Source organism: Panicum virgatum, chromosome 9N (genome assembly GCF_016808335.1).
Source record: "Panicum virgatum strain AP13 chromosome 9N, P.virgatum_v5, whole genome shotgun sequence".
In the NCBI taxonomy this organism is placed as follows: Eukaryota; Viridiplantae; Streptophyta; class Magnoliopsida; order Poales; family Poaceae; genus Panicum; species Panicum virgatum.
In genome coordinates, this window is record NC_053153.1 from 76,948,804 (window position 1) to 77,018,290 (window position 69,487).

General features: G+C 46.5%; 6 protein-coding genes and 1 pseudogene across 12 annotated transcripts; 4 read left to right on the forward strand and 3 right to left on the reverse strand.

Annotated features, from left to right (window-relative positions):
- Window positions 1-515: 515 nt before the first annotated feature.
- LOC120692245 (protein TIFY 11b-like) lies at window positions 516-1,444 on the reverse strand. The gene has a single exon (XM_039975508.1). It carries the CDS (start codon window positions 1,305-1,307, stop codon window positions 765-767), a length of 543 nt encoding a protein of 180 aa, XP_039831442.1. The 5' UTR covers window positions 1,308-1,444; the 3' UTR covers window positions 516-764.
- A 10,395-nt stretch (window positions 1,445-11,839) lies between these two features.
- LOC120689862 (protein TIFY 11c-like) lies at window positions 11,840-13,572 on the reverse strand. Its single transcript, XM_039972303.1, has 3 exons — window positions 12,778-13,572; window positions 12,529-12,692; window positions 11,840-12,394 (listed from the first exon to the last, which is right to left on the reverse strand). Exons 1-3 carry the CDS (start codon window positions 13,023-13,025, stop codon window positions 12,219-12,221), a joined length of 588 nt encoding a protein of 195 aa, XP_039828237.1. The 5' UTR covers window positions 13,026-13,572; the 3' UTR covers window positions 11,840-12,218.
- Window positions 13,573-17,084: 3,512 nt separating this feature from the next.
- Window positions 17,085-18,418, forward strand: LOC120689863 (protein TIFY 11a-like). Its single transcript, XM_039972304.1, has one exon. It carries the CDS (start codon window positions 17,244-17,246, stop codon window positions 17,922-17,924), a length of 681 nt encoding a protein of 226 aa, XP_039828238.1. The 5' UTR covers window positions 17,085-17,243; the 3' UTR covers window positions 17,925-18,418.
- A 3,144-nt stretch (window positions 18,419-21,562) lies between these two features.
- On the forward strand, window positions 21,563-26,143 carry LOC120689864 (UDP-glycosyltransferase TURAN-like). 2 transcript variants are annotated; one of them, XM_039972305.1, is made up of 16 exons: window positions 21,566-21,905; window positions 22,562-22,595; window positions 22,765-22,820; window positions 22,896-23,030; window positions 23,470-23,618; window positions 23,746-23,835; window positions 23,925-23,991; window positions 24,060-24,123; window positions 24,214-24,319; window positions 24,428-24,594; window positions 24,674-24,784; window positions 24,864-24,925; window positions 25,003-25,055; window positions 25,150-25,225; window positions 25,410-25,538; window positions 25,625-26,143. In XM_039972305.1, exons 1-16 carry the CDS (start codon window positions 21,798-21,800, stop codon window positions 25,634-25,636), a joined length of 1,419 nt encoding a protein of 472 aa, XP_039828239.1. In that variant the 5' UTR covers window positions 21,566-21,797; the 3' UTR covers window positions 25,637-26,143. The 2 variants fall into 2 exon arrangements, with proteins under 2 accessions (XP_039828240.1, XP_039828239.1); XM_039972306.1 differs by lacking the exon at window positions 25,625-26,143 and having other exon boundaries at window positions 21,563-21,905; window positions 25,394-25,533.
- Window positions 26,144-28,478: 2,335 nt separating this feature from the next.
- LOC120692448 (proteasome subunit alpha type-6) lies at window positions 28,479-31,343 on the forward strand. Its single transcript, XM_039975754.1, has 8 exons — window positions 28,479-28,728; window positions 28,850-28,944; window positions 29,103-29,184; window positions 29,987-30,083; window positions 30,167-30,225; window positions 30,356-30,438; window positions 30,572-30,667; window positions 30,969-31,343. Exons 1-8 carry the CDS (start codon window positions 28,653-28,655, stop codon window positions 31,119-31,121), a joined length of 741 nt encoding a protein of 246 aa, XP_039831688.1. The 5' UTR covers window positions 28,479-28,652; the 3' UTR covers window positions 31,122-31,343.
- Window positions 31,344-31,836: 493 nt separating this feature from the next.
- Window positions 31,837-37,014, reverse strand: LOC120692446 (polyadenylate-binding protein-interacting protein 7-like). 6 transcript variants are annotated; one of them, XM_039975748.1, is made up of 8 exons: window positions 36,761-36,958; window positions 36,533-36,601; window positions 34,741-35,354; window positions 34,581-34,666; window positions 33,504-33,897; window positions 33,336-33,406; window positions 32,878-33,002; window positions 31,837-32,401 (listed from the first exon to the last, which is right to left on the reverse strand). In XM_039975748.1, exons 3-8 carry the CDS (start codon window positions 35,333-35,335, stop codon window positions 32,125-32,127), a joined length of 1,548 nt encoding a protein of 515 aa, XP_039831682.1. In that variant the 5' UTR covers window positions 35,336-35,354; window positions 36,533-36,601; window positions 36,761-36,958; the 3' UTR covers window positions 31,837-32,124. The 6 variants fall into 6 exon arrangements, with proteins under 6 accessions (XP_039831682.1, XP_039831685.1, XP_039831681.1 ...); XM_039975751.1 differs by lacking the exon at window positions 36,533-36,601 and having other exon boundaries at window positions 32,878-32,999; window positions 36,761-36,956; XM_039975747.1 differs by lacking the exon at window positions 36,533-36,601 and having other exon boundaries at window positions 36,761-36,956.
- A 30,087-nt stretch (window positions 37,015-67,101) lies between these two features.
- Window positions 67,102-67,722, forward strand: LOC120687336 (annotated as a pseudogene).
- Window positions 67,723-69,487: the final 1,765 nt, after the last annotated feature.

The window sequence follows — 69,487 nt, forward strand, 5'->3', positions numbered from 1 at the left end:
GAGATACTTTGCGGGGAAGCCGATGGGCGGGGGAAAGCGACGTGACGGGCTGGGCTCGATTTGAACAGTAGCGGGGGCGTGCAAGTTGCATCCAGCGACAGCGGTTGGGAGGGGAGGGATTGAAGGGAAGGTTCCCGTCGCCTGGCTCGCTCGGCATGTGAATTCCGCGGTGCCCCACTTGGCCGGCCGGCGATAGACTAATGCCAGCGACGGCATAGTATAATCCACGCGAGGGGGGTGTGGTGGTGGACGTGGTGGTGGCGTGGTGCCCGCTCCAAAAGATAATGGCGCGTACGCGGTTTTGGGGGCACGTTTTCGTGGTGCCCGTTTGGACCACTTTTGAAATTTTCTCCAGCAATAAACTACTACTGATTTGAGGCTGTGGTTGGATGGAGTTTCGTGTGGGATTTTCCTCTTCCTGTTTCATGCTTCACTCTTGTTTCTTGAGCTCATAGTTTTTTTTAGGAAAAAAAGAAGTAGGGCCCGATTTCTACAGGGGAAAAAATACAGATTGGAAGGCACAAATTGACGAATTGTTCAATCTCCATCTTTCTATCGAATGTTACAAGAGCAAAGCACTCTTGTTAAAGAAGAGGTAAAAAAAGAATACATCTCTACAATTCTCCGTCTCTGTAAGAGCATGAGCAAATGCTCCGGCTCCGTTCGATCAAATCCAGTCCGATTCCAACCCCAGGAACCCGCCCAATTAAATCACTACTAGTGCTAACCAATCCCCCAGCATGTGCAACCCGGCGAGCTCCGAATCACAGCGCGATGGCGAGGCGGTCGGCGTCCGCGCTCCCGAGCCCGAGCCAGGCAGCCGGCTTCTTCTTCTCGGCCTCCTCCGCCGGGGACGGGCGGGTGTAGGGCGCGCGCTCGACGAGGCGGTCCTTGCGCTTGGCGAGGAACCGCTGCAGCGACGCCTTCCTGGCGATGGGCATGTCGTCGCGCGGGGCCGGGGCCGGGGCCGCCGCCCGCTCGGTGCCGGCGGCCAGGCGCATGACCTCGGCCGCCTTCTCCGCCGGGAAGTCCTCGAACACGACCACCCGCCCGCCGTAGAAGATGGTGAGCGGCGCCGCAGTGGACGCGGACGCGGGCCCGGCCGCCTCCTCCCCCCTAGCGGCGGCGGTTGGCTCCTGCTCGGCGCCGACGTCCGCGCCGGGCATGAGGCTCAGCGTCGTCGCCGGTGCGCGCGGGCCCGGGGCAGGGGCGGCCGCCATCATCTGCTCCGCCTTCACGTACTGGCTGAGCACGCCGCAGGCCAGCGCGAACCTCCGGCTCTTGCCCTCCGCTGCAGCCATGGCCATGTTAATCGAACTTGCTTCTCCTCTTCCTCTCCTTGTCCTGGCTTCTCTTCGCTTCCTCTTCCTCTTCTCTCGGATGCGCCTGCCGCTTGTGCTGCTTGCTCGATGGTGCTGTGTGGAGTTGACGTGGGGCGCGGGGAGCCTTGTTTTATAGGAGTCGGGGGGCAACGGGCTTGATGGATGGAGGGGAGGAGACGTGAGGCGCGGTGGTGGTGCTGGGCACGAAGAACACGTGATTCTTGTGGGCTGGGGCGGAGCCGGAGCAGGTGTGGTGGGACGGTCGCTGGGAGCTGGCGGGATGGAGACGTGCGGAAGGGGAATTGCCTACTGGTGTATGGTTGGCCCGCTGGGGGAAGAGGTGCGGCGGTGCGGCCCCTTTTGGTCTTGTCGACCATCTCTCTCGGCTAGCTGCCTCCAGTTGGTAGCTTCACGCGGAGCAAAATAAGAAAAAACGTGGTTGGAAGTTTGGTACTTATCTCTTGTTTACTTATCATCGGCAATCTCGTACGAGTCCGTTGATTAGACTGTTTTAGATTAGATTGGATCAGTATGATATACTAATAAATAAATTAAATATTTAGTACTATGACAAAATAAATTATTTTAAATAATTGTTCTTTAAACATGTGACACGTGCATCTCCACTAGTACTTGGAAAAACGAAAAGATATCCGACTCGTGTGAATTCCGCATCAATTTCAACTGCAAAATATTCCAATCTTACAACAAGAAGGATAGATCCGATCCGCGAAAGTATGGCTGGGTGCTTTTCACTTACAGATGGATGTACTCGAGCAGAGCAGCCAAGGGATGCTCGCAGCTCGCTCAACAGGTGCTCTCTTCTCTGGTGTGCTTGGGCTGCTGCAGAAATGGAAGGCGTAATCGGGCGTGTTTGGATCCAAGAGTTAGAGTTATTTTTAATTTAAAATAGTTTAAAATAGTCCAAAATTCTCAAATATGAGGACTAATTCTTGGTTATTTGCAAATAGCCTACTTTAAAAAACTATCCCATCCAAATGATAATTATTTGGACTATTTCAGGTGGAGCCCACCATAGCAAAAGAGGTAATAGAGCTCCAATGATTAGAAAAAGATGCTTTAAAGGCTAAATATCTCTTAGATCCAAACATGTCAAGAGCTATTTTATTGAAGGACTATTTGCTTGAACTAATTAGCTATAACTCAAATAGTTCTAGCCCTTGATCCAAACACGACCATATCGTTGGTTACTACTAGCGTGCTGCTAATGGGGTAGTAGTGTTGGGTCACGCTACGGTTCCAGTAAGGAGTTGAGCCCGTGACCCACCGTGCCAACCAATGCCCACGGCATTTTCGACGTGCGCTCTAGTCATTGGATTTGGATCACGAGGTTGGTCATGGTTGGCACTCTGCTCGCTGGCTCACTCCAGCGGTGGCGTGAGTCCCGTTTCTTCCGGTATCTTCTTTTCTCCCCTCCTCTTGCACCACCACCGTTCTGCCTTTTATCATTCTTGTCCTCACGCTCTGAATAATCATCCATCTGCCCGACTGCCCGTTGAGAAGGAGAGGATCTATTATCTAATTATTTGGCCAACAAACGGAGCCTCCACGTTCGCTCTTAACGTCTATAAATTTTCACGTTAATCGGAGAAAAATAAAAATTACACACCATTGCCATTATAATAAAATTAACCTAAAATACCCCTATACCTAATTAAAAATTACCCACCAATGTCATTATGAAATTAAATGTAAAATACCATTTAGCTATGTTTAGTTACAAACATATTCTATTAATGAAAACTAACGCTAACAACCATCAATCAAAATAAAACAAAAATAAGAATATATTTATACATAATATTATTAAAACTCAACAATCAAATTGTTATTATAGATAGACCATATTTGAATTGTTTTAACCAATAATAAGATATAATTTACAATAATGAATATGTTGTATATATATAGTAAAAAAATAGTATAATCTTTAAGTAAGGATATAACGACATATAAATTTTTTAATTTTCAATACTAGCCGCGCAAATGTGCGGGCTATACGCCTAGCTATGGAATAACCGGAGGCAGGCCTGCAACGCACCTGCGTGCTACAGTACAATCACCAAATAAACACATTCGCATGCTACTCCGTCCGTCCGTATATCATCACAGCAGAAATCGCGCTGAAAAGGAACGGAAACCGTACGGCCTCCGCACCTTTTGGGCGGCCGCCCTGCAAATGCGTGCACGCCCCCCGCTCATGGTTCACGAGAAAGATCTCCGGCCGGGGTCGTCACGCCCATACCACCCCAACCATTATTCCCCCTCCCACTCTCTAGAAAACGATTTTTCCGGCACGCGGCGGCGTATGGTGGGATCACGAGGCGAGATCGATTAGATTAGGCCAAATATATATATATATATATATATATATATATATATACGGCTAGCTAGTCCTGTGGTGGTGGACCATATAATAGCAGGGTCATGTGCGGGAACGGAGCACGTTTTGTGGGCGACGGGGAGCGGGGACAGCGACGTGAACGCACCCCGTCCACCTGTCGCGCGCTCGCTCGGAGGGGGAGCCAGGCAGCCACGGTGGAACAACAAGTAACCACCCCCTGGCCCCTGGGAGCGGACGGAAGGGAGGAAGATGCCGCGCGGGGTCCGCACCGTGCGCCAGAAATTCAATTCGGTCACATGCGCGGCAACGTGCTGGGATAAAGATGGATGGCATCGGGGAGGGTCGGATGGATGGATAAACAATCGGGCCACCTGTTAAACGGAGAACAACAATAAATGGAAGAATCAAAAGCACAACAGAGGAATAGGCAGGCTTCGCTTTCTTTCTTGCACAGGATGATATACGACTTGACGAGCGGGCCGGGGTGGATCAGCTGGTTCAGCTGGTTCTTAATTCAGATCGTGCGAGCGAGTCGTTTGTGATTGAAATCTCTCTGTCTTTGCTAAAATTTTCTTTCGTAGAAAAATATAATGATTCAGCCGCAGCCGCCTGCTACTCCTCCAGTGTTGTTGACATTTCCGCGATGATTCTTGGTGCTGCGGTGCGAGAATTTAAATATTCAAAGTAAACGGGAGCTGGAGTCATATATGTTTGCCAGTCGTATATAATGTTAATTTTAGGAACAGAGTAGTACGGAGTACATCTGTAACCAAAAAAAAATCATCTCAGAACTATTTGCGCCGTGGAGGAAGCAGTACTCCCACCATTTATCTCGCTTAGCAAGACGTCCCTCTCCTTATCGCTCCATCGGTACTCCACCGTTGACGCCACCACTTCCCACTTCCAAAGCCCCTCGTTTTGGATGTGTCCATGCTTCAACAACGCAACATTCTTGAGCGCCTTGCATGCATTCGTGAGGAACCTCACAAAGTGAACTTGCGCCCCTGTCCCCTGAAAGCCAAGGATCACCACCTCCCTTAGCACATGGTGCTTGAAGCACGAAGGCGGCTCAGGGATTGCTGGACCGAACATCGTTTCCCAGGAGTTGTGATCGGCAACATGAACATTTAGGGTGTCGAGGTGAGGTGCGGCCTCCAAGAGACGGCATGTCCACGCCATGTCCCAAGAACGAGGCATGTCAACAAGGACCAGCCGCCTCAGACTACCCAACGGCATGCGAAGGTCTGGCACGATCCACATCTCTGGGCCCGTGAACCGCACCACAAATGTCTCCAAATTTGAGAAACGGCTCGAGAAGTTGAGACGGGAGCACTCATTTCGTGGGCCGAAAAAGGCAGCGTACCCCGGACCTGGTCCTACGTTGGGATCGTCGTAGAAGCTGAGGTTCAAGTGGCTGAGGCGTGGCAGAGAGCCGATCATAAACTCCACTGGAGCACCCGACCAAGCTAACCTCTGAAGCTTGGGTAGAGAACCAAGCGTGACCACGTTGAATCTACAAGCGTCGATGACAAGCTCTGTGATCCGTGAGTTAGGCGCGTCGATGGATACCTTCCCCCGGAATAGGCAAGACTTAAGGTGCAGCACCTCTAGCATGGGGCACGCCCGGATGACGCGCTGATAGAGGCGCGACGACTTGGGCAAGCCTTCCAAGACAAGCACGGCGAGCGAGCTGAATGCCGGCGGTGCGCGCAAACGGCTGCTGCCGTCGCGGGCGGCGAGCGGCACGTAGTTGATCAGGCGTAGTCTCTTGAGGCTGCCGAAGGACTTGGATTCCTCCAAGAATTGGTGGGGAAATCTGTAGGGAACAATGCTATTGCATGGGGTCGGCTTGACGACGAGGATCTCCAGGTCTTGGATTCCCCAGTCACTAATGGCCTTGCCGATTAGGCGACTGAACGGGCCAGAGTTGTGCGTGGGGAACAGCTCCAGAATTACAGTTTGGGCTCTCCGGCTGGTGTCCGCGTCCAAGAAGCTGCTCACGGAGCTGGCCAAGGATCGCATGGCCTGGCGCTCGTACCGGCCGATGAACTCGTCCAGCTTTCTGACCAGGGAAGCGCGCTTCCCGCGGTCCAGGGCGTCGAGGCGGCGCCTGATGTGCGCGTGGTAACGCTCCGGGAGGACATCGCTGACCCTGAACTCGAGCACGGGGAGCTCGCGCGGGATGCGCGCCCAGCGTTTGGAGAGCGCGGCGGTGGCGAGCGCCGCGCGGGTGTCGAGGCGGCGGATGATGAGGTGGAGCACGTCGTCGGGGAGCGCGCTGAGGCGGTCCTCGCCGCCCGCGGCGCAGAGGCGGATGTGCGCCTCGCGGCGCGCGACCCAGTGGTCGTACGCGGACAGCGTTGCGTCGGCCATTGGCCATATCACGATCCGTCGGTCCAACTGATGCCGTTCGACCAGTGGAGGGTGGCAAACGGGTGTAAACATATATATAGTACATGCAACCGGCCAACCGTACGTCGATGAAGAAGAGAACCAGTTAGAGTCAGAGTCGGGGGCGGTCGGGGTTCGAGTCGGAGTTCCTTCGTTCGGAAGCGGCAGATTTGTCACACCTGGTTTACGAAGAAAATCGAATGCATTTTCATATGTGCGACAGGATCAATTTACACATATACGATAGACAATAAAGCGGATATCATAACAATGTCATAACGAAAGAGAGTATTAAAGACTATTACATAATCAAATGTCTTAAACTTAAGCGAATAAATAGCGTCTCAGAGTAACAGCGGAATCCTCTAGCACAGGCAGTCGACTAGGAGACATACGCCTAGAAATCTTCGAAGTCTTCTGGGTACTCCGGGCAGTCGTTATGTTGGTCTGAACAATATTATGCAAAGGTGAGTACACTTATGGTTGGTACTCAACAAGTGGCAAGAAAACAGCTATATATTACATGCAAGGCTGAAACAAGGAATAACTGACATGGTTTAACTGCGATAAGCACTTTTAATTAATCAAGTTTTATTAAGCAAACATTATCTACATGTAAGTTTATACCATTAATCCCCAGAATAAGCATATAAAGTAACCATAAAAAATCATAAGTAATCATCTCCAACATAAATAAAGCATCAATTTAGATCATCTTCAAGTTCAATTATCATGTGAGGGTCCAAGCCGTTCTTTACCGTGAGCACGGCTAACCGGTTAGTTTTAACTCTGCAGAGGTTGTACACTTTCACCACAATTCGCGTAAAAGTCCCGAAGAACTTTGAACCCAACCACGCATGTGTTGATCAGACACAATACCACACTTTCGAGGTATGGTTGCATAGGGACGCTATGAGGCCTTTCCAAAGAATCCCTATATGTAAGTGTTGGTCCCAACAATTGCAGTCCCTCAGAAGACGCCGCTTCCTTCACCTGCTCCACGACACAAGCCCAAACACCACCAAACTAGCCACCCCAACACCACATATAGTTCATCTAGTTACTTAGCCAAGACCAGAGCCATGTAGTATTGTGGTTGTACGGTTTTCTTGGGTGGTTCTCCTTGTTCCAATTAATCGTATGATCTTGCTTAACAACGTTAACCATAGAACATGAAGTAACATGTGTAGCATTTGTTTCAAGTATCACTAACCATGATCTATGTATAAGCAACTAGCAATACTACACATCTTAATTAAAGTACCCGGGTTGATCAAGGTATGGATAAAACAATCTAGGTAAAATCCTTACTTGGGTTCCCATCATATTATAGACACATGCATGCAATGAAGTAAATGTGAATAACTTGTGATTTATTTGGGGACAAAGTATGATCAAGGGGCCACTTGACTTCCTCGAAACGCTACTGCTGATCGGCGTCTTCAAAGTCTTGCTTTTGTTTACCCTCAAACGGCGTGTCGTCTACGCATCACACGAGCACATACAAACAAACACATACAACAAATGAGAAACAGTACACCAAACAATATAAACAGTACAAAAGAGGGTATAAAACTATTCTACACGTTGCAAAGATCACGTGAGCGCAAGAATTGTTGAAAACGGATTTAAAACGGTGAAGTTATGGTCTAAACAAGGCTCTAGGGATTTATTTGCGAAAAACAGAAAGAGACCGAGGGCGTAAACATAATTTTGTATAAAAACTCAGGGGCTAGGGTGTAAAAAAGAACTCCTAGGATGGCGGGTTAGATTTTAGAAGATTCCAGGGGTGAAAACATAAATAACAGGGCTATTTTGGAAATACTTTCCTACAGGCTTGAACCGCGGGTTGATTTATAGAAACTTGACGTGCTCTTTTGCAAAAAGGCCAAGGTTGACCGGTATCAGGAAGTTTGACTCGGGGCTGGATTAGATCTGGGCGGTAAGATCTAGATCTGACGACTGAGAAGGGTTGGGGCGGTGCGGGCGGCGGCGCTAACGCCGACGACGGGTTTTGCGGCGGCGGGGCTCACCGGCGTGGGCCAAATTGGCCATCCGGGCTTGGTTTGACTCGGGTTTTGGGACGGGGCGAGAGAGCGCGAAGCGGCGAACGCGCGAGCGGGATCTGCGCGATGCGCAGAGGCGGCGGAAAGCAATCGCGGCGGCGAGGGGCGGCGAGCTAGCTCCGACGAGCTAATGCGCTGGCGAGAAAGCGAGAAAGAGAGGGGGAGGGAGTCGGCGAGCTTCCTCTCACCACAGCGAAGCTCCAGCGGTGGTCGAGCTCGACGGAACGGCGGTGAATCGACGACGCGGCGGCGGCGGGTCACGAGCTGGGCGTGCGGCGACGCAAGCTAGGGTTTGCGCGGGCTAAGGCGCCAGCTGCGGGTTTGGCGAGGTCAAGGGGGCGCAGGGGTGGTGGTTTTATAGGGGCCAAGGGCACCTGGGCGTGCGGGCCCGGGAAGGAGCGGCGAAGTCGGCGTCGGGTCGGACTCTTCCCTGAGCTCGAGTCCGGCTCGGGTGGGAGATGGAAGGCGGACCTGACAGGCGGGGCCCGCGTGCCAGAGAGAGAGTGAGGGGGCGCGCGGGACGGGCTAGGCCGGGAGAGGAGAAATGGGCCGGCGGAGCGCTTTGGGCTGCGAAAAGAAAGAGCAGGCCGGCTGCAGAAAAGAAAAACTGGGCTGCGGGCTGGGCTGAAAAGAAGGAAGGGAGAAGAAAATGTTTTCCATTTTCTAAACTGATTCAAACACTTTGAAATTAAATTTGAATTCAAAGAATTCAAACTCAATCTGAACAGCAGACAAATAAAAGATGCAAAACGGCATGAATGCTCACAACCTATTTTCCTTATATTTATTTGAAGGCTAAATAAATTATTTAGTTCCCGATAAATGCTCTAAAATGCAAGATAAAGCAAATAAAACTTTATCGGCCTATAACAAAATTAATTAAATTTATTTGGGTTTCTGATTCCAATTTTAGGGTGTTACAAGATTCCACAGAACCATCCTTGGAGTCGATCGCGTCGCTAGTCACCTAAAGCACAGTGACGGGTGTTGCGCTGGGAGCGGCTGAGTGGGAGGTGGTGCCAGTCGAATGGGAACAAAGTGGAGTCGGGGTGACTCGATAGTCGACGAAAGACGGCGAGGCCGCCGACGGATAGTGGAGGGCGGACGGATGCACATCGAGATCGAAGGGTACCAACCATCTGGCCTACTGTAGCAGGTTGGCATACTACGGCGGCTGAATATATCAAGTGCTAGTTCAGCTGGCTCTGGTTCTTAATTAATTCAGTTCGTGCGAGCGGGTTGTTTGTGATTGAAATCGCCATGTTTTTGTTAAAAATTTTCTTTTCTAAAAAAAATATAATGATTCGGCCGCAGCCGCCTGCTACTCCTCCGGTGTTGTTGACATTTCCGCGATGATTCTTGGTGCTGCGGTGCGAGAATTTAAATATTCAAAGTAAACGGGAGCTGGAGTCATGTTTGCCCGCCCGTCACAAAGGCATGCTTTATTTTTAAAATAAAGAAAAACTCCGTCTTTGAGCATTCAGGGAGTAAATGTCTGCAGCCAAATAAAACACAACCAGCGGCACACAAACTGCTCATCAGCTTAAACTCAAGTGAAAGGCATGCTTCATGGTACCAGGCCAGGAGCCCAAGAATGAGTCGGCCACGTGCGCCTTTCTCCCCGCGCTTGCTTCCGTGTCGGTTTTTGGTTGCTGAGCACTGAAGAAGAATTAAATTAACAGCGAGAAAGAATTGAATTAGCAGCGAGGACGCCAATTGAAGTTCAAGACGTTTATCGGCTAGCTGTTAATGGAAATTGGGTAGAGTCTCGCTCTGATCTGAGGAAAAAAAAAGGCACAGGTGGTGAAGGACAGCCGGTTGAATGGCACGCGGTGCTAATAACAAAGTAACAATGGGGGGAGGAGGCACAACGAACGCTCTTATTAGAACCGGAGACAGGAGGAGGCGCAATGGCGCATGGTCGCTACTGAAGTTTGAAGGTGAGAGCTCGCTGATGGTCAGAGGCATGATGAAGAATTCTACGATTGTTGGGTCTTATTTCAGCAGTCCGGTGATGTCGACCCAAGGGAGCCTAGTTTTTTGCTGACTGATCGATGAGTTGTTCCATTTCAATGCTAGGTTAATCTCGTTGACTATACGGAAATTATTCCAAATGTCATGGCTATATACTTGCACGAGTAATCAAGGAAGGAACGATCAACAAGTAAGGCACAGAGTTGTTCTGATAGGTGGAATCCAAGACGCAATGCATACTGAATAAGTTATACTGTACGAGTTCATGTTCAACCAAAGACACATGGGCTATACTGATTCTTGATGAGCTAGCTAGGCAGCTGGCGTATTTGCTTTGATCTATGGGTCAACTCTCCAAACACGCATGATGCACACCTGGCAAGTGGAATTGTATTCGGGCCTTGTTTAGATTAATTTTGCATTTTGTATTTTTGCAAGGGAATCTTTAACATTTAAAGTATTAAATATAGACTATCACAAAACTAATTATAGATCCGTCTGTAAACTACGAGACGAATCTAATGAGCATAATTAATCTATCATTAGAGCATATTTACTGTAGCATTAATGTAGCAATTTAGTGTTTAACCACGTCCTTATTAAGCTCATTAGATTCGTCTAGCGATTTACAGTCCATTTGTGTAATGCGATTTATTTTTCGACAACATTTAGTACACCATGCAAGTGATTTACAAAAAAATTACATTTTGCGTTGGGGGATCTAAACAGGGCCTCAGCTTTCATCTATCACTATCAAGGTCGATCTGCCGCCGGGCCGCCAGGCAGACGCGGAGAGGAGAACAAGCAAGAGAGAAGGCCGATAGAACTTGCTCGCCGTCCTCTCCTCTAGTTCTAGCCTTCTAGGTTCTAGCCAATCATCCTTCCATTCCAATTCCGAGTTTTGACCACGTACACGCGAAACGTGCCGCGACGCCGACCGATGCGTTCATAGCTAGCTAACGCGCCGTGTTCCCAAGTTTTGTCGGGGGCGTGCTGCTTTGAAACGGTAAACATAGTAGACGTCGTCGTCCCAAAGTCTCGCTGAAGGCGACGCGTAACGACTGCACTACACACCCATGCACGCACGTTTCTTCTTTCTTTCTTCCTCCGTGTTCGTTCCCGCGGCTTCTTCCTACTCCGGCCGGTTCGTGGCTCTTACCGCGGCCACCGCACATGGCACTTTTTAGCTTTTTGTTGTAAACTAAATCTCCATGAGGCATGTAGTTTAAGACGTATGAACTCGTCATTAACAATGGCGGCCAGCGGTGCTGCGGCCAGGGTTTTGAATTTTGTTTGTCAAAAAATTTCGGACATGGCCGAAATCACCGAATTTCGCGAAATTTCGGCCGAAATTCATTTTTAAACTATTTTTAAATACTTTTAAATATATTTAAATTATTATTTCCGAAATTGGGTGAAATCACCGAATTTCGCGAAATTTCGCCAAAATTTTGAACACTGGCTGCGGCTCATCAGTTGTTTCTTTATATTTTGTCTGACTAATTGTTCAAAATTTGTTCATACCAAGACTCAACTTTTAAGGTCTCATCTGAACATAGATGTCAGATGAGAGATAAACTTTCTTTGGGCATTATTTCCCCCCCAAAGATTTGGATACAGCATCTCATCAGGAACGCGCATGGTGTGGTATATATGTTAATTTTACGGCCAACCCAGCCAATCCACAGATTGAATACTTTGTCTACCTTATGCAAAATATATGGCACTGAGAACTGAAACAATGCAATAAATATACAACATAATTATCCTGTTATTCGAATTTACAAACTATATACGTACTCCCTGAAGATGAATATCAGCATGGAAATAAAGAATTCTTTTTTCTCCAAAGAATTCTCAAACAGTCATAAAAAGGCAAGCTAATTAACCAATCACAATTAGCTAGCTAGCTAATTCCCCTGAAGCAACCAGCAGTAACCGGTGTAAAAGTCAAGGGGTAAACCAAGTTGGGTAAACCAAGTTTCATGATCCAAAGATGTTTTTACGGAAAAATAGTAGGCAGTAATATGTAGTAGTAGTAGTAGTGGTAGTTTCCCCCCGTGGTCTCTAGGCGCGTGCGTGCTCTCCATCAGGTTCTTCTCAGCTCAAGCTGAGCGCGGAGTTGACGCTGCTGAGCCACGGAGCCCCTGCTTCGTCTTTCAGTGCAGGCTTGATGGACTCTCTTGCCGCTGCCGGGTACGGATCTCCCGCGGTGAGCCTGTTCTTCCTCTTCTCCAGGAACCTCTTGAGCGACGCCTTCCTGGCGATGGGCATGTCTGAAGAAACGTGCACACAACAAACGCTGTCAGCTCGCTGTAGAAAACACTGAGCTCTTTTGTTTTAATTTGTCTCGGCTGGTGCAGGTGCGAACATGCACACCGAACACGCTGGGCAGTGTACGCGTTCCTACCTGTGAGGCTGGGCTGTGCCAGAGCCGCCGCCGCCGCGTTGCCGGAGCCGGCGAGCTGCATGAGCTCCTCGGCCTTCTCGGCGGGGAAGTCGTCGAACACCACCATCTTGCCGCCGTAGAAGATGGTGAGCGGCGCCCTCTCATCAGCAGGCTCCTTCCTCTTCCTAATAAGGGGGCAGTGGAAGGGTCAGGCCGGCTTTCAGCGTTAAAAAACTTTGGACATGATCGATAGCTGCAAAATAAACACACCTCTGCCGCTCGTCTTTCAGCGTGCCAGCCTGCTGCGGGAAGAGCTCCAGCACGGCCTTCCTCTCCTCCGTCCCCTCCTCCGCCGCGTCGGCTCCCGGCACGAGGCCCATGGCCACGGCCGGCGCGAGGCGCAAGGCGCCGTTCCCGCCCTGCTCCTTCATGTACTGCCTCAGCAGGCCGCACGTCACCGCGAACCTGCTGCCGCCGCCAGCCTTGGTGCCGGGCTGCTGCTGCTCGGCGGCGGCCATGTCCTTCACCTCACCGGCTTGATGATGATCGAGGAAAGAAGGCGCACGAAGCGAACCAGCTCACATCAACCTCTGACAGCTGACCCCGATCGAGGTCGTCGTCGGCCGCCTCTTCCCTCGGACGAGGAAGTTGGTTGCTTCCCGGAAACGAGACGGGAGCTGCGTCTAGACGGGATGCGGTGGCAGGCAGGAGGCATGAGCTAGGGAGGATGTTTGCCTGCTCCTGGTGTTTTATAGCTGCACGGCCGCTGGAGAGAGGGGTTTGACACTTGACTTGGGGCAGGTAGACGGGCCTCCTAGATTTCGTGCCTTGGCCGGGGATCAAAAGGCAGCACGTGAAAGGCGAGCGGGCGACGCGACTCGACGCGGGGTTAGGGTACAGTATAGCCGCGGTGGTGGTTCTGGCTGCCCGCCGGCCACCGCCGCCTGGCTTCCTCCTCTTCGTTTCCGGTTCGGTATCCAGCCTATCAGCAGGGCGCGCGGGGGAGTGGGCGAGTGGCGCGTTAAATTCGGCTCGTGGGCGGTGGCGCGTGGCGTGGACCGAGCCCTGCCCTGCCGTGCCGGGGGACGGGACGAACGAAGGAGCGCGTGGGGGTCATTCGGGCGTGGAAGAGCGCGGCGCCGCGCCGGGGCAGCGCTCGCTAGTCCGCGTCCGCTCCTGCTCCTAGTCGTGGTCGCGGCACGGACCGATTTGTGGTTGTGCAGCTACGGACCATGCGTGCGTGCATGTGTTCAATTCACGCGAATCTAAAATTAGGTGGGCGCTGGGAATAGCAAAGTCTCTCTCTATATATATATAGCTGTGGCTACGTACTCATGGAAGCGTTTTTTTTCCTAGCAATCTTCTTTCTTCGTGGACATTTTCACTCCGTTCGGCAGCCAGCTCCAGCCCAACAGTATTTTTCTTTCACACCACTCCAGCTCCAGCCAGTCTAACAGTATTTTTCTCTCACACTATTCCAGCTCCAGCCTCCAACTCCAGCCTGGCAAACGCAGTTTTTTTCTGACAACCTAACATCTACTAGCAAGGAGGATCCAGCCCGATACACTATGCAGAAAAAAGTACAGTAGCGTGCGCGTGTACGAAGTGCCAACTATAGTCTATAGGCTGTGCAGCACTGGTGCCTGCCATGATCGATTTGGTTAGGAAGCGACATTGTTTGTCTCACTGTGGGAAACAGTCCAGTTTGTTATGTGAGTTTGCCATGTGTCTGGACTTTTGCCGTGTGTAAATTTTCGAGCACACGGCAAACTTATTTTTTCCTGTGTGTCAAATCAAAAACACTCGGTAAAATATTTACCGTGTGCCTAGATCTGAGACACACGGCAAACAACTCCCCCCACCCCCACTTACCCACAATTATTAATCCACACCGCCTCCTCCCTCAGATCGATACGCCACCTCCCTCCCTCCCTCCCTTCCCCCTCCTCCCTCAGATCCGCCGCCCCTACTCTCCTGCTTGCTCGCCGTCTCCCTCCCATGCCTCCCCTCCCTCCTCCGCTCGCCCCTCACCGGTAGTGAGGAGCAGCGGCGGGGCGAGGAGCGGCGGCGGCTTACCGGGACCGCCCGCAGGGCGCCGCGTGAACTTCGGCTCGAGCTCAGGCAGCGGTGGCGGACGGCGCGGCGCGAGCTCCGGCAACGGCCGAGGTCCGGCAGCGGCGGCCCCTGCTCCTCCTCCTCCGGCGCGGCGTGGCGGCCCCTGCTCCTCCTCCAAATCCGGCGTGCAGCCCCCTCCCTCTCCTTCCCCGGATCCGGCGCGCGGCCCTGGACCCTCCTTTCCCGGCGGGTGGCCGCACCATCAACCGTTAGGTGTGACGGCGAGGCCGGATCCGGCCACCTCCTCCTTCCGTGCTCGACGTCGACGGTGGAGGGGGAGATGGCTCCAGCGGCTGCGGCGGCGGCGGCTTACAGTGGTGGCGGCGGCGTGCGTCGGCCGGCAGGGAGCAGTGGCGGGGGTGCGGCCGGCGGTGGGGCAGTGGCCGGGCCAATTTTTTTATTTACTGTTCATTTATTTTGCCGTGTGTCGGAAACTATGCCGTGTGCCATGAGCACTTTACCGGCCGAAGTATGCCTTGTGCACGTTGCCGAGTGTTGCACACGGCAAAGCTTTTGCCGTGTGCAATATGAGCTTTGCCGTGTGCCTGGGGCACACGGCAAACTACTCGATTCCGGTAGTGTCCGATCGATCGGTGTATTATTGAGCGCGACAGGTGGCCAGAAGTTTCTTGTCCACGGCACATTTTTGCGATGCTGATCGTACAATAATCGTACTTGCTGCAAAGTTTGGACCTCTCCGTCTCTCTTTACAAAAGCTAATCCGTCTTTGCTTCCGACGTCGCCGGTTAGAAACCCCATTTTTCTTGCTGCTATCGACATGCATGGAACGGGCCAGTGCCATGCCTGATACGTGCAAAGGTGCGTGGTGGGCCAAGGATAGTAGTACCACTACTACTTTTGCCGAAGAAAACCGCACGCTGCTAGGTGGACGTACGTGTGGGAAGTTGCCAATCAACAACCACCACCGGCAATCAGGGAGCAGCGGCGGTACTGACGACTGACGCTGACCTGTGGGTCCACCGTCCACGCGCCATGTCACGGGCCACAGCACACGGCATCGAGCTACGATGAACTAGGAGCGAAAGTTTCGCGGACGACGACGCTGATGTCCAGTCCCCGCTTTCCCGTTGACGTCCAGTCCCCGCTGCTCCTCGCTTTTTCGACCGGTGGTTGGACAGCAAATCAAACACGCACTCTGATTGATCTTGATCGCCCCCGTGCACGCGCTTGCACTGTACTAGTACTAGTGTATTGCAACACAACAACTCGATCAGCTAGATTAATTAGCCAGGCTCAAATAATATTAGTAACGAAGCCGCTCGCATGCGTCCGTCCATGGTCCATCCATTTGTTACCATCAGTTAGACAAACAAAGCGAAACCGTCTCGATCGACGCTAAACAAAGCACGCTGCCACCCACTTGGCCATTCGCCGGGGCCGTTCGCTTGTCGTCAGCTCTGCCTCCCGCGTCGATCGATCACCTGCTCCGATTCTCTGCACTGGTGCACGCGGGGATCGGGATCGCCCCGCGGCGTCGACGCGGCCGGGGAGGGCACGGCGCTCGTGTGTCCTCGGCGAGCCCGCCCCGCGCCCGGCGGCGAGCTAGCGGTTGCGTGTCGCCGTCGCCCGGCCTCGGCGCGCTCCGAGTGCGGCAACGCGGAGGCAGCGTGCGCTCCCGCGTATCTTCCGGCCGGCTCGGGTAGGGGGACGGGTGCACGAACGTCCGCGCGCCAGGGGGCATGCGGCGGCTACTTGCGACGCGCTTCCTCCTTGTGGTCCGTGCCAGAAACCGAACCCTGCCCTCGCGTGCCGGAAGCATCCGGATCGGAACGGATCGTTGCTCGGCGCGGGGCGGTTAGGCCGCGTTCGGCTCCGGTCTAGGCCCCCCTCGGGCTCCCGGAATAGGGCGTGGGGAGCGCACGTTCTGGCAAAACGGATTCGCGCACCACACGCGCATCATGCGCGAGATGAGCAGGTCGCGCGATGTTGACAAGACACCGGTCGGTCTCTGCACGGCGCCGATCGTCCTTCCCACAGGGAACGACGATCGAGTTGAAGGGCGCGCTTTCCACTTGGTGCCAGCCGTTCGGCTGCCGGTACGGCATCGGCATCCCGAATTGACAGGTACCCGTGGGCGTAGGGGTGCAAATGAGTGACTTTTAGGTATACCTCCAACTTTTTTTGGTTCAAAATTTTATACTAATTTTTTAAATTGAAATATAATTTCAAAAAATTAATACAAAATTTTGAACTAAAGAGAATTGGAGGGGCACCTAAAGATTATCAATTGGCACCCCTACGCGGGCGCAAACGCGAGTCTAGGACTAGGGCGATCGAACCGTCTCGCTCGTCCGGCCACGGCGGAAGAAACGGGTACGAGGTCTCCGCTCGCACTCGCAGCTCGCGCGTGCTTCTTTCCATGAACGAGAGGGCAGTTGCCCGGCAACCGTAAAGGACCTTTTCAAACGCACCGTTTCCCTCCCCTGATCTCATCTCCCCCCTCCACTTGCGGCGGCCACGTTTTCCCTCATGGGCAGGGCGGCAGGGCAGGGCCCCTCGCTCTCCTGGATCGCCGAGGCCTTGCGAGCTTCTCGTTCCCGCCCCTGCTCCCGCTGCTCCATATAAAACCGGCCCCGCGCAACCACCACGGCCGTTCATCCATGAGACACGGCTCCTGCGTGCAGCGAAGCCCAGGGACATCGTCGTCGACCATCGACCGCGCCGGAGCCAGCCTTCCCCTCGACCGCCGCGACGGCCCCGCCGATCGCCCCGCCGCCGTGAACCGATCGCCAATGGCGGCCGTCCCGGCGGACAGCATGACGCGGCGCTTCGCCGTCGCGTGCGGCGTGCTCAGCCAGTACGTCAGGGCCGGCGGCGCGCCCGCGATGACGGCGTCGCCCTTGTTCCTGGCGCCGTCAGCCGCCGCCGCCGCCCAGCAGGAGGGCGCCAACAGCGCGGCGCAGCAGCTGACCATCTTCTACGGCGGGAGGGTGGTGGTGCTCGACGCCTGCCCGCCCGAGAAGGCGGCCGAGCTGATCCGCCTCGCCGCGGCCGCGCAGGGCGCGCCGGCACCGGAGGCGCCGCCGCCGCTCGTGGACATGCCCATCGCCAGGAAGGCCTCGCTGCGGCGCTTTCTCGCCAAGCGCAAGGACCGGTCCTCCTCCACCAGCTCCGCGCCCTACGACCGCCGCCACCTGCAGGACGAGGAGGAGCCGGAGCCGGAGCAGCAGCCGGCCGCGAAGAAGGGCAAGGTGGCGCCGACGCGTGAGGAGGCTGCTGCTGCCTCTTCCTCTTCTTCCTGGCTCGCGCTGGGCAGCCTGGATGCCATGCACGGGCTCTGATCGCCGGCACGCCGTCAGTTGGATGGGAAGAAGCTCGCTCGGCCCGCTCGGGGCCCCCTCCGCCTGGTTTCGTTGTAGCAATTTAATTAATTAATTATACTTCTTATATATTACGGTTGTGCTAATACAACTGTGCTAGCTAGCTATAGCCTATAGTATCGACCAAATCAAGCCAGCTATATATACCATGGCATGCGTGCTCCGAGCAGTAAGAGCAACGCCACTATTCATTCGTACCGTCGTAAGTTGGAGGTGTGTGTATCGTCTAATCTAATCAACCAGATGTGTGTATGGACCTGAACATGCTAAGATGTTCAGCAAGTACTAGCGCGAACCTACCGTCATTGTTCGTGCTCTATTACTTAGCTTATTAATTGTGTGTTCTTCGTTTTGTGCGTGTGTGCGTGCGCCGTTATTACATTATTTTTTAGAGATCAAATCTATATATCATGTGCTATGATTATATAATAACATATGGATTTGATTGAAGGAAATCTTTGTGTTGTGCACTACTTCCTCCGTTCTAAATTATACTCCGTTTAACTTTTTTTTTTACCATAAATTCCAAATTATGTGCCAAACAGTAGTACTGTAGTAGGGATCGACAAGAGAGGGATGGAACTGAAACTGAAAGGAAAGCTTCGGACCTGTACCGATATTTTCCTAATGTTTTTGCTGATCCGATGATGGCGGATCAAACGTACGTTATACATAATCGAAATAATCGTCGGCGTAAATTTTTATGCATGAAATGACATTTAATTTTGTTTTAGAGAAAGGCTCGCTCTATGGTATCACATGGCAATAGTTGGGATCCAACTTTCTTGTGGTCGCCATACAATCGTCAGCCTTCAACTCCCAGCTACCGTTAGTACGTACATTAGTCCCACAGATCGAGTGCAAGTGTAACGTGTGTTATGTGTATACATTGTCACCACATGAAACTGTCCCTTTTTCTGGCACAATGAAAATGAAACAATCCTTTTTTAATAATAAATAAATAAACCATCCTTTTTATTTAACGGGAAAAGAAAAGGGCGTACTACGATGCAATGCCGGGCCGTTTGTACGTACGTTGTTGTCGGACGCTAATTCCCCGTCGCCAACTTGACGAGACGAGACACGAGAGCCAGATCTCCCAAATCAAGCGGGACAGGACGTGTAACCAACTGGTACGCCGCACGGAGCTCATTGCAACGTGTTAAACGTGCGTGCATCCCTCTTCGAGTTCCCGTGGGCGCCTGCTGATCGATCCACTTGGATCGTACGTACGTGGTGGCATGGGATTGCTGATTGAGTCAAGGTCTAGCTAGCTAGCTTATTAGCCCCGCGCACGTCGCCCACTCCAATTCCGTTGCGCCTAATGGTTTGGCGTCGCGATGGCGCGCGCGCGCAACGCGTGACGGCGCAGCAGGGAGCGAGCTAGCTAGCCGGGCCAGCGACTCGCACGTACGGGCGCGATCGAGTCGAGCCGCGTCTCCGGCCACGGCGCGTCGCGTCCATCTATATCGTAGCCTCACGCGGGGGTGGGGTGGTGGGGGGCTAGCCGGCCACCGGCCAGGCGCACACGCCAGCCACGCGCTCTCGACCGGGCGTGTTGGCAGCGGGAGCCAAAAGTGATTCGTGTGCAGCCGCCCGCGCGGCGCGTTCCGCGTGACCGGGCCGGGCGCGACGCGGCACGGGCATTGGCTGCCGGGAACCAATCGGAGCGCCGGCCGGCGCGCACCCACGCGAACGTGACGCGAGTAAAGGATCGATGGATGCAAGGGAGAACCGTCGTGGCCTGCTGTGTGCCTCCTCGGAGGAGAAAGGAAAGCGTGTGCTCCCTAATGCGCGTGGGTTAGTTGCCAGGCGAGCTTCGTGTGAGTCCCCTGGAGGCTGGAGTGAACAAGGCCAGGAACGCGCACGCAGCCAGCAGCCGGGTGATGAGTTGGGTGGCACGAGCCGCCCGGCTACTCCGATCAAGACCGGGCTGCTTGTGTCAGCAAAAGAGTACGCGATCATCGGTCAGGTCATGTTCCGACAATAAAATTTCTAGTTCAGCTAAAATAAATATGCATGTTCAAAAAAAAAAACGATGTGTGGCACCTCAAGAGAACACATGCATGGCACGGCGAGCTTCTTGTGATCCCTGGGGTAAAGCCATAAAACAGGTGCCGTGTTCCGTGTGACCTGATCCAACCCAAGGCCACCCAGCTGTCTCCCCGAAATAAACGTAGTACCGTCACGAGGTATGAAGCCAACAAGCTAGTGTGCACATCAAGCATGCTTTGCGTCGCCGCCTCCAAAATCCGTCCAGTTAAAAAAAAAATGCCGGACATATATTCTGATATTGCATCTCGTGAAGCATGCAGAGGTAAAGCACGCAGCTCCCTCGGTGCGGTGCTGTTGGTTGGTGTGATATCGTGTGTGAACTGTGAACTCGTGACCCGCGTAGCTGCAGCCGGTAGTAGAGCGGGAGCGAGCCCCCATCCCCATGGTTCCCGGGGAGCGCGTTCCGACCTCCCCTCCGGCACGCACTGCTACCGGGAAGGTGACAGCATGAGATGTGGTTAAGGGCCGTTTGGTAGGCTTTTTCTTTCTTTCTTTTCCTTTTCTTTATTACGAGGAGTTTGGTAAGATTCACGGAGCAGCTTCTTCGGTGCCTTTTTCTGAAGTCCTCCTAAACGGTCCCAAATAAAACTGCCCATAAGCTCTGCTTCGGCTTTATTTGCACCGGAAGCCATGAGAAAAAGACACTAGTCCATCTCACTTCTCAGTTCCTCTCTATCCCTACATGTCCTTAGTAGAGACGCCTCGATCTGCTTCGTTATAATTGCCATCAGAGTAAGTTGTCGGATAACACTATATCTCTACTGTAAGCCTTCCACGTATACTACTTTAGAGTTTAGAACAAAGGAAGAAGTCTACATAACACCTCAACTATTGCACCTAGACTACTTAACCCGCAAACTACAAAACCAGTTATTCCATCCCTTGAACCTTCCAAACCGGCCAAATAACCCCCAAGGCGGTTTTAGAGAGTGGTTTTGTCTTTTTTCTTTATTATTTATTTCAGCTGAATCTTTGAAAAATCATAACAAATCACAGAAAAATTCAAAAATTAAAAAACAAATTATGTTGGACTCTACATGAAGATCTACATAGTAAATATATAATATAATATACTTTAGTACAAATTTTTTGTTGTAAATTTAGATCTATACTTTTTGCAATTAATAGATATAATTCCTATCTACAATTTCCATTGTCCAATTATAGTGAAATTTTTATGGTGGACTAATTATTGTATACTTAAATTTTAATCAAAATTTCATACTTATTGGATCATGTATAATTTAGTTATAGATACAAAATGAAATATGATCTTAGATAAGCCAACATGATCACAAAAAGAGGGAAGCACATGCGTAGCAAATAAAAAAATCTGAAGTACTTTCAGAGCTTTCTTTTCCTAAAAGAATTCAGAATTTTTTATCGGTGCTCGAATAGGTACCAAAATTATAACTCCAGAAAACATCAAATGCCACACCAAAATCCCAAATCAACTGTCTAATGCAAACGCGCAAACAAAAAAAAAACTTTCTAATGCAAGATCTGCCGTTAACTCAGGACAGGACGCACAGTAACCGTCCGATCATCTGCAGATCCCCGACTTGCCGTTCCTCTTTCCTCCAGCGAAACACACCCGTCGCCGACCCCTCCGCTGCCTCGCCGGCCGCCGCTGTGCTCCGCCGCAGGAGAGTTCAACTCCCCCCCCCTCCCCTTCGTAATCTTCCACCACTTCAAAATTGCTGGCCCTTGGATTGCTGGCAAACTCTTTTCGGCTCCTACTCGCGATTTGGTCGGATCCGTGGGCCGACGGCGACGGCGATGGCGGGGTCGGCGGCGGGGAGGAGGAGGCGCGCGGCAGTAGTTGTGCTTGGGGATATCGGCCGTAGCCCGCGCATGCAGTACCACTCCCTCTCACTCGCCAGCCAGGTAAACCCTTCTTAAATTTACCACTGGTCTTAGTTCTATTCCCTTTGGTAGTGTGTTGGGCTGGATGAGATTCGTCTCTCCAAATCTCCAGCTTCATACGTGAGGTTGGTTCCGCTTCCGCAAGACAAGTAGTTTATGTATTGGCCTTCGGCCATGAAAAGATTTTAAATCGCTTGCATGGTTCCGCTTGCATGGTTCGGCCTTGTTTAGATCCAAAACGCAAAATGCAAAATTTTTTAAATCGCTTGCATGGTGTACTAAATATAATTGAAAAATAAATCGCATTACACATATGGATTGTAAATCGCGAGACGAATCTAATGAGCCTAATTAGGACGTGATTAGACACTAAATTGCTACAGTAAACATGCTCTAATGATGGGTTAATTAGGCTCATTAGATTCGTCTCGTAGTTTACAGACGAAATCTGTAATTAGTTTTGTGATTAGTCTACATTTAATACTTCAAATGTTGAAGATTCCCTTGCAAAAATGCAAAATGCAAAATGAGGATGAAGATTCCCACATGGTGACGGGATGGGGAATGAAAAGTTACCTATCCCATGTTGTTCAGAACATCAAGCATGAAGTTCTAGTGGGACTAGCGTATTTTATTCCTACCTATCATCCTTGATCCTCTGTTCATCTTCTTCACAGGCTGGCATGGAGGTAGACATTGTTGCAAATGGAGGTACTGTATTCTTCACAATTCCATTTCACTTTTTATGATTCTGTTCAACTCTAGCCAGAATCTACTTATAGCCCTCAATTACAATTTACACAGCTTAGGTTGTATTGTGCAAGACAAGTTATCTTGGCCTCTGTTTCTTGTAGAGATCTAACATTCTGCAAATGAACAGGAAGTGATCCTCACCTGTCATTGAGAGAGAATCCATCAATTCACATCCACGAGATGGTATATTGGAGACTATTCTGTTGTCGTGCATTGTCTTTTATATTACTATATTAACTTAGAATCTTTTTTCTTCAGAAAACAGTGAATTTAACTGGAATTTCAAAGATATCTGGTGCCCTGTCACTTTTACTTAAAGCCGCTATCCAGTTTGTTATGCTGGTTTGGTTCCTTTGTTTTAAGATTCCTCGGCCTGATGTCCTTCTTGTTCAGGTTATTTCCAAATTCCTTTCTATGTATATTCTGAATTTCATTAACACCATGCTCAGTCACCATCAATTTAGACATCACATCCATCCTTCATGCAAAGTAAACTCATGTCTTCATGCCTGGCTGAAGTTGGAGATCATGCTACACAGCAATTATGGTGTCCTATTTCTGTCATCTTTTAGCGTAGTTGTGAAGTTGTTTAATCCAACTCGGACCTCTACCTCCTTAGTTGCAGAAGATGCTCCAGTCTCATCTTCTAGCAGATTATATTATTGTAGATTTGTACCATGAGGGATGTAGATTCTAGTTGCCTATAGTCTCTTTTGGCCGATATTTACTGAAGTACTTTTTTGTTTGACATAGACTCAAAGTTTTCAACAGCATGATTTGCAATATAATGGGATACCTTATTTCAGTTATCTGTTTATCTTTTCTCCAATAGAATCCACCCTCTGTTCCAACACTTGCTGCTGTAAAACTGGCAAGCTGGCTAAGAGGTGCCAAATTTATTGTGGATTGGCATAACTTCGGATATACATTGCTGGGATTATCTCATGGAAGAAGTCACATCATAGTCAAAATCTATTTCTGGTAACCCATCTACCCTGTTTGTTTGGCTGTTGTTTAGATTAACATAGCATATTGAACATGGTGTTCTAGAAATTTGTTCCTGTACTTGAATATATGTGTTAATACAGTAGCCTGTTCTGTATTCTAGGTTCGAGAAGCACTTTGGGCGGATGGCTGATGGCGCCTTTTGTGTTACAAAAGCAATGCAGCATGAGCTTGCCCAAAATTGGGGAATCAGGTTTAGTGATCAAACTTCAACGTAGTTTTCTTTTTATATATGAAGGACTGGTGCTTTGTAATTTGTAATAACTAAATTTTCAACTTCAGAGCAACGGTTCTTTATGATCAATCTCCTGATTTTTTCCACCCTGCTTCATTAATGGAAAAACATAGGGTGAGCCTCTATTTTGAGTTTTTTCACCCACCTTGCTGTACCACATGTGACCTTAAGACACGTAATAGTTGTTTAGCAGGTTAGGGAATACCATTTGCAGTGCTATGGGCAATGCTGATTGCATATCAGTGGGTATGTTTTTCTTCAACGAATCAGAGCATTTTGATGTTTTAAATTTATTACGCTTCGGTTTATTCCATGTTGCCTGATCGTATATTACAGAGAAAGAGGTGCAAGACATGAACACTACTGTCTTTACCAGTAAGAATAATGGCGAAATTTTCCTGAAACCTAACAGACCTGCACTTGTCGTGAGCAGCACAAGCTGGTCTGTTCTCTTGAACCGTGCAGTCATTGCTATAGTCTCATTTATGCTCACTGCCTGTGATTATCAAAACATGAGAAGAATTATAGATCAAACCACATATGTTTCCAGGACACCGGACGAAGATTTCAGCATACTTCTGGAAGCAGCACTGATGTATGATAGACGTGTTGCTGCAACGTTAGGTGAAGATGATTCAATGGATGAGGGGCAACTTTGGATCGATATCAAGAATGGAAAACAATTTGTCTATCCAAGATTACTGTTCATCATCACAGGTATAATCCTTTCAGCTATATTAGCTTGAATTGCCAAAGTGTAGTAATTGTTTAATTTTCATGTTTTCCATTGTTCTAGGTAAAGGACCAGATAGGAAGAAATATGAGGATCAGATAAGAAGGTTGAAGTTGAGGCGTGTTGCCTTCCGGACGATGTGGCTCGCATCAGAGGACTACCCTTTATTGTTTGGTATGCTAGCTGATTACGGCCCATCCCAACTTGAAGGCTTTCTAAGCGTGAAGACTGATTTTTTTTTTTAATAATGCAGGGTCAGCTGATCTAGGAGTGTCGTTGCATACATCTTCGTCAGGGCTGGACCTACCTATGAAGGTTACTCTTAAATACTTGTTTTTTAACTAAAATGATGAAGAGTTTTTATTAGCTTGATTAAAACCTGAATGTTTTAGGTGGTTGATATGTTTGGATGTGGACTGCCAGTTTGTGCTGCTTCTTTCTCCTGGTAGCTCAGTTTCTTAGATATTTGATTTGCAATATAATTCTTTGAATACTTTTCATTTGTCACTAAAGCATTAAGCTTTCTGTTCCGTTTGCAGCATTGAGGAACTTGTGAAAGTAAACAAAAATGGTCTTCTTTTCTCAACATCTTCAGAGCTTGCTGATGAACTTATGGTCAGGATCACTTGAGTATATTAGTTTCCATGTCATTGCACTGAATGATTGGTTTGCTATATTTGGAATATGAACTTATGGCAGCTTTCTTTTTTTCTTAATAAAAGTAGGAGCATGTCTGCATCATGACTTAATTTCTACCATCAAAACTGATGCTAATGTTTACAGTTTTGAAACAATGCAGATGCTCTTTAAGGGGTTTCCAGAAGAATGTGATGCCTTGAAATCCCTCAAAGAAGGTGCCATGGATACAGCGTCATCTTCCAAATGGTCAACAGAATGGGAAACTAATGCACTACCTTTGGTGAATCAGGCTAGTGCTCAAATATCGGTTACTAGAATTGTGATTAACACTCATATGCTTAGGTCTCTTATCTACTTTCTTATCCAAAATTGCAGGTCAGTGGATAAGATGTGTGCTAACATATACAGTATAAGACGGAAAGTTATTTGTTTCAGAGAATCAGAGATAGGCATACTAGACTACTGGAGTGAGCAGATGTGCATCAAAAAAGGGTACTCTTTGCTTTCACCAGCTGCCGCCAGGATCAGTTGTTATGATGTGCATCGCTGTAGCAAAATCAATGCAGTGACAATGTATTTCGGCAATTCTAGAGATACAGTACAAGGCTCTTTCCTTTCAAGACCGGGAAATGTACTCTTTGCTGAGCACATGTCTAAATTGTTTAGGATGTATACAACAATAGATTGTTTGATGTGGTATCATATTGGAATGTCTCTAGTCTGTTGCATGATGAGCGAACACATAAAAAAAAACATATTGTTTTCTATGGAGTTGAAGGCCATCTTGTAAGATGATATGCAGACAGGCATGTACCAAACAAAGTTGTACAACTCCTTTGCTTCCGTCCTGGAAGTTCAGATCTCTAACACGATGTCTGGGGAATCGAAAGGACATGTCAGAATTTTTTTCGAATTTGTCATATTTATGTTTACTTGCAAACCCTGCTTCATCCTCTTTTATATGAAATGAACTTACACTCTGAGTCTGTTCTGATCCATTTGCCCCCTTCGTCCTCGACCTCTGCCTCGCCTTTCTGGGCCATCTGTCCCAGTCGATCATCCCTCATCACAGGATTAGTGAACGCCAAGTTTTCAGGATGTGCGCTCTTGAGGAGCAATCCCCAGATAATCTGTCAAACAAGAAAACGATACGCGATCACTCTGAATCCTGAACCAAATTCAGTTCTGAATGCTTAGAGAATCTGAAATCTGCAGCACCTCGTCAAATCTCATTTCTGGTACAGTTTCCCTGAAGCTCGGCCTGGGCAAGAAACCACCGAAGGCTCTTGTTGCACGTTTCCTTAACGATCTTTGCCTAACAATGCCTCCATTCTTGGAGTTCGAAGAGCAGCTGAGAAGCCTCTCGAGTTGCAGGTGATGCACCCAGCTCATTTCGTCGGCTGCGGCTTCTCCTCTGGCTCTGATAAGCGATTTCAGTTCCTCCTGCACTTTGGTGAGTTCGTCAAGACGTCCACGGCTCTTCGGCCTGTGTCCTTCCCTCATCCCAAACGTTCCGATCGACGGAACCGCTGCCGTCCAGCCGTCGTTGAGCTTGTCGGTCTGTGGAAGGCCGCTGGAGGAATCGACAACTGCAAGACGGGATGTGCAAGTGTGAGTTTCAGCTATAACGAACATGAAAGAATGCCGTTTCAGGCTTTCAGCTCGTGAGATATGCTGAAACTCTGCAACAGTTTTGTTTTCCTCTTTTGGAGAATGAAATTCTGAAACTACTTGAACGCTGCCATCGCAGCATGTCACTTACGCCAAGCCGGGTCTGCGATGAACTCTGATTTCCTTCTGCCGCCATGCGATCCATGAAGCTTGGTCTGCATCCAGTTAAGAACCTGCAGCCGCAGCAATAGCCAGAATTAGGACCTACCATTCAGCAACACCAAGTTCAGATGAAACAGAGAATGCATGCGTACCCCCATGTTTACTACTGTCCTCTCGTATAAGAAGCTTTGGAGAAATGTAGGTGAATGGGCTTGATAGGAAGCTCATGATCTCATGCATGATGCAAGTTTATATAGGGGGTGCAAACTTGGGTCCTGTGGCCAGAACTCTGGAAAATCTGGTTAAAGACTGCATCTGCACCTCAGCAGAATCTCATGGCCATTGCTGTGTCCAGCAAACTGGGGAGCAATTTTGTAAGCTCATCTGCAGTGCTGCACACATTCCCAACTTTGACTTGCTTGGAAGCAAACGCTGTATGGAGGAAGATCTATCCCGTTTAAGGGAGACTCGATATAGCCAGAAAAACATGGACGGATGCGCCGAGAGTCGAGCAAAGAAAGATAGGTCGCATGCGTTTTCGAAGTCTGCAAGGAACATTGGCGTGTGACAAAATTGGCCACAGGTTTCTGAAGCTTCCGTGCAGTCATGTTTTGTGTTATCGATGCGTCCATGGAGCTCGATCCAAGTGTCTCCAGGTCGTAGGCAAGTAGGTAGGAAGGTCACAGGTCAGCATGACTCAAACAGTCAATTGACAAGAACTGTAAATTGATTCTGTCATTGCATTTTTGTCTGTTGCAATACATAAGACCGGGATGCTCTCAAGAACTTCGAGAAATTCTGTCATTGCATCTTGACTGTGCTATGTATAAAATCGCCCGGTTCTGCTAGTATACACAAATCACCAGACAGGTAAAAAAAGGGCACAGACACATAATGACATAAATGGAAGTAGCAAAATAAGTGCTGATTCACATCATCACAATATAATAGAGCTATGCATCTGCTATGATCATATCATAACTGAAACTCTGACCCTGTTGATGGAAGTGCCGAATTTATTCCCCCAATAAGGCAATAATCGAGTATGCCTACTGTTAAAGCTACCATATTTACTGTTAAACCTCAGAGTTTAGCTACGTATGAAGAATCGACGACCCAATTCTTTTTTATTGGAATCGACGACCCAATTCTATCAGAGTGTGTTATACAAAAATCGATCAGAGTGCCGATCGGATGGTCCGGGCGCATCCAAAAGGCCGTCGAACTCACACGGTTCGAATTCGGGGCCCCAGCATTTTTTTTAAAAAAAAACGGGACTGCTTTTCAACTCGTACATGGCTCGAACCGGGGCCGTTTAGAAAACTACAATCGGCTCGAACCGGGCCGTTTACATTGCAACCCTTACGACGGCACCCTCGAAAAGAGGAAAATTACATTCCTAGCTGAACGGGCTCGTATTACGGGGCCCACGGCCCACGCTGCCGTCTGCGAGCCTGGGTCGGACTCCGGATCCGAACGGGCTTTCTTCTTCTTGCGGGATAAGAAGAAGAGCCGCGGCGGCGTTAATAGTCGTTCCCCGAGGTCCTCAAGCGCGCAGCACACACAAATACACCTCGCCTTACTCGCGGACCACCCACGAGTCCGGCGAGATCTTCCGGCGGGCGGCGAGATGAGCCGCGGCACAGGCGCGGGATACGACCGCCACATCACCATCTTCTCCCCCGAGGGCCGCCTCTACCAAGTCGGTGCGTGCGCCCCCCCCCCCCCCCAAAAAAACCCTAGCTTTTTTTCTTTTCACTTGCTTAGATCTGGGGGGAGCTCGTGGGAGTTCGACGGCGCCTGAGCTGTGTCGTTCGGTCTGCGCAGAGTACGCCTTCAAGGCGGTCAAGTCGGCGGGGGTCACGTCGATCGGCGTCCGCGGCAAGGACTCCGTCTGCGTCGTCACCCAGAAGAAAGTGCCGGTGAGTTGTTCGGCAACGCTCTCCTCGATCGATCGGGGCTTCGCGCCTGATCCCCTCGTTTAACTACCCTGATGCGGGGTACTGCACTAAAAAGGATTGCTGCTCTCTGCGGGTTCGGTTGGATTGATTGTTTTGTGTGACCTGACTTGTGCGTATAGGATAAGTTGTTGGATCAGACGAGCGTGACGCACCTGTTCCCAATCACCAAGTTCATCGGATTGCTTGCCACTGGCCTTACAGGTATGGTTGGTTATTGTGCTCTGGTGCACATTTATATGGTCAGTAGGGCTGTTATGTTCGGAGTTTTGCTTTAGTTGCCATTAGCTATGAAAAGTTGCCCTATTTTCATCGATTCGCGGGGACTTGACTGTTGATATTGCTGTTCTGAATTGAGCTGCATATCTCTTGGAGTTCATTCTTGAAATCAGTCATTTTGAGCCGCATCATGATCATCGATGGTTGAAGCTCCAATTTAAAAGTTCAAGCTTTTTTAGTTGCACAATACACAAATGCTAATTTGAGATTTTAGGTTAGATGTGTATTATGATTTTGTGAGGTCCAGTCACTTGTAATCATGGAAACAATTTATTTCATGCCACATCTGTTTATCCTTCCTTTAGCAACAATAACAACAAAGCGTTACAGTCCCAAACAAGTTGGGGTAGGCTAGAGTTGAGAATCAACAGGGGCCACTAATCAAGGTTCAGGCACCGTGAATATCTGTTCTCCATGCACTCCTATTCAAGGATAAATCTTTTGGTATATTCCATCGTTTCAAGTCTCCTTTTATTGCCTCCTCCCATGTCAATTACGGCCTTTCCTGCCTCTCTTCGCATTCCTTTCCCAATATGGTAAAAAGCAGTGTCCTTCCACAAAACCTCAATTGATCTGTTACTGTGTAAGTGTGTATTTTGCCTTAAGGATGCTCATGAAGTTACTTAGAGTGCTGGTTATCGCCTTGCTGTTTTCACATGCTGCCGTGTTTAGTTGTACTAGAACTCATTTTTTATCTGACTGGTAATGAATGTTGTTTTATTCCCAGCTGATGCAAGGTCGTTGGTTTACCAAGCAAGGAATGAAGCAGCTGAGTTTCGCTTCAAATGGGGTTATGAGATGCCTGTAGATGTGTTAGCGAAATGGTATTGAGCCTTCCCTTATTCAAGCTTGTGCTTTGTGCAGCAGTAGCTATAAGCAAACATTACTTATCTGATTTATGTTTCAGGATCGCTGACAAAGCGCAAGTTTACACGCAGCATGCCTACATGAGACCCCTTGGCGTAGGTTAGTATCATCACACAATACATGCTTGCTATTCTGTTAAGCTGTTGTCGTTCTGCTGCAATGTTCTAGTGTGTTCAGTCAGCTTATAGCTTGCCCATCATGTTCATTTTTTTTTGGCTACGTTATTCAGTTGCTATGGTCTTGGGCTATGACGAAGAGAAAAATGCTCAACTCTTCAAGTGTGACCCTGCTGGTCACTTCTTTGGACACAAGGTATATGGCTATTTTGTTAGGCTGCCTTGTGTATTTCCACCGTTGTCCTTGATGAATATTGCTGAATGTCAAGTTTACTTGTCTCTACTGGATATTTACTAAGAATTAACAATCTGTTGACATTTTCTTTCAGGCAACTAGTGCCGGGCTTAAGGAGCAAGAAGCAATAAATTTTCTTGAGAAGAAAATGAAGGATGATCCACAATTCACCTATGACGAAACTGTTCAGGTAATGTTGGACAAAGCACTCATTTTTGTTTAAAATATTATTCATGCTGCACCAACCTAGTAGTAGTCGAAACAACTAATTGTATGGACACATGCACTTTGTAAATATGGCCAATTGTTCCACGGCGTGGTTGTATATAGTGCTGGTAATGCAGCTCATTGATGTAGCTAACTAGCTATGCCCCATTGATACTTCTTTCTTCAGTTGTCAATCCAGCCCCACAGTTGTGCGCATTTTCTATTTTCAAACTACCATGTAGAAGTTGAGGTGGTGATTCTTAGCTTTGTCCTATGCTTTTCAGATTGCAATCTCTGCGTTGCAATCAGTTCTCCAGGAAGATTTCAAGGCCACGGAGATCGAGGTTGGTGTTGTGAGGAAAGAAGACTGTGCTTTCAGAGCGCTCACAACAGAGGAGATCGATCAGCACCTGACGGCCATTAGTGAACGGGACTGAGCCTCCATATGTTGGACATGTCACTGTGTCACACTGTGCCGTGCCATTGTGCTTCGACTGTCATTTCAATTCATAGCCAGCAAAGGAACACTGAGTGGACCATTTCATGTCTAACACTGAAAACAAGCCACTCCCGCTGTACTCGTTGCTTCATCTTTCTATGTGGTTGAATTTGCAATGGTTTGATTATGCTTTGCTAATAGCGTACCTGAATGTTGATTATTTGGTTCCATGTTGCATATACTAAAAGCGCATATAGCTTGACTATATCAGAAACAAACTCGTTTGGCTTCCAGCTCTGATGGTGCACCAAGCAGTGCTCTCAATATTTGTTCGCCAACGGATATTCTGCAGAATTATTTAGTTGTTCAATTAATACTACTGCTACTGTTTCAAATTGTAGATATCATCTTGGTAATTCTAGATATATAGTTCATAGTGTATATTTAGGTGCATAACAAAAGTTAGTATCTAGATTTGTCAAAATGACCTATAATGTGGCATGGAGGAAGTATAATTCTAGATGTAATAAATTAGGCCCTCCGGGATGTAACAAATAGCTCAGGCTCATGCAGCGCTTGGGAGCTCATGTTCGGTCGATGCCGATCCAATTCTGGAGTCTTACCTTATTGACTTATCGTATTCAAATGAGGCTTCTGACGATGGCACATCATTAAAAAAAAATAGTGAGACTACGGCAGGTAGAGCTTCACTATGAACATCACAGGCAGACGATCATAAGCATATTGCAGCACGACATGCATACAAGATTGTGGGTGAACGATTGTGAAAGAACATATCCCCTAGACCCCTAAATCCCGCAAATTTTACGATGTATACATTTGCTGACAAAAAGCCTGATATTCGAATATTACATGAGCTATCTTAACGCTTCTATTCTGCTAGCCACCTCTGCCATATACAAAAGTACAAGTCAACTTTTTTTTTTCTTTTCATCTGATCTTGTTCGTGAACATCACCTAGACCTTCCCGTCCTGTTTCGTCACTGCAGCAGGACACGGAAGAGGCCTGGCTGCGCCTGAGTGTACTGAAGGCCGTGTTCCAGGAGGTACTGCTCCACGGCAGCTGTCAGCCTTGCAGGGGTGCGGGCACTGGATATGATGATGGCCTGAAGTCGGCGACCAGTAGACCGCGCGATCTTTCTCCGGTTGTTGAGCTCGTAGTTGAGGACGTGTATGGCCTCGCTGACGTGAAGACCGCACAGGTCAATTGGGGGGTTTTGCTCCTGGATGAGGCCTTGCAGCTCTGGCATTTGGAATCTGTTGTGAATATAGGAAATATATTACCTTTTGTGCATTACTAAACATCTCGAGTAGATAAACTAAGGTAGCACTTTCCGTTTATAAAACATGACATAGAATGGCAAATAGCCTGGACAGTGTGTTTTCAACTTTAGTTCAAAAGTAAGTCACTATCCTTACCCTAATTGCAAAAGGCTTGGCCAGTGAGCTATATAAAGTCATATCATCCACACATTTTGACAAATTTAATATTGAACAAGCACATTGTGTATGACAACTATCCTTACCCTAATGACATTTGAATAAAAAAAGCTCACGCATGCAGAGAAGACTCATCAGAGAATAACATGCTCAGTTGAGCACCCAACAAGTACGCCTAATTCAGTATTTGGAAGCTCAAAAAAGCATTATAGATGTGTTCAAAGCACAAGCACTGGTTCAAAGCACAATATATCTGGTATATAGATGGCATTAACTAAAAAAATTTAGCTGACCTTTGTCGATATGTTGTTTCTCTAGCCTTCTCTTGAGCCAACCTGCTTTGTATATTGTATAGCTCCTTCAATGTCAGATCCTTTGTTAAAGGACTGCTGCCCATCAGAAAAGCCTGCCTATCCTGCTAAAATTTTGATCACATAGAACAGTTCTCACTGATCGGATAGATAATAATAAAATTCAAGACATGTTTCAAAGGAATGCAATCGATTGTGAAAACAACATCAAAACCACTAGACTTAATATTTCAGCGGGAAAAAAGGACTGACCAGAATTGAACTGAAAATCTTTAAGATACAAAACCAACATCAAAACCAATTAAAAATTGCAACGCTAAACAGAATGCAGGACTGCTCCAGATGATAGTATGCATTCTCTTACAAGTTATATAAAAAACAGCATGCCTAAAACTTTTGCTTGAAATATTCTAGTTTAGTATCTAGAGTGGCTTATCTACCTGTTCAAGAAATGCATGCCGCAGGCTTGCAAAATCATGAGCTTCATCCTTTGGTTCCAAATATGCACTTGCTGTCATCATAAACATGTTTAAAACATAAGGCAAATAAGCATACCACATGAATTTGGTAAGGTTCATAAAAAGCATATTGTATTTCGAGAGCACTACCCGCAGCATCATTTTCAAGCCAAGCTGGTCCAGCCTGAATTCCAGCTATGTTTTGGAGGGTATTGGTTGAGACTATATCATGATGCCCATTATACGAGCCACCCAACAGCTGAGAACCTCTGCTTGAACCAAAACCAGAAATTTGCAGATTAGTCGTCTTGTACCTTCCTCTAGGAGCATCCAGGGAAACATGTTCACGTCCAGTTGAGGGTGAAACAATATCGTCTGCGAGTATAGATGAATGAGATCTATACGGACTGTTTGGCAGACCAAAAGCTTCTTTACTATAGTTTCCAAGACCATTTTGGCCATATGATGCTGGTGATGGAGGACTTGAATGTCCAAATGACAGTGACCTGAGGTTCTGACTGAGTCGTCCATCAACCTTATTCTGCTATTAATGATACGACAATACTTAGCAAATTTTTGAAGGAGATTTCATGCAGTAAACACAGATAATAACCATTTCCATGAAGCATGCTCAAAGCCTCAAAGGTAGAATAATATGCATCAGCAAATATAGCATATGCAATCTTGTTAGCAGGAGGAATATCAAAAGAAGAGTCATTTTGTTATCATATGGAGTCATAGTGAAGAGTTTCATAAAGAGATCAAGAGGAAGGGATATGATATTCAGTGCCTCCTAGGATATAATCAATCGGCTATATTCGAATTACTAGTTCCACTACACCTGAACAGAGATCTAACAGCGTGACACATGAGTTATCAGCCCATATCAATGATCAATCTTCTCTACAAGGAATTAGTCCATATTGTTCGAAGAACACTAAATGAATCTTCAAGTGATGTTTCCAGAATTCAGATCCAACCAACCAAGATAGAATATGTTACTAAGCTCATAAGTGATACATAAGGTGTGCCGTATTAAGCTGATTTTCACATATATATATTCTCAAGTTGTTGGCGGTATGACATTTCTGAACAAGAGATATGCAACTTTTGAAAAGATCTCAGAGAAACAGTATAGTGGATAAATGAAGGCACTTAAAACAGAAAGAATTGAGACAACGAGAATAATGGAAAAATTGAAGACACTTAAAAGACAGAGCAACAGACCTCCAGTTGACTCATGATATCCATAGTCGAGCTTAAGCTGCGCCTGCTTCCATGATACGCATCAGAAATGTTGTGCAGTGAAGCTCCTGAAATTATAAGTAAAATCTTAGGTTCAAAGGACCACCTTCATGAAAGAAAAACTCACACATCATTACCATACCTATGCTAGAATCTCCATTGTAGTGACCAACATCCCTTCTGTTTGAGTTATAGTGTCCACCATTCCTTACTGTCTTTACCCATGGAGCAGCAGTTGGACTCATGGAACTGGCAGTCGGACTCATAATTGTAGCTTGCGAATGCTCGTCTATATAAGCTGGGCCAGAAAACTCAATCTTTGGGCGTGTACTCAGTTTGTCCCTGATAAAAGGGGAAGCACGGTGCTGCATGCTTAGTGTCTGGTTTGGAGAAAATATTGATGTGCCAATGCCATCATTTATGGACAGGCCTGTGAGTGTAAGACTGTCAGGCCCAGCAGTCTCATCTTGTCCCAGGACTTTGAAATCAGGGGTGATGTCATCGGGGAGCTGTTGTTGCCAATACTGATGTGCTTCTTCATCAGAATTACTCCGTACAATGGACTCTGCCTGGTCTGTGCTGGCTTCTTTAGATGGCCCTGAGACAACCATAGTTGCATCTGATCTCCTGGAGGCATCACTGACAGATCTAAGCGATGAAGGAACAAATTCCTCTGCATTTGGATTCAATGCAGTGCCCTTGTTTAGCATACTCAATTTCCTCTCTTCCGTGGACATATTGCTGTTGGGGAAGTGCCTATTAAATAAAATTATGCAAGGTAGGAGAACTTAGATTTCTGCAAATAGAACACAGAAGCACAAACTGTTTCAAAGAATGAAGCTAAGGGCTATGACCACAATACATTCAAGCAGAACTAACTTATAAACTAAAGAACTACAAAGAAAACTCAAGATCACTGCCTTCATGAGACCATGAATACTACATCCTTCATCATGACTGAACAACAAAGTTAAAGGAAATAATTGTCAAATAAACAAACAACAACAACAACAACATAGCCTTTTATCCCAAGTGAGTTGGGGTAGGCTAGAGATGAAACCCAAAAGACACAAAGGTCACGATTCAGGCACGTTGATAGCTAGTCTCCAAGCGCTCCTATCCAAAGCTACCTCCTCAGGGATATTCAATTGTCAGATAAACCATAAGCCCAAATTAGAAAGAAGCATTGAGGACAGGACTGGGGGGAAAAGGCCCCATGTCAAACAGAAATTGACTTCATGCCCGCAATGGAAAAAATATATCCATAAAGATTAAGAGTTAAGACTGGTGCATAAGAAACTGGACACTGGATACCAGCCATCCACAAATCAGAGAAACTATGCTGCTTGGCTATATATCCCTAATCACTCCAGATGGATACATTTTCAAACAAGCATAATCAAGGTTTCATATTTGACATTTCTGTAATCAAAGGTAGCTGTTCAAGAACCACTACTGTCTGATGGATCCAATGATGAGCAAAAGCTTTTTATTATATCACTTGAACATTGGATATCTAGTACAATCAAAAGGCTGCCAAATTTAAGAATCGAATGTTTAGAAATGTAATATTTTGTTCATAAAAGTACAAAACAACCCTGCGAAAGAAGAAACATGTGCTACCAAACTACCCATTGTTCGTTGTTGACTAAGCAAAAGGATCCAACAATCACCACCGTGCACCAGATGATAATTGAAGACTATGCTCACCACCGCTCAAATATTAAAGTGTTTGGCACCGCTACAACGCCCATTAACCATCCATAATCAAAATAACACGATGAATTGGGAATTTAAAAGACAACGGAACACCCAAACCAGCATCTTTTACAATATAAAAGCTAGTGCAGGTGCGGCCCAACAGGAACATCTCCCGAAGCAGGGGCGGACTTCACGTGACCCCCGAAATTGTGGAAAACAGACTGCACCTGCACCTTGATTGGGTACCAAGAAAGCAGGAAGTCCTACAGTGATCTCGCCCGTTCTAGGAGAAGAACAAGAACCTAGACAGACGACGGATTGGATTAGCAGGCCACCACGCAGCACGTAAATCTACGACTAACTGGATGAACCGAGAGAAGGATTTTAGGGTTCGGTTGCAAACAAAGCCCGCTCTTTGTACTAGGGAATCCATCCAAGCAAGCTCGGATATGATTGCTTACCAAGACGAAAGCGAGGCTACTCCAAACCCGGACGGATCTCCACCCCAGTAGACGGCGAGAGGAGCGGCGCCGCGGCGGCGGCAGCTGACTGAGGATCGGGCGGAGGGAGAGGGAGAAGGGGGGCCGGCGGCGCTGCGCTCGGCGGCGTCGCGTATAGCGGCTTGTGCGTGGAGTGAGTGCGGAGGCGGATTGCAGCCACACGTTTACACTTCACCTGTTGCCTTCGCCCTACGCCCACATTGATTTTCTGTGGCACCTCTTTCTTTCACACTACTCTAGTCTAGTTTGCAAAGTATACACATTTTTTAGCATTTCAAACACTAAAGCTGCCAAACTGATTGGCAACCAAATTGGCAAATTCCAATATTATGGCTGCCAACAAATTTCTAGCAAATTGAAACTTGTATTTAAACACGTTTACAGAATGTACTTTAATAAATGGCCACGGTTCTAATATTTACGTGCCTAAGTGCCCATGGCAGGATCATGAAAATTGGATACGACCGGCAGGATGGATTACGAACCTAAGTACTAGTGGCGGATCCAGAAATAATTAAAAGAGAGGCTGATTTCTCTTTCATCCCCTTCTCTTTCTTCTTCCTCCTCTTCTTCTCAAAAGGGGGGGGGGGGGGGCTCAAGGGAGGGCTCCGTTGTTTTTATCGGGTCCGAGGGGGCAGGAGACCCCCTAGACCCGGTGCTGGATCTGTCCCTGCTAACTACTATTTTCAAATTATGTTTGGAACCTATTTCAATCGGTTAATTTTCTTTTGGTGGATGTATTCATCTTAAATTTGAGTCTTTAACTCAACATTTGTTCATATCTTCGGCTAATTATTATTTCAGTCAATTAAATAGACCGCTCTAGAGTGTTCAATTCTTTGAAGTGAAAACGAGGTATATATCATATGGGCGCTCAAAATACCATCGGATAAGAGCTCAGCTCCTTCTTCTTCTTCTTTTTTTTTGGAGGGAAGAGCTCAGCTTTTTTTAGATGCAAAAGAACTTGACTTGGGAATAGAGAGAACTAGTCAGGTTGGCGCGCTATGCGCGCCTATTTAAAAGAAATTGACCTAAACTAATAATGGGAAAAATATTATCTCTTATCATATTCAAGACAATATGGTATCGACATATTGAATCAAATATAAAAATTATAGTAAATTAGCATGGTAGTTTAGAGTCTGAGAGGGTGCCAGTTCCAAACATTTTAGTGAAGAGTTACATATAGCTTTTTTTCAGGAGTTCACTATTTTTTTATGCTAATAGGTATAGTTGATGGATTGGTTTACATTGATTATTAGTTTTTGTAGAGAAAAAAAAATAAGATTAGCGATGAATGAATAATTCAATTATATTTTTCGAGTTTATAAAGTGAAAGCAAAGTCCAAAAAGTAGTAGGGCTACCGCATGCGAACGTAGTATACAAAGTCTAGCAATTATATTTGTATATAGAGAGTAATTAAATATGTTTTGTATTTTCAAATAATGGAAGAAATATATATATTTTTTTAAAAAAGGACCCACGGTGGGTCCCACGAAATAATATGCGCGGTCCCAACTGAATAATACGTAGGTCCCACTTGAATGGGCATGTGGCCCCAAGTGGGTCTCACCTGAATAGTGCGTGGGTCCCACGCGGGTCCCGCTTGAATAGTACGTGTGTACAACACGGGTCCCGCCTGAATAATACATGGGTCCCGCGCGGGTCCCGCTTGAATAATACGTGGGTCCTGCGCGGGCCCCGCCTGAATACTACGTGGGTCCCGCGCGGGCCCCGCCTGAATACTACGTGGGTCCCGCGTGGGCCCCGCCTGAATAGTACGTGGGGGCCACGCGGGCCCCGCCTGAATAGTACGTGGGGGCCACGCGGGGCCCGCCTGAATAGTACGTGGGGTCCACGCGGGGCCGCCTGAATAGTATGTGGGCCCGCATGAATAGTATGTGGGACCCGCATGAACAGTTCACGTGGGTCGTCTACATAGTTCATCTAGATCCACACTCTAGAACCTGCACACCTACAAATAGACTGATTTGCCTTTTTTTTGTTTCTTCTTGTACAAATTTTGCTCAATACTAAATTTTCAATGAATATAGATCCTTGCATTTAAATTTTTATCATTTTTATGCCTTTTTTTGGTGTTTTTTTTCTCTATGGAGCACGGGAGCACCTGAAGTGATCTCAAGGAACTTCACAGATTCCAGTGAGATCCCCACCAAACTGTAACATACAAGGGTCCTGTTTGGATACCAGGGTTAAATTTGGCTTTTTGGGACTCTTCTAACCCTAAAGTATCCAAACAACAGGGTTAGATTGGGATGGGCCCACCTTCCCTCCCTCTCTCCCCCTCCAAATGATTGGAAAAATGTCTTTATTATCCATCTAACCCTTTCATCCAAACATCTCTTTGGTTAGAGTTAGTTTATGATTAGTCATGAGTTGGATACTAACTCTAACTTCTAACTTAGTTAGATTATCCAAATAGAGCTAAGGATATATGTTGGGAGCTAAAAACAATAGCTTATCCTGATTCACTTTCCATAAAAGATCAAATCCTCATAAAGTTATCCTAAATTATCACTATAGAGTTAATTTTAGCCATAAAATCAATTCCTATCATATAATTGCAAGAACTATAGGATCAACACAGTGCACAATCGAGAGGGATTTCTTTCTCTTTCCTTTGCTTAAGTACAAGAGGTTCCTAGATCTACACAGAGAGTACACAGAGAGGGAGAGAGAGAGACTGTCACCACCACCGCTTGAGGACGATCCGGCCATCTCAGGTTCGTTGATGGAGATCTGCGCTAGGGCAGCGGCGAGTGACGCAGCGGCCTCACGGTCGTGACGGCGTAGTCGTGGACGACGGCGCCAACGCCGGGGAGTCAGTATCGACGGCGGAGGCGGAGACGTCAGTGTGGCAGCAGGCTTCCCGTCACTGCCTGCACTCCCTAGAGATCGGATTAGGGTTTGTAGGTGGGGATGTACGGGTGCAGCGAACCTCGTTACCAGAGCCACCGGCCGCCACCATCTTTATATAGCGCAGGGTGACAGGGGCCCCCCAACCATAGTTGGGCTGGGCGCCCCCGATCAGGGCGCAGATCTAGTGTTCAATGGGCCGTTGGGCCCATTAGTGGAGAGATCAATCCAACATTCTCCCCCTTGATCTCACTTCGTACTTTTAACTTTATACTTTGACTTACACTCTTTGCCTTTAATTGTTCCATTGCAGATTAGTATATAGAGCATGCTTCATCGTCCCGGTCCATGACCGATAGATTTAACAACTACCATACTCATCACTGTTTTGAAACAAATTCTTTAACTTTTGGGCCCTTTATTATTTAGGAATCACAAGCTTTCCCTTAAACCCATGCCGGCTATGTGTTCACCAAACACGCTGGGTGGTAAGCCTTTTGTGAGCGGATCCGCAAGCATTTTCTTTGTGCTTATATGCTCAAGAGTAATGGAGTGATCCTGGATTTTCTCTTTCACAACATAAAACTTTATGTTAATGTGTTTGGCAGCACCACTTGACTTATTGTTGTGAGCATAGAACACTGCGGGTTCATTGTCGCAGTACATTTTGAGTGGTCTTTGAATGCTGTCTATCACACTTAAGCCGGGTATAAATTTTTTTAACCATTCTACCTGCCCCGAGGCCTCATAACATGCTACGAATTCCGCGTACATCGTCGATGATGCAGTGACACTTTGTTTGTAGCTTTTCCACGATATAGCCGACGTGGACTTTCGGTCATCAATGTCCCCCACAAAATCCGCATATGAGTACCCTTCTATCTCCAGAGAATTGGATTTTCTGTATGTCAGCATGAGGCCTTTTGTGTCTTGCACATAATGCAAAGCTTTTTTACCATGATCCAGTGTGCCTGTCCTGGATTACTTTGATATCTGCCAAGTATCCCGGTAACAAATGCCAAGTCAGGGCGTGTACACACTTGAGCATACTGTAGGCTTCCGACAGCTGAAGCATATGGAACCGCTTTCATTTGATCGATCTCATACTGGTTCCTGGGACATTGAAATTTCCCAAATCTATCGCCTTTGACTATAGGAGCAGGTGAAGGCTTACAAGTATGCATACTGTATTTCTTTAAAACTTTTTCCAAGTAAACTTTCTGTGACAATCCTAATACCCCCTTTCTTCTATCTTGATGGATTTCAATTTCCAAAACGAATGAAGTTTCACCGAGATCTTTCATATCGAAATTTGAGGACAGAAATTTCTTTGTTTCCAGTAGCAGACCGACATCACTGCTAGCAAGTAAAATGTCATCCACGTACAGGATAAGAAAAATAATTTTTCCACTTTTAAACTTTGCATAAATGCAATTGTCCTCATCATTCTCTTTAAACCCAAATTTCTTTATGGTTTCATCAAACTTTAAATACCACTGCCTAGAGGCTTGTTTTAATCCATAAATGTATTTCCTTAGGCAACATTCCATACGCTCTTTTCCTTCCATGACAAAACCTTTCGGTTGTGCCATGTAAACACTTTCATATAGATCTCCGTTAAGGAATGCCGTCTTTACATCCATCTGATGTAACTCTAAGTCATAATGTGCCACCAATGCCATTATAATTTTGAAGGAATCTTTACACGAAATTGGAGAAAAGGTTTCGTTATAATCTATTCCTTCCCTTTGCGTAAAACCCTTTGCCACGAGTCATGCTTTAAACCTTTCTACATTTCATTTGGAGTCACGTTTAATCTTGTAGACCCATTTACAGCCTACTGTTTTGGCCCCCTTAGGAATATCCTCTAAATCCCAAACATCATTGGAATCCATCGATTTCATCTCATCCTCCATAGCCTCCAGCCATTTAGATGAGTGAACACTTCTCATGACTTCTTCATATGAAGTGGGATCACCCTCCATATGAACCTCTTCTGTATTATAAACTTTATAGTCACTAGAAATAGCTAACCTCCTGACTCTTTGAGACCTTCTAGGGGCCTCAACTTCTGGTACACTTTGTACCTCAACTTGTGGTACATTATCCTCTTGGGGCTGTTGTAGCTCCCCCTCATCTGTGCAGCACAGGTTCCCTATTATCATTTATTGCCACAGCTGGACAACTCACAACAGGTGTTGGCATCACAATATCAGGTACTGTCGGTGCAGCAGCAGGTGCTGGCACCACAACATCAGGTATTGTCGGTGCAGCAGCAACAGGTAGTGAGAAAAACAGCTCTTCAATCATCGGAGTAGGCACACACACCCGCTTCTCCTCAAGATCAATTTCTTGAGCTACCATGCTTCCCCTTACCATTTCTTCATCTAGGAAAACATCGTGTCTCGTTTCTACAAACTTTGTGTGTCTGTCTGGGCAGTAGAAATGAAAACCTTTTGACTTTTCCGGATAGCCAATGAAATGGCAGCTCACTGTCTTGGGATCCAGTTTCCCAATATTTGGGTTAAATACTTTAGCCTCAGCCGGGCTTCCCCACACACGCAGGTGGTTTAGTGATGGTACTCTTCCTGTCCACAGCTCTTACGGTGTTTTGGGCACCGACTTACTTGGCACTCTGTTAAGAATATGGATGGCGATTTTTAACGCCTCCATCCACAAACCCAATGGCAAGGTGGAGTAACTCATCATACTGCACACTATATCCATCAGTGTACAGTTACGCCTTTCAGCTACTCCATTCTGCTGAGGCTCGCCTGGTGTGGAATACTGGGCGACTATTCCATTTTCCTGTAGAAACCTCGCAAAAGCTCCAGGAACTTGTCCATACAGGGTATTGTTGGCGCCTACAAACATCACCAGCGATGACGCCCGTAGACGCCAATTTGGGGTGGCAGTATTTCATGAACCACGAATAAATCCGCAAGCGCACGGAATACCGCTGTAGCATTTTACCCGGGAGTATACCGGGGTGTCATTTATATTTCCGCAGGGAAGACGATGAGTGAGAAGATATATAGATTAGTTGGTGAACTCTATCTAGATTGGATATTCTCATGCATAAATAGGGGTAAGATAATGGTAGGAGGTAGTGTGACACACACACAAACTACCTTCTTGGATAAATAAAAGATAAAAGAAAGATAAAAGATGCTTTAGGACGGGAGCAAGATAAAAGTCAGAGCTCGAGTCAGCTGTGCTAGGCTAGCTATATCTACACTTTCTTATTGGTTAGCTTATTAGAGATTAAACTACACAACAGGGAGATCGCTATCGATGTAACGGGAGGAACCCGTACACCCCGATGACTTTATGTACCTCCTACCCCCCATACCGAACGTGGAGGATTACTAAAAGGCTCGAATAGGGCTGTCACCACCTGCCGGCTACCTCTACAAACCGTGAGTATAGTTGACATCCAGCAACTCTTAGCTAATCTAGACACCATGTCTACACTAGTAAGGGATACTCTAGTGTCCCGCGCGGAGCCCCCACTCTTCGGATGGACAGACATCATACTAGAGCAATCATACGAATACTAGAACAGTTGATAGAGTTCTAAGAACAAAAGACTAACCATCTCCAGCACAGGGCGATCATCCAATGCAAGTATTGAATAATAACACAACCATGACAAGAAACATATACTTGATAACTCAGAATATACTTCAAGCAAATATCGGTAACCATAGTCTAATTTTATTACAAACGACTGAATATTACAAGAGAGAGCTAGAGATGAACCCATACCAGACTCTCGAGCAACTCCGGCGACTCGATGACTCCTAGACTTCTCCTAAACTCCACTAAGCTTAAAGACTATGCAAGGAATGCAAGAGAGGAGATGAGAGGTGTGGTGGGTGTGTGTGTGTCCTATTCTCCACCCCCCACTCCTTTGTATTTATAGCAGGGAGCCACAAGGTGAAGCCTTTCACAACCGACGCAGGGGACCAATGGGGAGAAGCCATGTGCCCTGGTTGAGGCGGTGGGGCCCACGGGCCAGGTCGGCCGACCAGGTAGGTCGGTCGGTGTGGCAGCCTCGCCCGACATAAACCGGCTTAAGTGCGCTAACCACCAACAAACCGACAGTCAGGGTTAACACGCACTTAAAACGGAGCAATCCGGCAGTGCTGTCGGGTAAAATCCCGATAAAACCACTTAAACCTGGATCGAACAAAGCAGCATAACTCACACGAAGGCGAGTCCAGAGATTACAACAGCTCACAATATATTACAACACATAGAGTTTAACATGACTTCAGGATTACAAACCAAGTTCCAATTTAACGAAGTACTTTTCAAAGCTAACACATAAGAAGTTCGACAGAGTCCTTTACTTTAGCGGGAAGTACACACGAGAACTAACGACGAAAGGGGTGTCACGATGAAGCCCGGTTCGTGACATCACTCGCTCTTGTCATCGTTGGCCGGGGACGGATCCCACTCCACGGACCAACCAGGCGGAAGGGTGCAAGGCCAGGTTAAACTGGCAAACATGTCCTCCAAAGTATTTCCTGAAACAAAATGAGCCACAAGCAAGGCTGAGTATTCTAATACTCAGCAAGGCTTACCCGACTGAGGGTATACTTAGCCCTTTAACTAGACATGCAAGGCTTTTGGCTTGAGGGGTTTGTTTTGCCGAAAAGCAGTACAGAGTAGATCCTTAATCTTAGGTTTTAGCTTTCCGGTTCTAGTTCAATTAACCACTCTAGGTGAGCATCTATCCAATAGCATACATGGTGGAAACAATTATTTTTCATCAATCAACCATATTCATCATCAACATCTTTCACTTCTTACTCTATGTAGCAGAAGGGTTAAGCAGTCCCAAACCGTGAGAAGCGGACGATTCGAATCGAATTTGTTAACCTGGCCAGGCAGACCTAAACACACGTCACGTGGTTACTCACAGAGTCACACGTGCAACTCTTCCCTTCAATTCCCGCTTCACGGAACAGGCCCACCGCCCTCAAGTACAGCAGTACGACGACTCTGTACTCGCCATTAGCTAGATGTGAACGAGTTCAAGACGGTGGGGAGTATATTCCGGCTGCGGTTCAATCCAGTACTTAAGCTTACCGATTACCATATTCTCAGCATGTGATTAGTACGTTCAAACGCTTAACCACCACTACCACACACTGCGGCCTTATCACTTTTCACTAAACAGACGGGGCATCCAGAGTATCACGACCCCGCCCGTAGACCTTATAGTGGTAGCAAGTAGTAAACAACCAATTCCTATAATTTCTCGCGAGTGACCGGAAATCACTCGACTTCTACCGAACCATTAGCATAGCTAACTAGCGACCTACACATACTAGTGTTCAAGCATCGGTACCTAGGATCATGCAACTAAGGTTTCAGTCAAATCCTGTAACTTAAATGCACAAGTAGATAGGAACAATAATAAGTTACATAATTTAAAATAGAAGGACATGCTCCGGGGCTTGCCTTCCTGGGCGTAACTAGTTCTGGGCTCTTCCGAAATCGGGTTCGGGTCTTCAGTAGCTTCAGTTAGGTTCACTTGAGCTTCACGCTGCTCACTCTCGGACTCGGGCACCAGCTCGTATGTTCCGTCAGCAAGAGTAGTCGAATCTATATGAAATGCACATGTATGAGTTGTGTGACGATAACAACTTATAACTTGCTTCACTAAAAAGTTGTAATTCGAGTAAAACCCGAAGTTTAAGAGTGAAACACTTCCACTCATATTTTACTGGGCAATCGTTTATAGAGTAGTAACTCAACATTTCTAACTACGCAAGACAACATGATCAACCTCACAAAAGAACTATACTAACTTCACCAAGCATGTTGAAGTGGTTTCCTATAACACGTAAATCACGGTTTGCTAATAAATCAACAACTCAACACATAATTAGCAACAAATTCAACAAAAAATTACATCAAACATAAGATAAACAAAACTAACTATCCTGCAAAAAATCATCCCAACACTTGTAGCCAAATAACCAGAACAATTCATGTAATCAGACAACTCCTAGAACAAGATTGAATTACACAGGTCAGACTAGAGTATAAAAGAAACTCAAACTTTAACAGTAGGTCTAAAAAGGAATGAATTAGCTACTGTGAATTTTTCAGGATTTATTATGCACATAACTAAATAGGAGAAAATAAACAAAACATACATTAGTTTAACAAGATTAATTTTTAGACCCTGTTCTGGTCATGAACTAGGGCTCAAACTCCATGGACAAGCTAAACTATTCAAAAAGAAAACTCAGAAATATTTTCATGATTTATTATCAACATAAACTATTTATCATAATTACTAGCTACTAAACAAGCATTAAATCAAATAAATAGCTACACAAATCTAAAAATATTGAAACTTAGATAGAGGTTCTAATTTAGTATTGGAAGTACACAGAAAAAGTTTCATACATATATCTAAGTCATAACATCCAGAAATAAAAAGCAAAACATTTTATTAGATCTAGCCAAGACTAGGGTTTCATCTAGTTACAAAGGTCAAATGGTGCTCAAATTTTTACACAACACTAATCATGGACTGCGCTACCTACCAGCCAAAAATCACCTATAGATTCTAAGTAGAACTCCTAGAACAATTATAGTCTATGAAATCTAATCTTTTTCCTAGATTAAAATACCGACAGAAATTAAATATGTGCATGTAAAGAAAGTTGTAGATATTGTTGCAAGGATTCCAAAACAATTGGATTTGCATTTTTCCGATTTTTCTACGAATTTCTAGGAATTTTCAAAGTTTGCTGTTTTGAGTTCAAGGCGTTTTTGCACTTGGCCCCCTGGACTTTGGCTTCTTCTCAGGGAAAGTCCCTGGCCGCGAAACAGGGGAGCAAGGGCGGCGCCATTTCCGGCGTACAGGGTCTCCGGCGGTAGGGGATTCGAAGGGGAAAAGAGAGAGGGGCACAAGAGCTACCTTTGGAGGGGCTTGGAGCTCGCGGATGTGGACCGTGGTGGGCTCGCCGCGAAGAGGGCGGCCGGAGGCGGACTGAACCGGCGGCGGCGGCGCTCCAGAGGGAAAAGGAGGGGGTGGCCGGGTGCAGGAGGTTCAGGGCGGCGAGGTGGAGCTGGCTGAGGGGTCTGTGGGGCGCGAGGAAGAGCGGAAGGATGGGCTCCGCGGAAGCCTAGGAGCGGCGGCGCTAATGGCGGCCCTGGACACCGTAGGCAGCTCGGCCGGGAGCCTGGAGCAGGGAGTGAAGTAGAGGGGGAGGAAGGAGGCTCATTTGCGAAGCAAAGGGAGGGAGGAAAGCCAGGTGAGGGCGCGAGCGGCTGGGGAATTGGTTCACGGCACTGCATCGGCCCGTTCGTCGCCGTGGCGCACCGACGGTCGTCCTCGGCGTGCGCGCTAGGAAAGAGTGCCGCGTGGAGAATCCGAGAAGCTACGGGAGCAGCCGAGGTGGAGCGGACTGGGGGCGCGGTGAGGAAGCGGCGCGTGGCCGGGAAACGGCACACGGCCATCGGCTCTGCTCGGTCGGCAGGAACAGGGGAGGAAAGAGGGAAAAAGAGAGAGAAGTGAATTGATTGATTCAAAAATCAAATTTTTTTCTCAAGAATTCCTTTTGAAACAAAGAAAACTCTGAATACGAAAGTTGCAGAGAATTTAAAAACCTACAACTTTTATTTCAGGAAAAAGTTTATTCGAGCAAAGGTTTAAAAGTTATTTTAAATTTCCGAAAACTATAATTCAAATAACTTATCATTTCATGTGATTTTTATCATTTGTACCCCTAGCGTTCAACTAGACATTTACAAAGCTTTTCATGGTGAACATGTCTATTCATTTTCATAAACCTACTTGCTTTGGTTTGAAAGTTAATTGAGTTTCCTGACCTAGGCACACATACACATACACACATGCATTTGTTTTGACATTTCTTGGTTAAGGTACAAGATTTGGTGCTAAAGACCCTGGTTTAGCTAATGAAACACCTGGGGTGTTACAGCCTACCCCCCTTAAAAAGAATCTCGACCCGAGATTCGAGTAACTAGGCTAAGTGTGGAAGGTGTGTATACCTTGGAGGGAAGCTAGAAAACCACGGTAATGTTCATTTAGATAGGTCTCAGTCTCCCAAGTGGCTTCTTCTTCAGTGTGATGACTCCACTGAATTTTGTACATTTTAACTACTTTTCTTCTTGTTACCCTTTCTTTCCGATCCAGAACTTTGATAGGGTATTCCACATAGGAAAGGTCCGGTTCTACCCGTATATCCTCTTGTTCGACAATCTCCGTGGGAACTCGGACACATTTCTTAAGCTGAGAAACATGGAATATGTCGTGTATGGCGGATAGTTGTGGAGGAAGTCTCAATCTATAGGCCACGGGTCCACAAGCTTCGATGATTTCATAGGGACCAACATACCGGGGAGCTAGTTTTCCTTTCACCCCAAATCTTTGTACACCCCTGGTTGGAGAAACCCGAAGGTATACATGATTTCCAACTTCGAATTGCAAGGGATCTCTTCTTTTGTCGAAATAGCTCTTTTGCCTAGATTGTGCCGCTTTAAGATTTGCTTGGATTACCCTCACTTTTTCTTCTGCCTCAGTTACAAGATCAGGTCCAAATACTACTCGTTCTCCGACTTGCGACCAGCTCAAAGGAGTACGACACCTTCGACCATACAAGGCCTCAAATGGTGCCATTTTCAAACTCTCTTGATAGCTATTGTTGTACGAAAATTCTGCTAGTGATAAGCACTTATCCCCACTCTTGTCAAAGTGAATGACACAAGCCCTCAACATGTCTTCTAGGATTTGGTTTACTCTCTCTGTTTGTCCATCGGTTTGTGGATGATAAGCTGAGCTTCGAATCAGTTTGGTACCAAGAGAAGCTTGCAATTGTTCCCAAAAGCGTGCTGTGAATTGGGTACCACGATCAGAAATGATCGTTTTAGGTACGCCATGTAGGCACACAATGCGATCGAGATAAATCTCGGCATATCTCTTGGCATTATAGGTGGTGTGCACTGGGATGAAATGGGCCGTCTTTGTAAGTCTATCCACGATAACCCAAATGGAGTCGTGCTTCTGGGATGTGTTTGGCAATCCAACAATGAAATCCATACTTATGTCTTCCCATTTCCACGATGGGATAGATAAAGGTTGAAGAGGGCCGGCTACTTTCAAGTGGCTGGCTTTTACTCTCCGACAGGTATCACATTCAGAAACATATTTAGCAATCTCCCTTTTCATCCTAGTCCACCAGAAGTTTTGTCTAAGATCTTGATACATTTTGTTACTGCCGGGATGAATGGAGAACTTGGAAAGGTGTGCCTCATCGAGGATTTGCTTTCGGAGATCATGATTCTTTGGAACGACTATGCGGCTCTCGAACCATAGAATTCCATTGTGATCTTGGCGAAAACATTTATATTTTTCTTCCCCTTGAGAGAGCTTCTGCTTGATGATGTTAATACCTTCATCATGTAGTTGCGCCATGATAACTTGATCGTGGAGGGTTGGTTCAATGGAAATGTGGTTTAAAGTGCCTTGGGGAATCATTTCCAAATTTAGTCTTCTCATTTCAGAACACAGTGTCTGGTCATAAGATTCCACAGCTAGGCAATTACAATGAGTTTTGCGGCTTAGTGCATCCGCGACTACATTGGCCTTGCCCGGATGGTAGTGCACCTCGAGATCGTAGTCTTTGATTAATTCCAACCATCTTCTTTGTCTCATATTTAGATCGGCTTGAGTGAAGATATATTTGAGACTCTTATGATCTGTGTAGATATTGCAATGAGTACCCATAAGATAGTGTCTCCAAATCTTTAGAGCATGAATGACGGCTGCTAACTCGAGGTCATGAGTAGGATAGTTCTGCTCATGTGGCCGAAGAGATCGTGAAGCATAGGCAATGACTCTATTGTCTTGCATGAGCACACAACCAAGACCCGTACCCGACGCGTCACAATACACGTCAAAGGGCTTGGTATTATCAGGTTGAGCCAGGACAGGGGCCTTAGTCAGCAACTCCCTTAGAGTGTGGAAAGCTTTCTCACATCTTTCATCCCAGACAAATTTTATTCCTTTCTTCAATAGTTCGGTCATAGGCTTAGCAATTTTTGAGAAGTCCGGAATGAATCGACGATAATATCCAGCTAGACCAAGAAAACTGCGAATTTGATGAACGGAAGCAGGAGATTTCCAGTCCATCACTTCTTGCACCTTACTAGGATCAACGGCTATGCCTTCACTGGATATAGTATGCCCCAAAAATTTCACCCTGTCTAACCAGAATTCACATTTGGAAAACTTAGCATATAATTTATGATCTCTGAGGCGTTGAAGAACAATGCGCAAATGTTGGGCATGGTCCTCTTCATTCTTGGAATAAACAAGGATGTCGTCAATGAAAACCACGACAAACTTGTCAAGATCAGGCATGAACACCGAATTCATAAGGTACATGAAATAGGCAGGTGCATTTGTGAGGCCAAAGGACATGACTAAATATTCATATAGTCCATATCTTGTAGAGAAGGCGGTTTTAGGAATGTCACAGGGTCGGATTTTGATCTGATGATATCCAGAACGAAGATCCAACTTGGAAAACACCCTAGCTCCAGCCAACTGATCAAATAAAACATCAATGCGGGGGAGAGGATATTTATTTTTGATTGTCACCGCATTGAGAGGCCGGTAGTCCACACACAACCTCAAACTATCATCCTTTTTCTTCACAAATAGGGCCGGACAACCCCAAGGTGACGCACTAGGGCGAATGAAACCTTTGTCAAGAAGTTCTTGAAGTTGAATCTTTAATTCGGCCAATTCCTTAGGTGGCATTCTATAGGACCTCTTTGAAATAGGTGCAGTGCCTGGCTGCAATTCAATAACAAACTCTATGTCCCTATCCGGTGGCATTCCTGGCAAGTCATCCGGAAAAACATCGGCAAACTCGCATACCACTGGGATTTCTTCTAATCTGGATCCGCTCATGGCATATGCACAAGAATTTGTGCACTCTGGGGAGGGTAAATAAAGAGTAGTGGCTCCTTGGGTTGGAGAGTTTATTTCAACGGCTCGGGAAGGAATGTCTAGGGTTACTCCGTGTCGAGTCATCCAATCCGTTCCCAAAATAACATCCAAACCTTCCAGTCCTAAGATGACAAGATCACTGTTGATGATTTTACTACCCAGCTTGATTGGCACAAGGCGTATCATTTGATTAGAAGCAACTTTACCACCGGGTGTTGATATCATGTATGACCCCTTCGTATGACAGAAATCAAATCCCATTTTTGCACCAAATTTTGCACTAATGAAACTATGTGATGCACCGGTATCAAATAATATCACTGCAGGCTTGTGATGGATAGAAAATGTACCCGTCATTACTGGCGCTCCTTCCGGCAGTTCTGCAAGAGTGGTGAAGTTGACCCGACCTTGCTTGACCTGAATAGTCTGCCTTCTTCCCTTGTTCTGGTTGCTTTGAGTAGAGCCTTGACCCTGGTTTTGTTTCTTAGGCTGTGGACACTCTCGGGCAAAATGAGTTGAACTCCCACAGTTGAAGCAACGATTTTTATCGCCTAGACGGGCTGGTGGTGGGGCAAATGGTCTAGGACCAGTTAGCTGAGGAACAGGAGGTCGCATCTCACCCTGTTGTTGCGGCGGCCTAAAAACCCAACGCCCTGGCTGAGGGGCCTTCTGAGGAATTGTAGGAGAAACATTCTGCACGAAACGATACCTCGGTGACTGAGCACTCGAGGGTCCAGGTGGAGCCTTCCGCTTCTTCTCAGCACGATGAGCCACAATGCAATCCTCTTGGGTAATGGCCAGATTAACCAACTCATTGTATGTATCGACTTTAATGGGGTTCAGACGTTCTTTGAGTTTAGTATTGAGTCCTCTACGGAAGCGGTCACGCTTCTTAATATCTGTGTCAGCGTGATAGCCCGCGTACTGACAAAGACCATTGAAAGCTTGGGCATATTGGATAACCGTACGAGTCCCTTGAGTAAGAGCCAGGAACTCATTCAGTTTCCTTTCCATAAGACCTTCTGGAATATGGTGACCCCTAAATGCATCCTTGAATTCATTCCAAGTGACAATATGATCGGCCGGGAGCATGCCATGGTAGTTATCCCACCAAAGACGCGCAGAACCGCGAAGCTGTTGTGCGGCAAAGAGAGTCTTATTTCCCTCCGAACATGGCACTGGAAGTAGTGCAAACTTGGACTCGATTGTGTGAATCCAAGCATCCGCATCTAGTGGTTCTTCTGTCTTGTGGAACAGAGGAGGCTGGGTTGCAAAGAAATCCTGATAACCAGCAGCTTGAGGTTGATGGGCGTGGTGTCCACCTCGCTGCTGCCCTTGGACAAGTTGGCGAAGCAACTCAGTCTGGGCGGCCAGGACTTCCGCAATGCCTGGTGGTGGGGGTGGCGGCTGCTGCGATCCGCTACCACTCGCGTTCACGAAACCCTCCGGATTGCCACGCGTAGATCCCACCATCTGGAACATGCAAAAACTCTTTTGTGAGCAAGTAATATACAATGCCCCAAAATACAAAAGAGTAATGCAGATAAATGAAACTTGCATGAATTATATAACATCATGGACAAAAGGTTGTTCGTTTCAAGATCAGCTCTTGACAGCAGAGGGATATTTTAACATTCTACTCAAGCACTTCGGCAAATAAAGTCCTTTGCTGAGTTCGGTAACTTCCTATATCCAGACATGACAGACAGAACAGAGCCTAGATAGACCTTAATCGTGAACAAAAATAACATGTGCTCAGGTGCAAACCTCAGTATTTTCCTATTACCACATGTACTTTTATTGATTTCCAGATTAAGATCATGATGCATGCACGACCTATTCGTCCTCACAAAACAAACAACTGCCAAATAATTTTGGACTTACGGGGTTAGCGCCGGTAGCATAGCACAAAATTACGTCTCTCCCTATATATGTCTAGCCGAATTCTAACCGTTCTTATCTTAGCGAAATCACGGTTAGTGTACCTGCAAAAGATGCATAGCATGTATATATATGAATATTCACGACTGGACCCTTCGTGCCAGCACTCACGAACGGCCCCCATGTGTCCTACGCCACATGGGTAACGCATATGCAGTTGCCCACATATTCACCCATACATTGCCATTCACTATAGAAACGGCAGCCATACAATTTTCCGCCGTATGGCCAACGTTAACATACGCTACCGAGATAGCGTATTCACGAGTTCCTTTACTCCCAATATAATCGACTGATGGTCGATATATTGGCAGCAGCTCAAGTAGGCCACTGCTTGAGCACAGCGTTCGGTTCGCATCACCGACGGGAAGGTCAGACTCCCTCAGCTGACTGAGTATACTTTACTCCCAATATAGTCAACTGATAGTTGGTATATTGGCAGCACCTTAAGTATGCCATTGCTTGAGGGCAACGTTCGGCTCGCATCACCGACGGGAAGGTCAGACTCCCTCAGCTGACTGAGGATCCTTACCTCCTTACCTTAGCGTAGGTGCGTCGTTACAGAATTCAAGGGTTGATTGTGCACAAAATAAGGTCTGACAGAAGGTAAAGTGCTGGAAGTCAGGTACACACAGACATAAGTTAGATAGCCACCTAATAACTTCCCATAATTTCCCTAGGGCTTTACGAACTAGGCACCATCTTTAACGAACCAACGTATTTTGCAAACGCAATTGTTATGGCCAAAATTTAATGAAAATCCTTCAAAAACTCGTCACAACCTCTGGTGCATGCTTTGTTCGGCTCTGATACCAGCTGTGGCAGCCTCGCCCGACATAAACCGGCTTAAGTGCGCTAACCACCAACAAACCGACAGTCAGGGTTAACACGCACTTAAAACGGAGCAATCCGGCAGTGCTGTCGGGTAAAATCCCGATAAAACCACTTAAACCTGGATCGAACAAAGCAGCATAACTCACACGAAGGCGAGTCCAGAGATTACAACAGCTCACAATATATTACAACACATAGAGTTTAACATGACTTCAGGATTACAAACCAAGTTCCAATTTAACGAAGTACTTTTCAAAGCTAACACATAAGAAGTTCGACAGAGTCCTTTACTTTAGCGGGAAGTACACACGAGAACTAACGACGAAAGGGGTGTCACGATGAAGCCCGGTTCGTGACATCACTCGCTCTTGTCATCGTTGGCCGGGGACGGATCCCACTCCACGGACCAACCAGGCGGAAGGGTGCAAGGCCAGGTTAAACTGGCAAACATGTCCTCCAAAGTATTTCCTGAAACAAAATGAGCCACAAGCAAGGCTGAGTATTCTAATACTCAGCAAGGCTTACCCGACTGAGGGTATACTTAGCCCTTTAACTAGACATGCAAGGCTTTTGGCTTGAGGGGTTTGTTTTGCCGAAAAGCAGTACAGAGTAGATCCTTAATCTTAGGTTTTAGCTTTCCGGTTCTAGTTCAATTAACCACTCTAGGTGAGCATCTATCCAATAGCATACATGGTGGAAACAATTATTTTTCATCAATCAACCATATTCATCATCAACATCTTTCACTTCTTACTCTATGTAGCAGAAGGGTTAAGCAGTCCCAAACCGTGAGAAGCGGACGATTCGAATCGAATTTGTTAACCTGGCCAGGCAGACCTAAACACACGTCACGTGGTTACTCACAGAGTCACACGTGCAACTCTTCCCTTCAATTCCCGCTTCACGGAACAGGCCCACCGCCCTCAAGTACAGCAGTACGACGACTCTGTACTCGCCATTAGCTAGATGTGAACGAGTTCAAGACGGTGGGGAGTATATTCCGGCTGCGGTTCAATCCAGTACTTAAGCTTACCGATTACCATATTCTCAGCATGTGATTAGTACGTTCAAACGCTTAACCACCACTACCACACACTGCGGCCTTATCACTTTTCACTAAACAGACGGGGCATCCAGAGTATCACGACCCCGCCCGTAGACCTTATAGTGGTAGCAAGTAGTAAACAACCAATTCCTATAATTTCTCGCGAGTGACCGGAAATCACTCGACTTCTACCGAACCATTAGCATAGCTAACTAGCGACCTACACATACTAGTGTTCAAGCATCGGTACCTAGGATCATGCAACTAAGGTTTCAGTCAAATCCTGTAACTTAAATGCACAAGTAGATAGGAACAATAATAAGTTACATAATTTAAAATAGAAGGACATGCTCCGGGGCTTGCCTTCCTGGGCGTAACTAGTTCTGGGCTCTTCCGAAATCGGGTTCGGGTCTTCAGTAGCTTCAGTTAGGTTCACTTGAGCTTCACGCTGCTCACTCTCGGACTCGGGCACCAGCTCGTATGTTCCGTCAGCAAGAGTAGTCGAATCTATATGAAATGCACATGTATGAGTTGTGTGACGATAACAACTTATAACTTGCTTCACTAAAAAGTTGTAATTCGAGTAAAACCCGAAGTTTAAGAGTGAAACACTTCCACTCATATTTTACTGGGCAATCGTTTATAGAGTAGTAACTCAACATTTCTAACTACGCAAGACAACATGATCAACCTCACAAAAGAACTATACTAACTTCACCAAGCATGTTGAAGTGGTTTCCTATAACACGTAAATCACGGTTTGCTAATAAATCAACAACTCAACACATAATTAGCAACAAATTCAACAAAAAATTACATCAAACATAAGATAAACAAAACTAACTATCCTGCAAAAAATCATCCCAACACTTGTAGCCAAATAACCAGAACAATTCATGTAATCAGACAACTCCTAGAACAAGATTGAATTACACAGGTCAGACTAGAGTATAAAAGAAACTCAAACTTTAACAGTAGGTCTAAAAAGGAATGAATTAGCTACTGTGAATTTTTCAGGATTTATTATGCACATAACTAAATAGGAGAAAATAAACAAAACATACATTAGTTTAACAAGATTAATTTTTAGACCCTGTTCTGGTCATGAACTAGGGCTCAAACTCCATGGACAAGCTAAACTATTCAAAAAGAAAACTCAGAAATATTTTCATGATTTATTATCAACATAAACTATTTATCATAATTACTAGCTACTAAACAAGCATTAAATCAAATAAATAGCTACACAAATCTAAAAATATTGAAACTTAGATAGAGGTTCTAATTTAGTATTGGAAGTACACAGAAAAAGTTTCATACATATATCTAAGTCATAACATCCAGAAATAAAAAGCAAAACATTTTATTAGATCTAGCCAAGACTAGGGTTTCATCTAGTTACAAAGGTCAAATGGTGCTCAAATTTTTACACAACACTAATCATGGACTGCGCTACCTACCAGCCAAAAATCACCTATAGATTCTAAGTAGAACTCCTAGAACAATTATAGTCTATGAAATCTAATCTTTTTCCTAGATTAAAATACCGACAGAAATTAAATATGTGCATGTAAAGAAAGTTGTAGATATTGTTGCAAGGATTCCAAAACAATTGGATTTGCATTTTTCCGATTTTTCTACGAATTTCTAGGAATTTTCAAAGTTTGCTGTTTTGAGTTCAAGGCGTTTTTGCACTTGGCCCCCTGGACTTTGGCTTCTTCTCAGGGAAAGTCCCTGGCCGCGAAACAGGGGAGCAAGGGCGGCGCCATTTCCGGCGTACAGGGTCTCCGGCGGTAGGGGATTCGAAGGGGAAAAGAGAGAGGGGCACAAGAGCTACCTTTGGAGGGGCTTGGAGCTCGCGGATGTGGACCGTGGTGGGCTCGCCGCGAAGAGGGCGGCCGGAGGCGGACTGAACCGGCGGCGGCGGCGCTCCAGAGGGAAAAGGAGGGGGTGGCCGGGTGCAGGAGGTTCAGGGCGGCGAGGTGGAGCTGGCTGAGGGGTCTGTGGGGCGCGAGGAAGAGCGGAAGGATGGGCTCCGCGGAAGCCTAGGAGCGGCGGCGCTAATGGCGGCCCTGGACACCGTAGGCAGCTCGGCCGGGAGCCTGGAGCAGGGAGTGAAGTAGAGGGGGAGGAAGGAGGCTCATTTGCGAAGCAAAGGGAGGGAGGAAAGCCAGGTGAGGGGCGCGAGCGGCTGGGGAATTGGTTCACGGCACTGCATCGGCCCGTTCGTCGCCGTGGCGCACCGACGGTCGTCCTCGGCGTGCGCGCTAGGAAAGAGTGCCGCGTGGAGAATCCGAGAAGCTACGGGAGCAGCCGAGGTGGAGCGGACTGGGGGCGCGGTGAGGAAGCGGCGCGTGGCCGGGAAACGGCACACGGCCATCGGCTCTGCTCGGTCGGCAGGAACAGGGGAGGAAAGAGGGAAAAAGAGAGAGAAGTGAATTGATTGATTCAAAAATCAAATTTTTTTCTCAAGAATTCCTTTTGAAACAAAGAAAACTCTGAATACGAAAGTTGCAGAGAATTTAAAAACCTACAACTTTTATTTCAGGAAAAAGTTTATTCGAGCAAAGGTTTAAAAGTTATTTTAAATTTCCGAAAACTATAATTCAAATAACTTATCATTTCATGTGATTTTTATCATTTGTACCCCTAGCGTTCAACTAGACATTTACAAAGCTTTTCATGGTGAACATGTCTATTCATTTTCATAAACCTACTTGCTTTGGTTTGAAAGTTAATTGAGTTTCCTGACCTAGGCACACATACACATACACACATGCATTTGTTTTGACATTTCTTGGTTAAGGTACAAGATTTGGTGCTAAAGACCCTGGTTTAGCTAATGAAACACCTGGGGTGTTACAGTCGGCCTGCCCGGGCCACCAACCGCCCCCAACTTCTTCTGGCAGGCTGTCTTGGGCCTCCTCGTCTGATCCATGTTGGGGTTGGCTTGTCTTGACTTGTTTGAATTGGGTTCTTGCATCACTTTTGGTCCATCTGACCCTAAATCGGTGCTCTAATAATTTCTGTAATTTTATGTCGGGCCAAAGTGTGCTTGTAACCTGCATATTAGCTTGAAAACACAACTTGCATATTCTAAAAGGTAAAGTGTGGTTTAGGGACTTTATTAGATAAGGATGCGTGTAAGAAATGTAAACTCTCATGATTTTCTGATCAAGTTGACGCCTGGAAATGGTCGTTAGGGAGCATCAACAAGATCCCCCAAGCTATCCTTTGCTTGTCCCGAGCAAAGTAGGACAAATCAGGTTGTTGATCAGAAAATCACTTTGACTCGTACCTTACCTGTCATAGTCTGAAGCAAAGAGATTCATCTATAAGCTTAAATAAGTTGGTTAGCATACATTTGCCCAATTACCTTACTCCCTCATGGGGCTTTTTAGCTGTCTCCTTGTCTTGGGCTGTTGAGAGTTAGAACGGTGTATAAAGTAGTACTTGTTCATAGATCCGCAATCCATCTGGAGACACTTTTTTGAAAGATTTTTGAAAACATGGCAAAGCTCCCAGGATAACTCTCTCGAGGCACTCATCTTGTATTTTCTTACCAGGGCAGTGTTTGCCTTTGATCTTCCATACTACTACAAGCCTTTGTGGAGCTCAAGGTAGGATAAGAACAGGGCACACTTGTATTCTATTTATTGTAAAGTCAAAGAGATGATCCATGGAGAAACAAGTCATGCAATCTCGATCAAAAGGTGCAAGTGTATGAGTGGATGGATGGATGGATGAATATGGCTTACTCCTTGAGGTAATGGCTTTTCTCTCTCGAATCATCCCTGTCTCTCTCTCTCTCTCTTTTTGGGTCATGCTTCTTTGGCATGCCATCTTTTCTCTTCTTTTTGGGGCAACCATAATCTGACTTTGTTTTATTTCAGGGATGTTCTACGAGAGAGATCACCGAGACATGGAGCATTTATTGATGTGGAATGGATGGTGGTGCTAATTCCCAGTGTATAAATATATCAAATGGATGGGACGTGTACGTGCTTATGATCGAGAAAGCATGAAGAGTATCTCACTAGGGTCACCCAATTTGACAAAACTCAACAGAACATCAAGCAGCATATGTATTAGGATTTTTTTCATGGAATATGACATATGGCTCTGGTAGAACATTGCATATCGCTGGGGAACTTGCCTTTTAATTTATTTATTTTCGAAAACAACTCCAGACTTCAAGCATCACTAGAACAAGCTTGCATAACCTTATTTACCATATCTGAACTCACAACAACTTAGACTCGGATCAAACATATGCAACCCACAGAACTTTCATGTTTATTGGCAATATATTTATATAACCAACTAATATAAACTCAAGAGAACTCTTATTTTCAAACTAGGCACAACAGACATGATAGAGCAAAGCAAACTCATCATTTCAACTTATCAAAAGGGAGTTAAAACATTCTTACCGCGCATCATAAAAAAGGAAAATAAAATAGTAAATTTTTATTTTGTTTTTGAAAGTTTTTATCAAATTTTATTGAAAGCAAATAAAGGGATACAGTTGACTTAGGGGAGGGAACCTCCCCCAAGCTAGCTCTTGGTTTAGGGTCCGAAAAGCAGGACCTTTCTCCATACCTGATCAGGTTGAGGTCATTTCGTCCATACCTGGAGAAGTAGTAGCGGTCGATGACGTCTTGTTCTTCTTGCGCCACACCTTTTTGGTCTTCTTTGGTGGTGTAGGCGGCGCAGGAACAGGATCCTCGAATGCTGGATAGACGATTTCCAGATCTTCCCATACTGTATTGGCAATGAAGTCAAGGATCTTCTGATCATCTTCCACTGGCTCGGTTGGTAGAGTATGAATTTCCCAATCCTCCCAAACTGGCTTGGAAGAAGGGTGATAGTCTTGATCATCCCAACCGGGCTCTACTCATTGCCTTTGTTTCTAACTATCCTCATGAATCAGGAATACCTCTCTCTTGTTTTGGAACTTAAATTTCATGGTCTTTTCCATGATACAGAGGCTGATTCTTCCTCTCCCCACATTAATTCTGGTATTTGTATCCTTGAGGAATGGTCGCCCAAGTATGAGCGGAATTCCAATATCTCCTTCTATATCAAGGACTACGAAGTCCACCAATATGTAGGTATTCTTGACTTTTACCGTTAACCTTTCCACAACTCTTTCTGGATATCTTATCATGAAATCTGCCAGCTGAACACACATAGTGGTAGGAGAAATTGATGGATAGCCTAGCTTCTCGAAAGTTACCTTGGGCATGATGTTGACGCTAGCTCCAAGGTCACAAAGGGCGTGATCAAATTCATAATCAGAGATTGAGCAGCTGATCACTAGGGTTCCGGGATCTTCTCTTATTGTGGCTGCTAACTCGCCCCACGCACCTCTTTTTGGGCGTGTGAGCTTCTCTGCATAGCTAAGGTGTGTCCTACTAAGGGGCTCTTTCCACATAGCATTGATGACATTCACGCTTTCTAGAGTAGACTCGGGTTGCCCCGAAATCTTCTCTAGTTCAGCCGCAGGTGTAGCAGCAGCTAGTTGAGCCAATTGAGTTTCTAGCGCCTTATTAAAACTCAGCTGGTTCTTCATAGCCGTGGAGAATCCGTCCATCTTGGCATGGACAGTCTCCATAAATTTGTCTAAAGCGGCCAACTTCTTCTGAAGGGACTCATTGATCTTCGCTTGGCCGTAGACAAGATCTCTCAAGGTAGGCTGGTTAGGACCGAAAGAATTCGAATTCCCATTACCCTCCTTGGTAATATGGGCGTGGTTGATTCCACTCCTGACCTCCTTGTGGACGAAACCCATTGCTGCCATTGAGGAATAGAGCTTCTTCTTGAGTTTCTGGGCAATTGTCGCCCGAATGTCCAACATTCCCGCAGACCTCGCACGTCATGCGAGTTTCCAATGCTTGAAGTGTTTGTATCTGAGCCTTATCTTAGGAATAATCCTCAAATTTCTTGAGGAGGAGATCAATCTTCATAGCGAGCATGTCGGACTCCTTGACGGAGTGCATACCTCGCTGGCGCGGTTGGAGGCGATCATCGCTCCAACCTTGGTTGGAAACCATCTTCTCGATCAATGATGTAGCTCTTTCAATGGTCAGCGAGAAAAAAGCTCCACCCGAGTGGCATCCACATGATCACGGGATGACTATGTCAACCCATTGTAGAAGTTCTGTAGAATGAGTCAATTATCCATTCCATGGTGCGGACACGCCAGAATGTACTCCTAAAGCCTCTCCCAAGCTTCCGGAATTGACACATTTGATGCCTGCTGGAAGTTCGAAATCCGACCACGAAGAGCATTGGTTTTGCCCATCGGGAAGAACTTCGAGAGGAACTCCTTGGCACATTTGTCCCAAGTATCCACAGCAGCCTTGTTAGCATAAAACCATTGCTTCGCTCTCCCCAATAAAGAGGACGGAAACAGACGTAGCCGGAATGCATCTTGCGATACACCCTTGATAACAAAAGTAATGCAGAGCTCCAGGAACTGCTGGAGACGAGCTGTGCTAGGCTAGCTATATCTACACTTTCTCATTGGTTAGCTCGTCAGAGATTAAACTACACAATAGGGAGATCACTATCGAAGTAACGGGAGGAGCCCGTACACCCCGGCGACTTTATGTACCTCCTACCCCCCCATACCGAACGTGAAGGATTACTAAAAGGCTCGAACAGGGCTGTCACCACCTACCGGCTACCTCTACAAACCGTGGGTATAGTTGACATCCAGCAACTCTTAGCTAATCTAGACACCATGTCTACACTAGTAAGGGATACTCTAGTGTCCCGCGCGGAGCTCCCACCCTTCGGATGGACAGACATCACACTAGAGCAATCATACGAATACTGGAGCAGTTGATAGAGTTCTAAGAACAAAAGACTAACCATCTCCAGCACAGGGCGATCATGCAATGCAAGCATTGAATAATAACGCAACCATGACAAGAAGCATATACTTGATAACTCAGAATATACTTCAAGCAGATATCGGTAACCATAGTCTAATTCTATTACAAACGACCAAATATTTCAACTTCAGCTTTGAATATCTTAAATTTATCCAATGCCTCAGATCTTTCTTTAATTGGATAAATGTATCCAAAACGGGAGTAATCATCTGTGAATGTTATGAACGAGTCACAACCATCCACACTTCGCACAGGAAAAGGACCACAAATGTCTGTGTGAATTATCTCTAAAATTCCTGCGCTTCGTTTGGCACCCTTTTTAATTTGCTTTACAAATTTTCCTTCAATGCATTCTATGCATTGTTCAAGATCAGAGAACTCTAGTGAATGAAGAATTTCATTCTTTACTAATCTTTCAATTCTCCCCCTTGAAATATGGCCTAAACGACAGTGACATAATTTCGACGATTCAACTTGAGTTCTCTTTCTTTTCTTTGTTTCTTTCTTTGACAAGGACTCATTAACATTCACATCACACACAGAATATACTTTATCATGCATAGATAATAAATAAGGCTCATTGTGAAGGAAAGCATCACCAACACAATTATTATCAAACCATAGTTCACATTTGCCATTTTCAAAATGGCAACCATAACCATCTTTGTCTAGACATGACACACTAATCAAGTTTCTTTGAAGCGAAGGAACAAATAAAACATCTCTTAATACAAGCATAAAGCCATTAACTAGCTCGAGGGAGACATCGCCAACAGCTTCAACTTCTGCTTGTACTCCGTTCGCAACTTTAATGTGTCTTTCGCTTCTTAGCGTAGTCCTTGTAGAAAGGAACCCCTGTAAAGAATTTGCAACATGCACAGTTGCACCAGAGTTAATCCACCAAGTAGATTTAGAAAACTGTATATACAGGAATTTATTTACAAATGAAATTACATTATCACCATTTTTTGCCATTATCATCTTTAAGTAGCTGGGACAATCTGCTTTACGATGCCCCTTGTTATGGCAGTGGAAGCACTCATCTTCCGCTGGAGGGCGCTATTGCTGATACTTATGTGGCATAGGAGCTTTGTCTTTGGACTGTGAGGAAGAGCCAGCTTGGAAAGGCCTTTTCTTTTTATTGTGCACAAAGTTAAGTGAACCATCATTCTGTCGCTTTAATCTATCTTCTTCTTGCACACACATTGCTATTGCCTTTTTCATGTTCCACTTCTCTGGCTGTGAGTTGTAGTTTACAACAAATGTTGCAAACTCTTTTGGCAGAGAGGCGAACACTAGGTGAACAAGAAACTCTTCCTAGAGATCCAAGTCCATTGGTTTGAGCTTGGAGTTCAAGGTGCTCATTCCCATGATATGATCCCTTATAGTACCGGCACCGCCATAGTACTTCTTTGTGACCAACTGCTCTATGATTTGTGTGGCATAAGTCTTTGAAGAACCAGTAAACTGATTCTTTATCTTTTCAAGGTACTCTGCAGCAGTATCACACTCTCCAATTGAGCCCAAAATGTTAGGCTCAATTGTGTTCTTTATTACTGCCACACATTTCTTGTTGGCATTGGTCCACTTTGTGTTTTTCAGATCATATGCCATCCTTATGGGAGCATGATCCCTCTCCTTTTTCTGCCACTGTGCATTAGTGTCATCTGTCGCTCTCACCGGAGACGGTGGCTTTATGGGCTTTGGAGTGGTGATGATCTCATTCACCTCTCCACAGACGAAAGCAAGTTTAACTTTCTTGATCCATTCGCCATAGTTGTCTCCTTTGAGGGTCGGGATGTGATTGATGAAGCCCATCAAGTTCATCCCCGCTGAAAATTTCAAAGATAGTGAGAACATAATAACAATAATTACATATAATAATTGCAACGTTGGTCAAAATAGAACATACAACTATTTATGCAATTAAATCTATATCACTGTTGGGCAGAAATAGAAATAAATGCACAAGAACTATACAAGAAATAGAAATAAATGCACAAGAACTATACAAAAATTATGATATTGATATTAACAATGCTGGTCAGAAAATAACAATATAATAATACACTTTTCAAGTAATCTCTTTAAAACATGATGTACAATTTAATTATCCCGTTGGTTCGAATTAAATTAGAGAGCAAATAACTTTAAACTTTGCAGCGGAAACTTGTAAAACACATATATTCAGAAGCAATAGGACTGTACAACTTTTCTTTTCTCTAAACAAACTATCCCGTTGGTTCAAATATGGATAGAGATCAAAAGACTATAAAAAAAACTACCAAAATTGCCTCTGAAATAATGAAAAACCTTAAATTTTTCTTTCCTGTTCTGAGCCGAACACTCGGCCCGACTCGAAAAATCGGCCCGAGTCCGGCCAGCACTTTGCGCGCCCCGGTTGGGCCGAACATGGCCATCACGGCGGCCCAGCAGGCAAAGCCTGCCCGTGCGCACGTAACGTCCCTACGCCCAAGCTGCAGCCTAGGCCTGGGCTGCCAAACCAACCCGCGCACGGCGCCAACCTGGGCCGAATTCGGCCTGCCACAAGCTCCATTCGATCGTGGCCGTCGAAACCGATCCAACGGCGCCCCTTGATTTTCACGGGATCAAAAACCCTCGACGGTCGGTTCTCTCCGCAAACCCTCGACGGCGGTGGCTCTCTGGCCGGAGGAGGAAACGATCGGCGCCGCCGCCGCCCCCTTCGCCGGCGCGCGCTCTCCCGTGCGGGAGTGCGCCGCCGTCGAGCGGGTTGGCGGTGGTGCCCTTTCCGGAGCACCCCCGCGCGCGGAGTCTGGCTCTGTGCCGCGCGCCGACGAGGGGCGGCGCGGTTCCATCCCATGCGCCAGCGTACCAGCGCCGCGGGTGCCTTTGACGTGCGGCGGTGGCCGACGTTGGTGCTAGCGACGAGAGCATAGGTAAGGCTCGTCGTCTCTGTCCTTTGACTAGGGTTAGGGTTTGTTTTTTCTCGATCCGATTTGACACAAGTTCTTTCTTTCTTTGTTCGACTTTAGTCAAATCGATGCTTTCTGTGGCTTTTCTGATTCGAGATCGGTGTTCTTGCTCTCTGTTTCTTTGATTCGAAATGAATCCATCCTTTCCCAACTCGATCTACACTAGTATAGGTGACTGATACCATTGTAAGAACTATAAGATCAACACAGTGCACAATCGAGAGGGATTTCTTTCTCTTTCCTTTGCTCAAGTACAAGTGGTTCCTAGATCTACACAGAGAGTACACAGAGAGGGAGAGAGAGACCGTCACCACTAGGGCTGGAAACGAGCCGAGCCGAGCCAGGCTCGACTCGGCTCGGCTCGCTTCGGCTCGGTCGTGCAGCGAGCCGAGCCTGGCTCGGCTCGGCAATTTCACGAGCCCATAGAAGAGGCTCGGCTCGGCTCGTTATCGGCTCGCGAGCCACACAGCCCATTGCATTATGGAGCAGTTTTTGTAGGAAAAATGCAAACGACAAAGGCTAGAATAAGGCAAACAACAATGTTCTTTAAGTCTTAACAGCAAGGTTCTCTTAGCCCCACTAATTAAGTTCATGAATGTAACAGCAAGAAAAAAGGCATAAAGTTCATAACAGAATATAGCTTTGGTGGGCTGGCCGCTGGCAATTTGGGCTGGTTGCTTGGTTTGGCCTCAGCTCGCGAGCCGGCTCGGCTCGGCTCGGCGTTTTAGCGAGCCGAGAAAAGAGGCTCGGCTCGGCTCGTTCCAAGCTCGCCGGCTCGGCTCGTTCCAAGCTCGCGAGCCGCTCCGTGCCGAGCCGAGCCGCACCGAGCCCGAGCCGAGCTTCGAGCCGCGAGCTTTTTTTCCAGCCCTAGTCACCACCACCGCTTGAGGACGATCCGGCCATCTCAGGTTCGTTGATGGAGATCTGCGCTAGGGCAGCGGCGAGTGACGCAGCGGCCTCACGATCGTGACGGCGTAGTCGTGGACGACGGCGCCAACGCCGGGGAGTCAGTGTCGACAGCGGAGGCGGAGACGTCAGTGTGGCGGCGGGCTTCCCGTCACTGCCTGCGCTCCCTAGAGATCGTATTAGGGTTTGTAGGTGGGGATGTACGGGTGCGACGAACCTCGTTACCAGAGCCGCCGGCCCCCACCATCTTTATATAGCACAGGGTGACAGCCCCCCCCCAACCATAGTTGGGCTGGGCGCCCCCAATCAGGGCGCAGATCTAGGGTTCAATGGGCCGTTGGGCCCATTAGTGGAGAGATCAATCCAACAATAATCATTTCTTACAGGAAATTGTTGATAGAGTAGCTCTATCAAACGCCGTGAATAGAGAATGCTCATAACTCACTTATGCCACTAATGTTCGAGTCACCTGGCCGGTCCCCATTTGCTATGTTATAATCTTCAGGATTTTTAGCCCACAAGATCACTTGATGAGGGCATAAAAGAGCGAGGCAAGTAGGCCCGTGGCTGTCCAGATCGGCGCCGGTCAGCACCACAGTGCTGTGGTGGAGCACATATCTGTTCAGTGCTGGCATCTAATGCCAGCTTATCTCCTTACGTGGCACCTCCAGTTAGTGTTCCCCCCGTAGGTCCTCGTTTAATTATATGGTTACCAATCGAAAGGTGGCGAGCTAAGCGTACACATAAAGTTTACCAAATAAAACATCTTATGATGTGGTGCAGGGGGCAGTATGGATGTGTGTTTGTGTTTTTGAGAAAACAGGCAGTAGATGTGTCCCAACGCATCATATAGCCAGAACCTGATTTATGCACAAACCATTAAAAGTTTCCCAAAGAGGAAGCATGAAAAGGCACATCATAATTCACTGTTACGGAAAAACACTTTTACTTTTTTTTATGATTACGTTTACACTAAGCTCGATAAGAATTTGACCCCAATACAACATGAAATAGGTAAGTAACTCTAGTGCAAGTTATCTATATAATCCCCTCTGTCCTGTAATATAAGACATTAGAGAGTTCAAAATTTGCAAACGTAAGGTATTCTAAGATCCTTTGCAAAAAAAATGCTAAGTCTCCTGAGTTTCGGTGGCTAGTTTGTAAAAAGTCAATTATGGTTGGCCGAAGGAGTAAAAAAAAGACATACTAAAATTAAGAATTGATTAATGAACAATGCACTAATGAGGAGTCATGCGTCTTTTCTCTATCTCCATAATATGTCTAAAAAAACCCAAAATACTCTACATTTCAGGATGGAGGGAGTAGACCAGAGCATTGTTTGAACTTAACCAACCATGAGTTGAGATTTGGAGACTCGGCATAGCCATCGTACCAATGTGCATCGCTGTCACTGCCAGCTCAGCAGCCACGGGTTCTAAATCAAAGCTCGCCAAAACCCCCAAGCAAATCTACCTCAATCATAAGGCTGCGGGACCACTCCAACCCTCACCCACCGTCCCACCCTCCTTCCGCCATTTTAACCTCCGCATCCCGCCTCACGGACTCCCCCATTCCAGCTCGCCGAATACAAAGCCGCAATCCCCACAGAGCAAGCTGCTCCACCAATCGCAGCTCGCTGCCCTCCACCTCCTCCCCCATGGACGAACCACCTGTCCATCCACCCCTTCTCCCCCACACCCTCACCACCGGCGAGTAGCACCTCCATGTCCTTCCGCTGGTGTATTCAGAGTTCGGACTCGCAGAGCAGTTCTGATCCCCCTTCCTTCCGCCCACCAAGCAGCTTCATCTTACAGATTCTTTGGGCTTCTCCCTCATGTCCGCGGCGGCGGCGGCAAGAGGTGGCGCCGGCATTGTGGCCGCGGCCGAGGTGGAGGAGTGGGAGGTCTGCGCGTGCTGCGGGCTCAGGGAGGAGTGCACGCCGGCGTACGCGGCGGGGTGCGCGCGCGGTACGGCGGGCGCTGGCTGTGCGGGCTCTGCGGCGACACCGTGAGCGAGGAGGTCGCTGCCGGGGTGGGTCGAGCTGAAGTGGAGGCGGCGATCGCGAGGCACGCCGCCTTCTGCGGGGGCGCTTGACGGGCGCCGGACGCCGGCCCGGCCGAGCGGCTCATCGCGGCGGTGCGGCGGCTGCTCCGCAACGCGGGCGCCAAGGAGGAGAAGGCCGTCGTCGTGGTGGAGCTCCAGGAGGCCTCATGACCACCTGCCTGAGACGGATCGAAGATTTGTTCTTGCAGGCGGAGCTAGCTAGCTAGCAATATCGCTGGTCTTTTTTCCCTTTTCCATTTGATTGGTAATTTACATTTTAGTTCTGAATATTTGCATGCTTAATTTGCACAAAATGCTGCAATCTTTCCAGCCCTTGCAAAAAGTCCTAGGAGGTGTGGAAGATCAGAAATTTTGGAAAGAGAAGAGCTGGGGGAATTGCATATATAAAAAAGGGTACAAGATGGGAGAATTCCATCTTACTTATTACATGTTATTTAGTACAAATTCACCCAACTTGTAGATTTTACACGCGGTTAGCAGTTAACACTGCTGTTGATTGAAGGTGAGGGTCATTTTTTGGTTCATGGTAAAAATGGAAAAAAAATGAGTAATTGGCGTATACATTTTCTCCTTGATGAATAGTATTTAGATAAAACGACTGAATATTAGAGAAATCAAAAGGCGCAGAGAGCCAGAGGCATGTCCCTACTTTTCTTTTTCAGACAAATCACGAGCTATTTTCAGATTTATACTACTGAGACTTCGTCAAATCTAGCAGGCTTGTAGCACACGGCAAACATTCGTGCAAGTGTATCTTAGGTTCCAAAATTAACCAGCAACTGGAAGTGTTGGTTACAGGCTGTGAATTCTTTCTTTAGGAACAGAGTACGGAGGATAATACGATCCATGGAGTCATGTGGAGCAACCAGACCACACGAGTGTATGAGGATGTTGACGACCAAAATTGGCATTAGACAATACAGACCGGTCTGACCGGTACGCCCTAATGGTCTGACCGGTCAGACGCTGTAGTCGGTCCGGCAGCAGCCGATCGGTCTGACCGGTTGGGTTGACCGGTCTGACCGGTCCAAGTAGAATCCGAGTACAACTAGGGATTTCAATAGATTTAGATCTTGTAATATGATTTCTTGCGGGATAAGTCCATCCCACCCTATATATATGAAGGGTCACGGCCGATTGATGGTAATTCCAATCGATTCACACATTTATCTTTTACTTTTTCCTCCAAACCCTAACTTTTCCAATCTCATCTGCTGTTCTTCGATCATCTCCATGGCGTTCGAGGATGTTCTGAGTGGCCTGCCGACCTCAGAGCAACCCTAGATCCACGAGCTCCGACGGGATCCCTCCCGAGCTCGAGGTTTTTAGGTTTTTGCGGATCTCCCTGGAGTACCGGTCTGACCGGTCGCTACAACCGGTCTGACCGGTCTGTGCGCAGGGAGCCCGTTGGTGAAGATCGTGTCGACGATCCGCGCGTTCTAGCGTTTTCGAGTGTGTTGGCGCAAATTAGTGTCAACAGAGGATCACTTTGAGCAAAGAATACAACTTTTTACTCATTTGATAGCATCACACAGTCCAACTTGCATATGCTACCCGCTATAGTGCAGTGCAAAGCAATGATTGATATCTAAATTGCACATTCCAATAAAGTTAAGCTACTGAATACAAAATTATCCAGATTTTAGGGTGAGTTTCTGAACACAAATTATAACCATCTTTAGTGATATGCTTGGCTTTTTCAAGTAAGATTTGTTCTCATCTGCTGGCCTGCAAGGGAAACCATGGGTGTGTTTAGTTCGCGAAAAGTTTGCGAAAAAGTTGTTATAGTACATTTCGGCTTTATTTGGCAACTATTGTCCAACCATGAAGTAATTAGTCTCAAAAGATTCGTCTCATCATTTACAACCAAACTGTGCAATTAATTATATTTTTAACTACATTTAATACTACATGCATGTATCGTAAGATTCGATGTGATGTGCGTCAGTGAAAAATTTTGAGAACTTTTCGCGGAACTAAACACAGCCCATGTTGATGTTCCTTGCTACCACTTGCAACTGATTCTTTAGTCAGAAGAGAAGTCAACTTTGCTCAAAAAATAAAATAAACTCCGAGAATCACATTTCTAATAAAAAATTTGGAGCGGCAAGCTTGCAACTGATAGGAAGCAACCAGCCAATTATTGCAACTATTTT

What these genes read in the sequence shown, in the direction of transcription:
- LOC120689864 (XM_039972305.1), top strand. Translation starts at nt 21,798, where the DNA reads ATGGCGGGGTCGGCGGCGGGGAGGAGGAGGCGCGCGGCAGTAGTTGTG. An exon ending in AGACATTGTTGCAAATGGAG is followed by an intron (nt 22,596 to 22,764) that starts GTACTGTATTCT and finishes GCAAATGAACAG; the next exon opens with GAAGTGATCCTCACCTGTCA. An exon ending in GTCGTGAGCAGCACAAGCTG is followed by an intron (nt 24,320 to 24,427) that starts GTCTGTTCTCTT and finishes ATATGTTTCCAG; the next exon opens with GACACCGGACGAAGATTTCA.
- LOC120689862 (XM_039972303.1), bottom strand. Translation starts at nt 13,025, where the DNA reads ATGGCCGCCGCCGAGCAGCAGCAGCCCGGCACCAAGGCTGGCGGCGGC. An exon ending in CTGAAAGACGAGCGGCAGAG is followed by an intron (nt 12,693 to 12,777) that starts GTGTGTTTATTT and finishes CCCCCTTATTAG; the next exon opens with GAAGAGGAAGGAGCCTGCTG. An exon ending in GGCACAGCCCAGCCTCACAG is followed by an intron (nt 12,395 to 12,528) that starts GTAGGAACGCGT and finishes ACGTTTCTTCAG; the next exon opens with ACATGCCCATCGCCAGGAAG.
- LOC120689863 (XM_039972304.1), top strand. Translation starts at nt 17,244, where the DNA reads ATGAGACACGGCTCCTGCGTGCAGCGAAGCCCAGGGACATCGTCGTCG.
- LOC120692448 (XM_039975754.1), top strand. Translation starts at nt 28,653, where the DNA reads ATGAGCCGCGGCACAGGCGCGGGATACGACCGCCACATCACCATCTTC. An exon ending in GTCACTTCTTTGGACACAAG is followed by an intron (nt 30,439 to 30,571) that starts GTATATGGCTAT and finishes ATTTTCTTTCAG; the next exon opens with GCAACTAGTGCCGGGCTTAA. An exon ending in CCTATGACGAAACTGTTCAG is followed by an intron (nt 30,668 to 30,968) that starts GTAATGTTGGAC and finishes TATGCTTTTCAG; the next exon opens with ATTGCAATCTCTGCGTTGCA.
- LOC120692446 (XM_039975748.1), bottom strand. Translation starts at nt 35,335, where the DNA reads ATGTCCACGGAAGAGAGGAAATTGAGTATGCTAAACAAGGGCACTGCA. An exon ending in CAATGGAGATTCTAGCATAG is followed by an intron (nt 34,667 to 34,740) that starts GTATGGTAATGA and finishes TTATAATTTCAG; the next exon opens with GAGCTTCACTGCACAACATT. An exon ending in GCTTGAAAATGATGCTGCGG is followed by an intron (nt 33,407 to 33,503) that starts GTAGTGCTCTCG and finishes TTATGATGACAG; the next exon opens with CAAGTGCATATTTGGAACCA.
- LOC120692245 (XM_039975508.1), bottom strand. Translation starts at nt 1,307, where the DNA reads ATGGCCATGGCTGCAGCGGAGGGCAAGAGCCGGAGGTTCGCGCTGGCC.